The sequence below is a fragment of the Quercus suber genome, unplaced genomic scaffold (assembly GCF_002906115.3).
Source record: "Quercus suber isolate HL8 unplaced genomic scaffold, Cork oak 2.0 scaffold_321, whole genome shotgun sequence".
Classification (NCBI taxonomy): domain Eukaryota; kingdom Viridiplantae; phylum Streptophyta; class Magnoliopsida; order Fagales; family Fagaceae; genus Quercus; species Quercus suber.
In genome coordinates, this window is record NW_027069775.1 from 423259 (window position 1) to 495347 (window position 72089).

The 72089-nt window shown below is 36.3% G+C and overlaps 4 protein-coding genes across 4 annotated transcripts in view; 3 read left to right on the forward strand and 1 right to left on the reverse strand.

Annotated features, from left to right (window-relative positions):
- LOC111992173 (protein NRT1/ PTR FAMILY 5.10) overlaps window positions 1-1206 on the forward strand; it is a 4408-nt gene extending 3202 nt beyond the window's left edge. Inside the window, exon 4 of the mRNA XM_024024005.2 lies at window positions 234-1206. Within this exon, the coding sequence (XP_023879773.2) occupies window positions 234-1047 (814 nt within the window). The 3' untranslated portion in view covers window positions 1048-1206. The remainder of the gene's footprint in view (window positions 1-233) is intronic.
- Window positions 1207-24828: 23622 nt separating this feature from the next.
- On the forward strand, window positions 24829-28459 carry LOC111992162 (GDSL esterase/lipase At1g29670). The gene is given in 6 exon segments (XM_024023992.2): window positions 24829-25173; window positions 25176-25309; window positions 25990-26223; window positions 26465-26717; window positions 27949-27999; window positions 28114-28459. Coding segments are annotated over 6 exon segments (1128 nt in total). The 5' UTR covers window positions 24829-24899; the 3' UTR covers window positions 28296-28459.
- A 15678-nt stretch (window positions 28460-44137) lies between these two features.
- On the reverse strand, window positions 44138-57550 carry LOC111992193 (DEAD-box ATP-dependent RNA helicase 10). Its single transcript, XM_065782935.1, has 10 exons — window positions 57511-57550; window positions 56727-56773; window positions 51340-51414; window positions 50070-50189; window positions 48387-48426; window positions 48223-48299; window positions 46810-46956; window positions 46520-46657; window positions 44574-44676; window positions 44138-44486 (listed from the first exon to the last, which is right to left on the reverse strand). The coding sequence occupies exons 1-10, from the start codon at window positions 57548-57550 to the stop codon at window positions 44371-44373; spliced, it is 903 nt and encodes a 300-aa protein (XP_065639007.1). The 3' UTR covers window positions 44138-44370.
- Window positions 57551-67051: 9501 nt separating this feature from the next.
- The window catches only part of LOC111992188 (DEAD-box ATP-dependent RNA helicase 10), a 12945-nt gene continuing 7907 nt past the window's right edge, over window positions 67052-72089 (forward strand). The window contains exons 1-7 of the mRNA XM_024024024.2: window positions 67052-67403; window positions 67583-67652; window positions 68164-68226; window positions 69358-69432; window positions 70869-70988; window positions 71622-71663; window positions 71751-71825. Coding sequence (XP_023879792.1) covers window positions 67144-67403; window positions 67583-67652; window positions 68164-68226; window positions 69358-69432; window positions 70869-70988; window positions 71622-71663; window positions 71751-71825 — 705 coding nt within the window. The 5' untranslated portion in view covers window positions 67052-67143. The remainder of the gene's footprint in view (window positions 67404-67582; window positions 67653-68163; window positions 68227-69357; window positions 69433-70868; window positions 70989-71621; window positions 71664-71750; window positions 71826-72089) is intronic.

A 72089-nucleotide genomic window follows, 5' to 3' on the forward strand; every position in this document is an offset into this window, starting at 1 on the left:
CAACTTTTTAGCATGACACAAAGGGACTTATGCTTTTCCAAAGAAAGGGAAACAAATTTGAAAATTGTAAAAGGAACTTCTCTTATATTAAGAATGCCATAATGTGATTCGTAGGTACTGGACAAGTCTTCCTCTTGCAATAGAAGTTGACTCACTAAAACTACTTTGAATCAGTTAATTAAATTAGATAACAAGTCCTCTTATAGGGCCATCTGAATCCTCTGATATTGCAGGTTTCTTAACAAAGCCTTGTTGTCCCCAGATGGTTCAAAAGAAGAAGGCAAGGTTTGTTCTTTCAGGAACATTGAAGAAGCAAAGACTGTGAGGCTTGTTCCAATATGGGTTACGAGCTTGGGATATGCTGTTGTGTATGCTCAGATCTCAACTTTCTTTACCAAGCAAGGTGCTACTATGGACAGAACAATTTTTCCTGGTTTTGAGATACCAGCTGCTTCACTACAGTTCTTTGTCAACCTGTCCATTATTCTCGTCATTCCTATATATGATCGCATCTTTGTTCCTATAGCAAGAGCTTTTACTAGAAATCCCTCTGGTATCACGATGTTACAGAGAATTGGAATTGGGATGCTTTTCTCTGCCATTTGCGTTGTAGTTGCAGCTCTAGTTGAAATGAAAAGGCTCAAAATTGCTGAAGAATATGAGCTAGTTGATATGCCAAATGTGACTATTCCAATGAGTGCATGGTGGCTTCTTCCTCAATATGTTTTGTCAGGAATTGCTGATGTTTTCACTGTGGTTGGCTTACAAGAATTCTTCTATGATCAGGTCCCAATTGAATTAAGAAGTGTGGGTCTCGCCCTCTATCTCAGTATTTTTGGGGTCGGGAATTTTTTAAGTAGCTTTCTCGTCTCTGTCATTGAAGAAGTGACCAGCATGGATGGCAAAAATAGTTGGTTTGCTGATAATCTTAATCGGGCACATCTTGATTACTTCTATTGGCTACTTGCAGGACTCAGTGCAATAGCATTGGCTGCATATGTATATTTTGCAAAATCTTATGTTTATAATAGGAAAAGTACAACATAGGTACAGTCATCCCCCGTTTACTTCAATTTGTAATATGTAGTAAGCAAATAAGGGAGGGCTAATACATAAGAGTGAAGTGTACTCTCATATTGTTGCAGTATAATCGTGATACATGGTAAGTAGCATGTGGGATGTGAGGCTTGACTAGAGCATTTTTTTTATTTTTTATTTTATTTTATTTTTTTTATGAAGGCTCGACTAGATATATTTCATAATCATCATTTTATATAATACTAGCGTGAGGGCGCGATGCGCAAGTAAATTCCAACTCATATAATAGATTTTAACAATTCTTATTTGTAATTTATATTTTTCTTTTGAAGTTTTCATTATGTTATTGGTTGGGTCAGTGGAACTCTCTTGCATTAAAACAATAACAAAAAGAAAAAGTCATGCATTCTATTCAACAAAAATGGTAAACTAATTACAATCAAATTTCACAAATGAGACTTCATCAAAAATATGTTCAACAGTAATAACAACGAAGCAAAATAAATGTCATTCTCTGTGTGACAACAACAGTAATAACATGAATATTACACTGTGATTAGCGAAATAGAACTTCAATCAATTAATGTCATTCTTTGAGTGTAGCAAGCTTTAAATATTTAAGATTTGCTAAAAGTCTTGTAACTTAATTAACACATTCTTATACACAAAATACTTGGGGGTTTAGGAGGTAGGAGAGGGTTCAAGCTGCGGGTTTAATAATATATACTTTCTCCGTCCCAATTTGTTTGTCCTATTTGAAAAGTCAAAATTTTGAAGGAAACATCATTTATTGTCTTGTTTGCCTTATAAAAATGTATAAGTTTTCAAAATTACATTTAAATAAATTTATCAACTTTTGTTTTAAAAGAGTTATTCTTAATGAGGTAACTAAAATGGTGCCTCAAAATTTTTTTTTTTTTGAATACTAAGTATTTTTAACACACACACACGGGGGGAGGAGAGAATGTTTTTTTAAATAAACTTATAGCGGTGTATGTCCAAAAAGGTCTAACTCTTGGATACAAAATACAGGCTTTAAACAAAAGGTACCTTAATTAGATTGATTTTTTTAAATATTTGTTAGTTTTCTTTTCAAATAGTTTTGAAAATAAAATAAAAGTATAATAGGAATATTAGTAAGTTAATAACTTTTACATTTAGAAACATGACAATATTTTAGAACATCTCAAAATGAAATAGAGGACAAACAAACTGAGACAAAAGAAGTAGTAACTATCTTAAAAAAAAAAAAGTACCTAAAATTTTCAACCATAAAATAAATAAAACAAAAACAAAAATCCTAAGATTTTTCCTGTTCGCAACAGTATAAAGTTCACACGGTTCAAAAATTTCCTCCTTGTGAAATTAGCATCTCCAATCTAACCAATCAATGAACACATTTAATAACTTCTTCATTAAGATAGGAGCAACCGAAAATATCAAAATATTTATATCCACTTCTTTTAGAGAATCCAGAACATATTCTTAAGGTTGACAATTCAATCATAACATATGTAGGGTCTCGATTTTCGGGCCAAGCCCAAAAATGAATGGGATCTAGGTCTAATGGACCAGATACAATGAATTTGTAAAGAGTGGGCTAAAGAGCTAGGCTTTAGTGCAACGGACAACAATTAAAAAGGATTTACATGATGATCAAATAGAAATGAGCTAAGTTTATCAAAGAAAGCTCGTCCTCGGCACCATCCGAGGAGCTCCGTTCTTGTTAATATTGGATGGCCGTGGTCGCAGGAGCACTTGAGATTGCCATCGTACCCCCCCCCCCCCCTTTTTGGTGGGTTTCTCCTATTATATAGTCATCTTTCAATGATCCTAGCTTTCCACTTGTTAATCATTTAAGCCTATACTTGAGTGTTTGTCTCATCAGATATCCTTTCTGGTATTTTGTGAGTTGCGGTAATCGAAGTAACGCTATTTAGAGGTCGTTTCCTCATTAATGTGGCCAAAACGTTAGTTGTGGGTATTTAATGTGAAGGTGATAGTTTCTCTTTGAATTGCCCCTCCACCATAATGGCATGCCACTCTTCCTTTCTATGATCTTGCTGGCCGGGGACAGGATTGTCCTTAGTGATGTCTCTCGGCAATACGGGCTTTCTTGGTTCGTTCTCGGACGTTCCTTCGCCCTCGACATGGGTCTTGGGCTCATTATGAAATGGGCCGGGGTCGCTAAATTCTCTGGCCCTACAATAGCCCTTCAAAATCCTGCTGTCCAAATCCTCGGACGGAGAGGAGGATTTTGATGTCCTTGGGTCTTTGCCATAGCTCGTCAAGTCATGCCTTTCGTTAGCATCTAAGTCTCTTCAACTGCCCAAGGCGCGTTCTTGGCGCTTTGGTATACGAAGCGCGCTCTCATCATTGCCTTTGCGAAGTGACGCAGATCCAACGGTTAAGGATTTCTTCGAAAATTAGGCAGGAGTTATTTTGCCTGTGACTCTCTCTTTGAGTTTCGTACGAATTAATTTACGTTGGATTTTGCCTCCTATATAAGGTGCTCTAGGGGAATCGTTCCTCCATATTTACAAATCCTTAAGTTCAACAGGAACGTTAAGTTCTCAGTCTTCTAGGCATCTTCAGGGACCTTGCAAAGATCGTGATCAAGGCTTAAGGAATGAGACGGTCCTGGGTTGAGGCAAGGGCAAGGAAGCCAAGCCCCTTTCAGGAACCAAGAACGCCGCCCAGAGCCTGGACAACATAGTTGAGGTGAAAGAGGCAGAGGCCAAAGACATTCAAACCTTTCAACCGAGCAAGAAGGAAGACCTTCCTCCTTTAACCAAGAACCGAAGCGGGCATAGATCGTACCAGACTTTCAGTGCGACAAAGACTGGGTTTGACCTTGATGGTAGTACATCTTGCTATTAGGAGGAAGGTTCGCGAGAAATATAACATTTTCCTCAAGTATGCGTCCTTGCCTGCCCTTTGAGATGGTAATGGTTCGCGTCTAGTTTACTTACTAATGGAGGTTTGTAGGAGTGCTGAATCGACTGATGCCCGAGCGTTGCCATCTCCAATGCTTAATTATCATGAAATTGGGAGAGAATCAAGGGAACGTCTTGGGATGGGGCCATCAGGCGCTTCCACTTCTTCTCCTTTCTCATCGCCAGTACCACTCGCACCCGCTCGATTGCTGTTGGTAGCCTTAAAACAAGCCTGCCTTAGCCTCTCTTTTTATAGTTAGCTTTAAAACAAGCCTGCCTCAGCCTCTCTTTTTGTAGTTAGCTTTAGAACAAGCCTGCCTAAGCCATTTGGTGTATGATGTACCATTCCTTTATTTAATGAAAAAGGGATGTACTTTTTACTTTACGAATCTTTTTTTTTTCTTTCTCTGTAGCGATTATTTAATGTGTGTGTTATCATTCTTCCTTTCAATGAGACATGGAACTAATGTTGTTGGTGGTAATGAAAAATCGTCACCTTGACTTTAACAAAGCCGACTACAGCACTCAGCTACTAGTCCTAAATAAGTAAGCCATGTAGGAATAATCATTAACATACCCATGTGTTCTATACCACAAACTGTGTAACTGTGAAAGGATATTGAGTCCGAGGACCATGCAAAATCTTAATTCTGTCCAACACTTAGATAATCGATAAAAGTTGTTGGTTTTCCCATAGGTTTGTGGTCCGAGAAGCCACGCAGGACCTTTGCTCACGTCTTTGTTGAGTAGGGAAAGGGTAGGCGATCCGAGGAGTCGGACCCTTTTAAATTCTGCTCGTCGCCCAGACAGATGTTTGGGGTAGTTAATCTCCTCGAGGGCTCTGGTCCAAGGGTCCATGCAACACCCTGATTCCATTCAACCCTTAGGTAGTTGCTGAAAGCTATTAGTTTCCCCATAAGTTTGTGGTCCGAGGAGCCATGCAAGACCTTGGTTCTGTCCAATACTTAGATAATTGTCAAAAGTTGTTGGTTTCCCCACAGGTTTAAGTCTAAGGACCATGCAAGACCTTGGTTCTGTCCAATACTTAGATAATTATCATAAGTTGTTGGTTTCCCAATAGGTTTGTGGTCCGAAGAATCACGCAGAACCTTTGCTCATGTCTTTGTTAAGTGGGGAAAGGGTAGGCGATCCGAGGAGCCGGACCCCTTTTAAATTCTACTCGTCGCCCAGACAAATGTTTGGGGTAGTTAATCTCCTCGGGGGCTATGGTCCAAGGGTCTGTGCAATGCCCTGATTCCATTCAACCCTTAGGTAGTTGCTGAAAGCTATTAGTTTCCCCATAGGTTTGTAGTCCGAAGAGCTATGTAAGACCTTGGTTCTGTCCAATACTTAGATAATTGTCAAAAGTTTTTTGTTTCCCCACAGGTTTGAATCCAAGGACCATGCAAGACCCTGGTTCTGTCCAATACTTAGATAATTACAAAAAGTTGTTGGTTTCCCATAGGTTTGTGGTTCTAGGAGCCATGCAAGACCTTTGCTCATGTCTTTGTTAAGTGGGGAAAGGGTAGGTGATTCGAGGAGCTGGACCCTTTTTAGATTTTGCTCGTCACCCAGACAGATGTTTGGGGTAGTTAATCTCTTCAGGGGCTATGGTCCAAGGGTCTGTGCAACGCCCTGATTCCATTCAACTTTTAGGTAGTTGTTGAAAGCTATTAGTTTCCCCATAGGTTTATGGTCCGAGGAGCCATACAAGACCTTGGTTCTATCTAATACTTAGATAATTGTCAAAAGTTGTTGGTTTCTCCACAAGTTTGAGTCTGAGGATCATGCAAGACCTTGGTTCTGTTCAATACTTAGATAATTATGAAAAGTTGTTGGTTTCCCCATAGGTTTGTGGTCCGAGGACCCACGCAAGGCCTTGGTTCTATCTAACACTTCAATAGATTAGAAGATATCAGTATATACCTTCCAAAACTAGCCCTACCGTGGAGCTTTCTTAAATTGCTCTGTGTTACCGTCACTCCTTCCAATAGAGGTCCAATAAACTCGGCCATCGAATTCGTGAGGGCTACTTCGAAGTATGGACCTGAGCAGAAGCCGAGGTAGGACAACATCTATGTGTGTCTCATGTAATGTCTTATTCACATAGTAAACTGGCCACCATAATGTCCTTCTACGGGGGCTCTAGCCGATAAGGGCCTGGTCTTATCTTAACTACCCGTTGCACTAACTATCACCCAAGCTCTTCCCACAGACGGTGCCAATTGTGGGGTCTCCATTTTCGGGCTAAGCCCAAAATTGAAAGGGATTTAGGCCCAGTGGACCCGGTACAATGAATTTGTAGAAAGTGGAACAAAGACCTAGGCTTTAGTGCAACGGATAACGACTAAAAAGGATTTACATGATGATCAAATAGAAATGAGCTGAGTTTATCAAAGAAAGCTCGTCCTCGGCACCATCCGAGGAGCTCTGTTCTTGTTAATATTGGATGGCCGTGGTTGCAGGAGCTCTTAAGATTGCCATCGTCCCCCCTCTCCCCTCCCCCATTTTGGTGGGTTTCTCATATTATATAGTCCTCTTTCAATGATCTTAGCTTTCCACTTATTAATCATCTAAGCCTATACTTGAGTATTTGTCCCATCAGACATCCTTTTTGGTATTCTGTGAGTTGTGGTAATCGAGGTAGCGTTGTTTAGAAGTCGTTTCCTCATTAATGCGGCCAAAACGTTAGTTGTGGGTATTTAATGTAGAGGTGACAAATTCTCCTTGAACTACCCCTCCACCATGATGGCGTGCCACTCTTTCCTTCTATGATCTTGCTGGCCGGGGACATGATTGTCCTCGGCGATGTCTCTCTAGAATACAGGCTTTCTTGGTTCGTTCTCGGACGTTCCTTCACCCTCGGCATGGGCCTTTGGGCTCATTATGAAATGGGCCGGGGTCGGTAAATTCTTTAGCCCCACAATGGCCCTTCAAAATCCTGCTGTCTAGATCCTCGGACGGAGAGGAGGATTTTGATGTCCTCGGGTCTTTGCCATAGCTAGTCAAGTCTTGCCTTTCGTCAGCATCGAAGTCTCTTCACCTGTCCAAGGCGCGTTCCTGGCACTTTGGTATACAAAGTGCGCTCTCATTAATGCCTTTGCGAAGCGACGCAGATCCAATGGTTGAGGATTTCTTCAAAAATTGGGTGGGAGTTATTTCGCATGTGACTCTCTCTTTAAGTACTGTGTGGATTAATTTCCGCTAGATTTTGCCTCCTATAAGGTGCTTTGGGGGAATCATTCCTCCACATTTACAAATCCTTAAGTTCAACAGGAACTTTAAGTTCTCATCCCTCTAGGCATCTCCAGGGACCTTGCCAAGATCGTGATTAAGGCTTAGGGAATGAGACGGTCCTGGGTTGAGGTAAGGGCAAGGAAGCCAAGCCCCTTTCAAGAACCAAGAATGCCGCCCAGAACCTGGACGATGCAGTTTAGGTAAAGGAGGTAGAGGCCAAAGATGTTTATACCTTTCAACCAAGAAAGAAGGAAGACCTTCCTCCTTCAGCCAAGAACCGAAGCGAGTATAGACCGTATCAAACTTTCAGTGCGACAAAGACTGGGTCTCACCTTGATGGTAGGACATCTTGCCGTTATGAGGAAGGTTCGCGAGAAATATAACATTTTCCTCCAGTATGCATCCTTGCCTGCCCTTTGAGATGGTAATGGTTCGCGTCCAGTTTACTTACCAATGGTGGTTTGTAGGAGTGCTGAATCGACTGATGCCTGAGCGTTACCATCTCTAATGCTTTGTAAAGTTGTTATTTACAACTATGTATTTTGTTGGCTTTTATTCCGTGCCAAATTTGATTGTAACTATTTTCAATCGTGTATAGCCTATATTTGTTGTGGGATTTGTTGTAAGGGTTGTGTAATAGAGAGTGTGTGAAGACTCAAGCAATTTGGAGGATGAAGGATTCTCACGGGTATGTCGCGACTTAGCTTCCCACGAAGTGAAGCATGTGCCCTGCACGTGCTGGAATGCGAAGAGTCAGGCCAGGTGGAGATAGTTGTCTCTCGCGAGTATCTCGCAGGTAAGGCCTTCCCGCGAGACACCCGTGAGACATGTTGTTCTGCCAGCCTGTACTGAATGACTCACACATTTTTCACCTATCTTATATATACCCTCTTTACCTACAAATGTTGAGGAATGTTTCAGAGAGAAAACCCTAGCCAAACACATTGGGAATTAAAGATTGACATCCCCACCTTTTTCTATACAATTGCTTGTGGTATCTCCTCAACCCTTCCCTCTCCATTTCCACACCATTGAGAGGTTAATAGCCCAAACACTTACCACATCCTTTGAGAGTGTTGAGTGACATTTTGGTGCTGCTGGGAAGCATTGGAAGAAGCCTGGAATGGCAGATGCAACATGAAGCTTGTTACGGGATCCGGGGTGCTAGACAAGATACGGTTCCGAGAAGCCTTGTTGGAGTAGGAGCTTGGAGGGCTTAGGTACGTCGGGTAGATTAGGCTTGGAGGGTCTCTTGCTAACTCATGTATCCTAACTGATTGTCTAGTGGATCGATTTCCGCTTGGAGGGCGGCGAAGAGGTTTTTCGCCAAGGTCTTCGGTTTCCTCTTCGAAAACACATCTCGGTGTTTTTTGTGTTTGCATCCTCTTCCCTACTCTTGTTTATTTCATTTTTACTGTTGTGTAGCTTTAAATATGGATTAGAGTAGGTGTATTGTTTATCCGCTTATGTTTACACTATTCCGCACTTAGCATTAAGTTAGTGTAAAATCAACCAAGCCATAATTTTAATTGGGGGTCTAAATAGCTCTTGTGTTTTCAACACATTTTTGAGCTTTCAATTAGTGTCAGAGCGGGTACACTTGTTGTGGTTTAAATACCTTAGTGTGATCCCTGACCCTTTTTGAGATGGACCGGTCTCAATCGCTCAATGTTCCACCATTTTTTGATGGGAACAATTATGCATTCTGGAAAGTCAGAATGAGAGCATTTTTATGTTCTATGGATGATACCGTGTGGGATGCAGTTGAGATAGGCTAGACTAAGCTGGATGATCCTAAGTCCACTTGGGATAAGGCAGCTCTCGCAGCCGAAAATGCTAATAGTAGAGCTTTAAATGCCATTTTCTGTGGTGTGTCTCCTGATGAATTTCACAGGATCTCTCATATGACGGTAGCCAAGGAAGCTTGGAAGATTTTGGAGACAACATATGAGGGTACAAAGAAAGTTAAGGACACAAAGTTTCAGATGCTTACCACCAAATTTGAAGAGCTCAAGATGGGGGATAATGAACCATTTGATTCATTCTATGGGAAGCTAAATGAAATTGTAATTGCTAAATTCAATCTTGGGGAGAAGATTGAAGAGACTAAGGTGGTGAAAAAAATTTTGAGGTCCTTACCGGAGAGCTTTCGGGCAAAAGTCACAGCCATAGAGGAAAGCAAGGATTTGGATGAAATTAAGGTCCAAGAGCTCATTGGATCACTCCAAACGTATGAGCTTGGACTGCCTTCCCACAAGACGAGTAAATCGCTTGCCCTTAAAACCATCACCGAAAGAATGGATGTTCCTTCCGAAGAAGATGGAGTGGAGAAAGAAGTTGTATACCTTGCGAAAAACTTCCGAAAATTTCTAAAGATGAAAAACAGTGGAAAACCATTCAACAGAGGAAAATTTTATCTTCAAAAGGTGATAGGAAAGAGTTTACAAGGAAAGAAAGGAGGGAATTTTAACCTTCTTCAAACATTGTATGCTATGAGTGCAACGGCCATGGACATCTAAAGAAGGAGTGTCCAAATTTTCCGAGGGGAAAAGGCAAAGCTTATGCCACGACACTCAGTGATTCTGACTCCTCTGATTCTGACTCGGAAGAGAGCTGTGACGGAGAGGAAAACTACTCCGCCTTCATGACCATTGCTCATGTGGAGTCATCAGAGGATTTGGGTGCACTTGTGAAGGAACTTGGTGAGCATTCTGATTCAGAGTCTATTGGGATTGTGGAAGAATCAGATGCTGAAGAGGAAGAGAATACAGCAAATCTTCAAGAAAATTACTCCTTACTACTTGAGAAGTCGGGAGAGTATATCAGAGTAGCCAAGGCAGCTGTGAGGAAAATGAAGAAAGCTGAGGAAGATTACATAAGTCTCTTGGTCAGATATAAAGAGACTAAGTGTGAGATTGAGACTCTAAATGGCAAGTTGTCTGAAACCTATACGAAGATGAGGTTTCTTGAGCAAGAGATAGTGCAAGCTCATGCCAAGATAGAGAGAGTCTCCTCCCAGAAGTTAGATGATGTTATCTCATCTCAAAAACCTTCTTCAGACAAGTCCAGGTTGGGATACACCGGAGGAAGCAGCTCATCAGTCAAAGTCACCAAAGAAGTAAAGTTTGTGAAGGCAAACAAGACGATTGTAGAAAAGCCCATTCTTGAAAAAGTTGAGGACATAAAGAAGAAGAATGTGGCTGAGCAACGAATGGTGAATAAGCCCCGAAATCAATCTGTGGTTAAACATGAAACCAGAGGAAGATCTCTCCCAAGATCACAACGGGGTCCTAGAATGGATTATGTGTGTCATTACTGCGGACTGCAAGGACATACCAGACCCAACTGTCAAAAGCTAAGATCAGACAACAATGCAAGCGCACCTCGGTCACAAGGAAGGAGAAATGACATGAGGTCTTGGGGTGATGAACAACCGAGAAGTTAAAACCGTGATCCCGGTATGATGGACGTGATGAAAATGATCGATGCCTTCACCACTTGCTTGGAGAGTTTCACCAGAAGGTTTGACAGTCCAAATTCTCGTACCCAATCACTTAAGGATATCACCCCAAATTCATATGACGTGTGAGTGAAGAGGGGTACTCATACATAAGCATTATAACATGTCCATGCATAAATTCTTTCAATGTTTAGGGACATTTGCTGTTGCATCTTTTCATGATTTTGTTTTTTGGTGTTTTTGTCGATCTTTCTTTTCTTGTTCTATTTTTGGGTGTGTTCAAAATTTCAAAAACCCATAAAAATTGAAAAATCCAAAAAGTTTGATCACTTTGTTGAGTTTTGTCTCAAAGCATGTTTTGCCTTGTACCTTTGTACTTATGACTTTGTGCATTTAACGAGTTTAGCTTGTCTCTCATGCACTCATATCATTGTGGAAGAAATTCTGAAATCTATGTGACTGTTGTAAATAGATCTTCAACCTTGTCATGAATGATTAGTGAATGGTTTTGTTGATCTTGAGACATGCATAGACTCATGCCTATATATCTTCCCACTTTTATCTTTTTCTTAAGAGAGCTCTCTAAATTTAAATCTCCAAATGAAAAGAGATATAGAGCTCTCTAACCCGCGAAAAACGCTTGTTTTCAGTTTTTATATAGCTGATGTGACAGTTTTTTCAAATCACAAAAACTTCCCTCGCTCAACCTCTCTCGAACCGTTTCAACCCAAATCACTATTCCATTTTATCCCCTTCAATCCAAGCATTTTTTCTGCATTCTCTTCTTCAAGGTATGTTTGATAATCAATTCCTTTTTAATTTTTGCTTAGATTATGCAGATTGTTTGTTAGGGTTTTTGATAATTGGGGATTTTTGAAACTTTGGGTTAGTTTTCAAAATTGGGTGAATTTTTCTCAAATATTTTGATTGGGTTGTGTCCCATTTGTTGTTTGTGCTTATGTGTTGGCCCCTTGTGGCATTTTAAAGTGTATTTAGGCATGTTTTCTCCATGTTCATGCATTATTCATGTCATATTTGCATTTGTGCATATTAGGTGTTCGACAAAATGTCTGAGTGACATTTTTGTGCCAAAATTGAAATCAAGTGATTTAAATCTATGGGTTCTCACTTGTATGACCAAGTTTCACTCAATTTGGTCATTGATAGTGTGTTTCATACATTTTGCACATATTGCATATTCTTGACACACACCTAGGCACACTTAGGCACCCTTCATGCATCTCATGCCGAACACACTCATTAGCACTTGCACACATATGCACACACATGCACGGTCTCTTAGTTTTATGCATTGTGTTAATGCTTTATGGGTTTGTATGTTTAAGCATGCCGTTTAAAGTTGTTTATGCTCTGTTTTAAGTGAATTTTTCTTCTGTTTTGGGAACTAACTTGAATCTAATCAAGTTGTGTGTTATGGTTTGTGTATGTGCATTTTTTTCTTGTGCAATTGTGCAGATGTCTCCCACCAAGCATGTAGCTAAGAAGAAATCGTCCTCAAAGCGAGCCCGAACTGATTCTGATCATTTCAAGTCTATAGAAGCTAATATGAAGTACAATGATTGCTACAAGGACAAGACGATCATCATGGAACGGGTAGTCCAGTTAGAGACTCTTGAGGACACTTTCATCCCTGAAGTGTTTAAAGATAGAACTTGGACCAAGCTACTAAACCCGACTGGAGTGGTTTATTCAGAGATTATCAGGGAGTTCTTCTCCAATGCCACTGTCAACGGAGAATGTATTGAGTGTTGGGTAAGACACAAGGAGTTTGTGATTACAAGAGAGAGCATCCAAAGTTTTTTGGAAACTCGTCCTCCATCTCAGCCAATCACAGTTGCATATGAGGACAGACTGGGTTCTACTGCTGAGATGATTAAACTCCTTGGTGGTGAACCGAAGAAATCATCCATGAACACCATCAAGTTCTCTCCAGAAATGAGGACACTAAGTTATGTGATGATTTACAATCTGTATCCGGTCACCAATCTCACCACTCTATCCGCTCCGAGAACAAGATTCCTGTATGATCTCTTTACACATAAGGAGATTGACATTTATGGCCACATCATGCATGTCCTGAAGAAGAGCATCACAAAGCAGAATACACGGACTGTGATGCCGTTTCCCTCCTTGATCATGGGATTGATTGCCAAAGTAAAGCTCAAGCTACCCAATGGCCTCACAGTTGTTCAGAGGGACTGCCCCATTGGTGGTCATACACTGACTAGGAGCACTGCACACATCAAGGGTTCTAAGACTGGTGCGCATACCATACCGCCACCACGACAGGTTCAGCAGGATGAAGGTGAAGATATAGAGGAGGAGATAGATAGGTTCATCTCGACTCCAGAGCCCTCTGCACAGCCATCATCTTTGGCTCCACCACAAGGCTTAAGCAAACTTGATCAGTTGCTTGCTAAGATGGATCAGATATCTACAGTGCTTGACTCCCATGTGTAGTACACCGCGGACCAGTTTGCATACATTCGAGGACAGATCACCGTGCTCTCTTCCCAAATACAAGACTTATCTATGGAGCAAGGCACGGATTCAGAGTCAGATCAGTTCTAACCCTTTGGCCATTCCGATCAAAAAGGGGGAGAAAATTTTGAGGGGGAGCTAGAAATAGCTTACACAGCGTTAGGGGGAGCATAGTCTAGAAACTTAGTAACATTGGTTATTGGTTTTTTTTTTCGGACGGTTTTTATTCAGTATCATCTAGTCTTTATAACTGTTTTACATTTTTATTTAAGTATAATTTCAGATGTTTCTTGTGTGATATTCTTTATGCTTTGTAGCATAATTTGCATGTACCCATGTTGCTTTTATAAGCTTTAAGGGTTTGTTTCATTGCATTGCTTAATAATGTGTAGGCTTTTATGGTTTGTGCCATGCATATACAGTACATTGTTTATGCAGCCTTTCTGCATGTGTTATTGAAGTTTAATGTCATACATTTTACTTCAGTACATCACTCTTGTGCCCATGTAGGATTGTTCCTAGATGCATATACGTTCTATGCATTGGTTGAGTGATGAACACTCTTGTGCCCGTGTAGGATTGTTCCTAGATGCATATACGTTCTATGCATTGGTTGAGTGATGAACACTCTTATGCCCATGTAGGATTGTTCCTAGATGCAAATACTTCGTGTATTTTGCATCGGTTGAGTGTTGGATTTGCAAATGGTACTCTCAAAATGAGCTTATCATTTTGCATATCCGGTTGTTCATTCCTTGAGGGAATGAGCATTGTAATTGCTTGTGTATAGTGATTACTTGTTTGATCTTGCCATGATTTAGTGTTTCTATTTTATTTTGCTTGATCATGCTTTTATTGCTCCATATGCGTTTCAAGTTTTCTGCATACAATGATATTAGTTTGTTATTGTGTTTCAGGAGTTACTTGTTCATATGTTTCAAGAGCTTAATCAGAATCTAGAAATAGGTGTGAGTGAGTTTTGCAATTGTTCCCAAACTCACGTTTAAGTCTAGAGTCTGTTTTAGGGTTTTGTCACGGAATAGCCAAATTGGGAGATTGTAAAGTTGTTATTTACAACTATGTATTTTGTTGGCTTTTATTCCGTGCCAAATTTAATTGTAACTATTTTCAATCGTGTATACCCTGTATTTGTTGTGGGATTTGTTGTAAGGGTTGTGTGATAGAGAGTGTGTGAAGACTCAAGCAATTTGGAGGCTGAAGGATTCTCACGGGTATGTCACGACTTAGCTTCCCGCGAAGTGAAGCATGTGCCCTGCACGTGCTGGAATGCGAAGAGTCAGGCCAGGTGGAAATAGCTGTCTCTCGCGAGTATCTCGCGAGTAAGGCCTTCCCGCGAGACACTCGCAAGACATGCTGTTCTGCCAGCCTGTACTGAATGACTCACACATTTTGCACCTATCCTATATATACCCTCTTTACCCACAAATGTTGAGGAATGCTTCAAAGAGAAAACCCTAGCCAAACACATTGGAAATTAGAGATTGACATCCCCACCTTTCTCTATACAATTGCTTGTGGTATCTCCTCAACCCTTCCCTCTCCATTTCCACACCATTGAGAGGTTGATAGCCCAAACACTTACCACATCCTTTGAAAGTGTTAAGTAACGTTTTGGTGCTGCTGGGAAGCATTGGAAGAAGCCTAGAATGGCAGATGCAACATGGAGCTTGTTGCGGGATCCGGGGTGCTAGACAAGACACGGTTCCGAGAAGCCTTATTGGAGTAGGAGCTTGGAGGGCTTAGGTACATCGGGTAGATTAGGCTTGGAGGGTCTTTTGCTAACTTATGTATCCCAACTGATTGTCTAGTGGATCGATTTCTGCTTGGAGGGCGGCGGAGAGGTTTTTCACCGAGGTCTTCAGTTTCCTCTTCGAAAACACGTCTCGGTGTTTTCTGTGTTTGCATCCTTCTTCCCTACTCTTGTTTATTTCATTTTTACTGCTGTGTAGCTTTAAATATAGATTCGAGTAGGTGTATTGCTTATTCGCTTGTGTTTACACTATTCCGCACTTAGCATTAAATTAGTGTAAAATTAACCAAGCCATAATTTTAATTGGGGGTCTAAACAGCTCTTGTGTTTTCAACCAATTTTCGAGCTTTCATGCTTAATTATCATGAAACTGGGAGAGAATCAAGGGAACGTCTTGGGATGGGGCCATCAGGCGCTTCCGCTTCTTCTCTTTTCTCATCGCCGGTACCACTTGCACCGGCTCGATTGTTGTTAGTAGCCTTAAAACAAGCCTGCCTTAGCCTCTCTTTTTATAGTTAGCTTTAAAACAAGCCTGCCTCAGCCTCTCTTTTTGTAGTTAGCTTTAGAACAAGCCTGTCTAAGCCATTTGGTGTATGATGTACCCTTCCTTTATCTAATGAAAAAGGGATGTACTTTTTACTTTACGAATCTTTTTTTTTTCTCTGTAGTGATTATTTAATATGTGTGTTATCATTCTTCCCTTCAACGAGACTTGGAACTAATGTTGTTGGTGGTAATGAAAAATCATCGCCTTGACTTTAACAAAGCCGACTACAGCACTCGGCTGCTAGCCGTAAATAAGTAAGCCATGTAGGAATAATCATTAACATAACCACGTGTTCTATACTACAAACTGTGTAAACGTGAAAGGATATTGAGTCCGAGGACCATGCAAAACCTTAATTTTGTCCAACACTTAGATAATCGATAAAAGTTGTTGGCTTCCCCATAGGTTTATGGTCCGAGGAGCCATGCAGGACCTTTGCTCACGTCTTTGTTGAGTGGAGAAAGGGTAGGCGATCCGACGAGTCGGACCCCTTTTAGATTCTACTCGTTGCCCAGACAGATGTTTGGGGTAGTTAATCTCCTCGGGCGCTATGGTCCAAGGGTCCATGCAATGCCCTGATTCCATTCAACCCTTAGGTAGTTGCTGAAAGCTATTAGTTTCCCCATAAGTTTGTGGCCCGAGGAGCCATGCAAGACCTTGGTTCTGTCCAATACTTAGATAATTGTCAAAAGTTGTTGGTTTCCTCACAGGTTTGAGTCTAAGGACCATGCAAGACCTTGGTTCTGTCCAATACTTAGATAATTACTAGAAGTTGTTGGTTTCCCAATAGGTATGTGGTCCAAAGAGCCACGCAGGACCTTTGCTCACGTCTTTGTTAAGTGGGGAAAGGGTAGGCGATCCGAGGAGCTGGACCTCTTTTAGATTCTACTCGTCGCCTAGACAGATGTTTGGGGTAGTTAATGTCCTTGGGGGCTATGGTCCAAGGGTCCGTGTAATGCTCTGATCCTATTCAACCCTTAGGTAGTTGTTGAAAGCTATTAGTTTCCCCATAAGTTTGCGGTCCGAGGACCCATGCAAAACCTTGGTTTTGTCCAATACTTAGATAATTGTCAAAAGTTGTTAGTTTCCCCATAGGTTTGAGTCCGAGGACCATGCAAGACCTTGGTTCTGTTCAATACTTAGATAATTACCAAAATTTGTTGGTTTCCCCATAGGTTTGTGGTTCGAGGAGCCACGCAAGACCTCGGTTCTATCTAACACTTTAGCAGATTAGAAGATATCAGTATATACCTTCCAGAACTAGCCCTACCACGAGCTTTCTTGAATCGCTCTGTGTTGCCGCCACTCCTTCCAATGGAGGTCCAGCAAACTTGGCCACTAGATTCGCGAGGGCTACTTCGAAGTATAGGCCTGAGTAGAAGCCGGGCTAAGACAACATCTGTATGTGTCTCGTGTAGTGTCCTTCTACAGGGGCTAGGACAACATCTGTGTGTGTCTCGTGTAGTGTCCTTCTCAGGCATAGGAAACTAGCCACCATAATGTCCTTTTACGGGGGCTCTGGTCGATGAGGGCCTGATCCTATCTTAGCTACCCGTTGCACTAAACTATCACCCAAGCTCTTCCTACAGACGGCGCTAATTGTAGGGTCTTAGTTTTCGGGCCAAGCCCAAAAACGAATAGGATCTAGGCCTAGTGGACCCGGTACAATGAATTTGTAGAAAGTGGGCCAAAGAGCTAGGCTTTAGTGCAATGGACAACGACTAAAAAGGATTTACATGATGATCAAATAGAAATAAGCTGAGCTTATCAAGGAAAGCTCGTCCTCGACACCATCCGAGGAGCTCCATTCTTGTTAATATTGGATGGCTGTGGTTGCAGGAGCTCTTGAGATTGCCATCGTTCCCCCCCCCCCCCTTTGGTGGGTTTCTCATATTATATAGTCCTCTTTTAATGATCTTAGCTTTCCACTTGTTAATCATCTAAGCCTATACTTGAGTGCTGGTCCATCAGACATCCTTTCTAGTATTCTATGAGTTGCGGTAATCGAGATAGTGCTGTTTAGAGGTCGTTTCCTCATTAATGCGGCCAGAATGTTAGTTGTGGGTATTTAATGTGGAGGTGACAATTTCTCATTGAACTGCCCCTCCACCATGATGGCGTGACACTCTTCCCTTCTATGATCTTGCTCGCCAGGGACAAGATTGTCCTCAACGATGTCTCTCGGCAATATGGGTTTTCTTGGTTCGTTCTTAGACGTTCCTTCACCCTCGGCATGGGCCTTGGGCTCATTATGAAATGGGCCGGGTTCGCCAAATTCTCTGACCCCACAATATATATACATTCGATTGCTAAGAAAGTGTGGTATTTGACAAAATTATGCTACAAAAAATTTTGTATAGTTAATTACTCTGAACTATTAAGTTCTATTTGCTATTATATCCAAAGAGGCCATTCATATTGGATAATACACAAATGAGGGATTACTGAAATACCAAAAAAAAAAAAAAAAATTTATTTGGTATTCGTATCATATATATATATATATATATATAAAGCCGATGCAGGTCAATGCCACAAGAATAATTCATATATGAAAACTTTAGTTCAACCAGGAAAGAACAACAAACACTCATAACCAAGTCATGAAATACACATAAAAGATCCCCAAAAGCCTTATTTGATCTCCTAAGAAACTTATGGGTAAATGAAAATGAAGCTTTTCTTGAAAACTTCATATAAATTGTACGAGCTCTCTGGTCCTCTAATCCAAGTTCCATCACTTATGCCCACTGGTTTAAGAAGTTTTCTCTCTGTTACCTAGTCTGCGAAAATAGGAGTTTAGTTTTATTCCAACCAGGTTAAATACTGTAGATGAGTGTGTTTCTAATTGTTGTGAATGGTTGGAGAGGTTGTGTTCAGTTTATACATGTATTCGTCTTTTAGACTTTTAATTTGGTTTTGAGATTTTGATTTGCCATTTTTTGGAAAATCATATAATCTAGGCATTAGAGTCTTTGATTTCCAACATCTTCAGCCCCCCACCCAAAAAAATAAATAAATAAATTACAATCTATTTCTTTGGGAAGTCATGGGACTGCTACCTGGTTTAATTTTTGCTTGTAGCTGGACTTGGTATTTGCATAGGATATTTGCCCCTTTCACCCAAAATAAGTAGCAAAATGCTCATATTCTGAGACTATTTAGCAAAATACTCCTGTTTTGAAACTCGATTTTAAAAAAATTGAGTTTCAATGAAAATTTTGATTTAATGAAAATCGATTTACTTGCAAAATGTTACATGTAATTATTTTTTTTTATAAAGTTTTTCGCTTATAACTCGATTTTTCTAAAAATTGAGCTTTTCATTGAAACTCAATTTTTAGAAAATCAAATTTAAAACAGGAGCATATGGCTAAGTATTTTCAAAACAAAAACATTTTACTACTTGTTTTGGGCAAAAGGGGCAAATGCCTATTTTGGCCAATGATTTGGCTGTAGAACCTACCTCCCTGCCCATTGCCTATACATACGGGTATCGGTAGCACTTGTCTTGTCTCTACTCTCTACAGGCCTCGAGTTGTGGGAAATTATCTGGGGCTTGAAAGTGCTGCTTTGTCTCCCTCTTGCTTGGTTTTTTGGGCATCATTAATTACTCTTTACATTAAGAAGTTCCAAATTAAGCACCTTTCGACTTTCGAGCTTCTGATTTAGGGTGAGTTTGGTTGGGCTTTTTGAAAAAATGCTTTTTGATAAAAGTGGAGTTTTCAAAAAGTGCATAATGAAATACTGTTTTTTCAAAAGCTGAGTGTTTGGTAAAATTTGTTAAAAAGTGCTCTTTGAAAAAACTGAGTGTTTGGGTGGTAAACTACCAGAAAGGGCAATGTATATGTAAAGTATTGTGAAAATACTTTCTAATTTTTTTTTAATCAAACTTTCTAATTTTTTTTAAAAAAAAAAATAACTTTCAAAGTTTCTAAAAAAATTATTTTTTTCTCATCAATATTAACTAATAATAACCTATCACTTAAGATTTATTGTGAAAATATTGTGATTGCATTTCTCAATTTTAATTTTTCATTCTTTATTTTATTTTCCCCTTGTTTCTGTACTTTTTTTTTTCATCCATATTTCCTTTTTTTTTTCTTTTTTTTCCCTCTTTTTTTTCTCCTTCACACACGTACCTTTCTAATTATTATTTTTTTCCCTTTTTTTCCCCTTTTTCTCTACCCGGACACTCCAGAACATTCCACTCTTCTTTTTTTCTTTTTCTTTTTTCCTTCTTTCCCCTTTTTCCCTACCACCTCCAGAACGTTCCCACTTTTCTTTTTCTTTTTCTTTTTTTTTTTCCTTATTTCCCCTTTTTCCCTACCACTTCCTCCAAAAAATTCCAGTTGCCGCAGAGCTCTCTCCCTTTTTTTTTTTTTTGATAGTTCGAAAGTTACAAGGAAGAGAGAAGATCCCTTAAGTCTCTGCCACCATTGTGTTTGTATTTGATTTTGATTTTGGGTTTGGGTTATGGGTTTTTAGTTGATGGTTTAATTTTGAGTTGATTTTCTGTGGATTTTGGGTTTGATTTTGAGTTGATTTTGTTTTGGGATGATTTTGAGTTGGGTTTGGGATGGGTTTTCCAATGGGGTTTGAGTTGATTTTAAGTTGTTTTGTGTTGATTTTGAGTTATTTTTGGTTTGGTTTTGTTGATTTTGTGTTTGGATTATCAAATGTTGAAATGGGTTTTGTTGATTTTGTTAATTGTGGTGGTAGACTGATGAGGGTGGTGCTGTGTTTGTAGTAGCACGGTGAGGGTAGAGTAGAGAGAAGAGATGAGAGGAATGAGGATCCTTTATTGAAGGGTAATTTGGTAATTGCCCAACTCACCCCATCGGATATATCAAAACGCGCATGGACTTTTGGCACAATGGACCTCCAGAGCTCCATAATGGTTTGCGCGTTCTCAGCCTTGGCCAAAACGCAACTTTTTCCAAAAAGTTGCGTTTTATGCTGAACCAAATGGGCTTTCCACTCCAGCTTTCTTCAAAACAGGCTTTTTGGGTCCTAAACATTGAAACAAACAGGCACTTAGGTTCGTAAAGCATGATATATTGACAGTATGATAAGAAGAAAGATATACGTGATGTATGCCCTACCTTAAGATCCTGCTAATAATAGCATATTGATATCTGTGGTCCACTCCCTAGCTGTGCCAAAAATAGAAAATGTCCTACTTACTCATCCTGAAAGATGATGAAGTAGCTCTGTAACTTCAAAACCTCAATAAATGAGCTGGGCTTGTGGCTTTAACCGCTAACTACGCAGATCCCTACAATTCCATTGACAAATTGTCTAGTGCTCCAATCCAAAAAGAGTGAAGCTAAAAATTATATAATACTATAATTTTACTACATATAAATTTTATATGTCACTAGTAAGTAATAACAAAAAAAAAAAACAAAAAAAAAAACAAAAAAAAACAAAAAAAAAAAGAAAAAAAAAGGGGGGGGGGAGAATTAAATTAGATTCAGATCCTTCTCCAAAAAAAAAAAAGATTCAGATCGTTTAACAATTAAAGAAAACTCTTGAAAATTAAACACATACAAAAGATGCTCACTTACAGTCCTACCAAAACTGACCCATTATGAAGCTGCAATAGCCAGCCAAGGTTTTCGAGAACAATATGATTTGAATCCAATATGATTCCATTACATTATCTTATTATGATATACCAGATTGTGTAATTCTATTCATATATATATATATATATATTATCACCAAAAATATATGCACAGGAATAATTATTTTATTAAGCTCTTTTTGTATTTTGTAATACTTAAATTCTATTCCCAAATGGTTATTTCACCAGCACCACTTCGTTATCAAGAGACCCAAATCCGCTTCAATGCAATGGTTTAAACTTTGTCCCCTTTCATTTAAAGGCCTTGTTAATTACAGGCAACCATTAGATGAGCCTATAATACAATCAACAATGAAGTGCAATAATAAACAACATGTCGACCATGTGATTGCAGTTGTACTAGCTAGCACACACACACACACGAGGTAATTAAGGTTGACTAAAATCATAATTCTAGCCCGAGATTGTGGTAAATTTAGGTTATTTGTGTCTGTACTATCAAATTAGTACGGATGTCTATTTTGCATGAAGTTATTATGTGTAGCAATCCGTTAACACATGTCACAACGTGCGGGTGTTTTCTATAATGGTTTATTAGATCTAACTTATTTAGAACTGTACATGATATATGATAAATTTGATACTTAGAAGGGTTACAATTTGTATATTTTATATGATTTATAGGAATTAGGAAGTGACCAAGTCTTCGTTCAGCTTAAAAAAGAAAAAAAAAGGGTTAGGGACAAGTTCAGTACATGGAATGAGATTAATTAAACCAAAAATTTTGGAACTTAATGCAAAATAATTGGATTTTTTTTTTTTTAAGAATGAAAATAATTGGATCTTATTCCCTTATTTCTCTTCTCTTTTTTTTAATGGACATACAAGATGATCACCATTTTAAGCAAAAATGGCAAAATACCCCTTTCGCCCAAAAGTTCCAGCAAAAGTTTTTGTTCTGAAACTATCTAGTGATATACCCTTGTTTTGAAACTTGATTTTCTAAAAATTCTGAAACTATTTAGTGATATCCCCTGTTTTGAAACAATCAAGTTTAATGTAAAACTCAATTGTAAAACTCCATTGAAGGAACTCGAGTTCATGGAACTCAAGTTTCATGTAAAATTTTTCACATTACTCGATTTTAATCAAATCAGTTTTTATTGAAACTCAATTTTCTAAAAATCAAATTTAAAAAAAAAATGTATTTTACTAGATAGTTTTAGAACATAAACATTTTTCTATATCTTTTGGGCAAAAGAGGCAAATCCCATTTTGGCCGTGTATCATCAATTAAAAATAAAAGTCAAAATACTAAAAATAATGGAATAATTGAATATAAAAAGTATAATTAGAGGATATAACTTATAATTTAGTCTTATATATGACTAGAAATGAGTACTGTTAGAAATACTACTTTTTCTTTATTACTAACTTTATAAACTAACTTGTCATTAATTACAGAAGAAAAACATTAGAGTTATAAATTTTTTTACAAATTACTAAAATGATGAGTAGTTCTTTTTTTGGTGGATTAAAGTGAAAACGAGTAAGAATTTTTCATCACAACAGTTTTTTTATTATAACATTTTGTTTTTTAGTTCTAAAAAAAAAAAAAAAAAAACAATTTGGTTTGAAAATATAACGTGATACTAGAAAGGAAAAAGTAAAAACATCATTCCTTTATATAAATTGGCCATTCCATCCCCCAACCAAAATAAGCCATCCCAAACCGTGTCACCTCAACAGATACCCACAGAAAAGACAAAGCAAAGCCATATTTACAAGTTACAACCATGACTGTGAAAACCCATTTGAAACTAGTGATTTGTATCTANTACCAAGTATATAAGATTTCCGGAGTCTTACTAGCGCAAGGACTCTATTTGGGCCCTTATGAGAATGGGTCAAAACATCCCCCATTAGGGGCTCAGCAGGCCCATGGACAAATAGCCCACCATTCTTCACCCCGTCCATATTCGGCCCTTCACATCAGGTCCGTCCAATGGGGCCCGTGCAAATGATGGATCCGTTCATTTGGGCGTAAGCGGACCATATTCAGGTCCGTTCACTCGCATAAGTCATTCCAAGATATTTTTCCCCTTTCAATGATATACCAGATTGTGTAATTCTATTCATATATATATATATATATATTATCACCAAAAATATATGCACAGGAATAATTATTTTATTAAGCTCTTTTTGTATTTTGTAATACTTAAATTCTATTCCCAAATGGTTATTTCACCAGCACCACTTCGTTATCAAGAGACCCAAATCCGCTTCAATGCAATGGTTTAAACTTTGTCCCCTTTCATTTAAAGGCCTTGTAATTACAGGCAACCATTAGATGAGCCTATAATACAATCAACAATGAAGTGCAATAATAAACAACATGTCGACCATGTGATTGCAGTTGTACTAGCTAGCACACACACACACACGAGGTAATTAAGGTTGACTAAAATCATAATTCTAGCCGAGATTGTGGTAAATTTAGGTTATTTGTGTCTGTACTATCAAATTAGTACGGATGTCTATTTTGCATGAAGTTATTATGTGTAGCAATCCGTTAACACATGTCACAACGTGCGGGTGTTTTCTATAATGGTTTATTAGATCTAACTTATTTAGAACTGACATGATATATGATAAATTTGATACTTAGAAGGGTTACAATTTGTATATTTTATATGATTTATAGGAATTAGGAAGTGACCAAGCTTCGTTCAGCTTAAAAAAAAAAAAAAAGGGTTAGGGACAAGTTCAGTACATGGAATAGATTAATTAAACCAAAAATTTTGGAACTTAATGCAAAATAATTGGATTTTTTTTTTTTTTAAGAATGAAAATAATTGGATCTTATTCCCTTATTTCTCTCTCTCTCTTTTTTTAATGGACATACAAGATGATCACCATATTTAAGCAAAAATGGCAAAATACCCCTTTCGCCCAAAAGTTCCACAAAAGTTTTGTTCTGAAACTATCTAGTGATATACCTTGTTTTGAAACTTGATTTTCTAAAATTCTGAAACTATTTAGTGATATCCCCTGTTTTGAAAAATCAAGTTTAATGTAAAACTCATTGTAAAACTCCATTGAAGGAACTCGAGTTCATGGAACTCAAGTTTCATGTAAAATTTTTCACATTACTCGATTTTAATCAAATCAAGTTTTTCATTGAAACTTAATTTTCTAAAAATCAAATTTAAAAAAAAAATGTATTTTACTAGATAGTTTTAGAACATAAACATTTTTCTATATCTTTTGGGCAAAAGAGGCAAATCCCATTTTAGCCGTGTATCATCAATTAAAAATAAAAGTCAAAATACTAAAAATAATGAAATAATTGAATATAAAAAGTCATAATTAGAGGATATAACTTATAATTTAGTCTTATATATGACTCAGAAATGAGTACTGCTAGAAATACTACTTTTTCTTTATTACGTAACTTTATAAACTAACTTGTCATTAATTACAGAAGAAAAACATTAGAGTTATAAATTTTTTTACAAATTACTAAAATGATGAGTAGTTCTTTTTTTGGTGGATTAAAGTGAAAACGAGTAAGAATTTTTCATCACAACAGTTTTTTTATTATAACATTTTGTTTTTAGTTCTAAAAAAAAAAAAAAAAAAACAATTTGGTTTGAAAATATAACGTGATACTAGAAAGGAAAAAGTAAAAACATCATTCCTTTATATAAATTGGCCATTCCATCCCCCAACCAAAATAAGCCATCCCAAACCGTGTCACCTCAACAGATACCCACAGAAAAGACAAAGCAAAGCCATATTTACAAGTTACAACCATGACTGTGAAAACCCATTTGAAACTAGTGATTTTGTATCTCCTTATCCTTGCTTGTTTTACCCATCGATGCAAGTCTCTTTGTAGGTTCTCATCATCAGAGAATCTTAGAGATGGTGAGATCAAAGGGATGTTTGTGTTTGGAAGCTCTCTGGTGGACAATGGGAACAACAACTTCTTGGATACAAAGGCTAAGGCTGACTATTTGCCTTATGGAATAGATTTTCCTAACGGTTCATCTGGGAGATTCACAAATGGGAAAAATGTGGTGGACCTTCTTGTGAACAGCTTAAGCTTCCTTCCTTAATACCTCCATTTATGGACCCAGCAACCAAGGGAAGTAGAAATGTTGAGGGTGTCAACCATGCCTCTGGTTCTGCAGGTATATTAAATGATACCGGTTCGGTTGCGGTAAGCCAAAACCATTCTTCTTTTTACTTTTTATAACTATCATCATTCTTATCATCATTGAATGTTCTCTACTTCTCTCTCTCTCTCTTTCCCTTTTTGTTTTTCTCTCCTCATCAAGCTTGAAGTCCGTTTCTCTTCCTCCATTATCAAGGTTCACGTGATTTTGTCAGATCCCTCTTTTCTTTATATATATATATATATATATATTAGAAAAGTTATTACACAAGCAATCTTCTCTTTTAACTCACTATTTCAGTTTTTAAAAAAGGGTTATGTACGTGAAATAAAAGTTATTACACAAGCAATCTTGTCTTTTAACTCACTATTTCAGTTTTAAAAAAGAGCTATGTATGTGAAATAAACACTACTTTCTCTCTCTCTTTATATATATATATATACATACTTTTTTATTATTAAAATTATTTTTTTATCAACTAATAATAGTGGATAAGAGTTTGTCATCTATAATTTGTTATAAAAATATTATGTATTGTTTAGACAATACAAATATTACAAGTATTATATTACAATGTCTTCGTTCATTTACGGAAAAATAAATAAAAGAAAAGGGAAAGAAGCAAGGATTACATTGTTGATTTTTCCAAAAACAAAAAGCTGATAGACTAACGAAATGCAAATAATAAATAATTGAAGCTAACATACATGGAATTGCATTTCAGGGCAATCCGACCAGTATGAATCAACAAATCAAGAATTTTGAGGAGGTGACCCTGCCAGATTTAGAAGCTCAGCTGGGATGCAAAGGCAATGAATCTCTCCCCAACTACATATTTGTCATTGGAATTGGTGGGAATGATTACGTTTTCAACTATTTCTTGAGGAAAACCTTCCTCAAAGTTAGTCTTGAACGCTTCACTAGCTATCTCATATCCTCTCTATCTAAGCAACTCGAGGTATAGACTTTTAAATCAAGTATATAGTAAGCTAGAGACTTCTATCTCAGCATAAGGTTAATTAAAGCCGTGACCTGGTTACAAAATCTTCTTGTTTGTTAAATAAGAAAGTATTAACAAACTCTATTTTCTTGTAACAAATTTTGTAACTTGGAATGAATTAAGACTGTTTCATTTTGGACATGTTACTTTATCAGTAAATTTTGTAATTGATGAACCATGAATTTTTTCATTGATGCAGAATTTGTACAATTTGGGAGCTCGGAAATTTGTTCTTACAACAATATATCCAATTGGGTCCAGTCCAATGGTTAATTTAAACCAACCTAACTGCAGTGACTGCTCAAAAGCTTTGAACGTAGCGGCTGCTGTCTACAACTTTCACTTGAAGTCTCTGGTGGAAGATATAAAGCCTCAAATGCCTGGTTCCAATTTTGTTGTTGTCAACACATATGACATTGTAAAGGATATCATTGACAATCCAGCCTCCAAAGGTAAACACTATTCCTTCTTCATGTTACATAATATAATTGGAGTCACAAATTAGGCTATATTACAAGAGGTCGAGTCTTGGTATGATGGCAAGTGTCATTCCCAAAAAGCGATAGGTCATAAGTTCGAGTTTAGAATTTAGCTTCTCTAATAAAAATTGGGGGTTGAGTTACCTACCATGAAATCTCCTATATTTATGACTTTTTAAGTCAAGCTATATTACAATTTTTCTAAATATTATATAGGTTAAAATGCAAAATTGACTCTCTATGTTTTTTCATATTTTATTTTAGTCCTTTAACTTTGTTTTCGTTCATTTTAGTTCTCTAACTTTCAAGTTTATTTAATTAAAGCTTTTTCATCAACTTTTGTTATATATTGTGATTAATTTGTCAATTTTTAAAATTTTTCTTCAATCTTTTAAATTAAAAAAAAAATCAATTAATGATTGAAAAATACTTAATTTCCAGATTTTTTTTTTTCAAAAAAATTTAACAAAAGTTGATTGAAGCTAATTGAATAACTCTGAGACTTAGTAGACTGAAATGAACAAAAAAATAAAAATATCTACAGTCTAAAATAACTTGTATTATTTTTTCTACAAAAAAAAAAAAGAAAAAGAAATATATAGAAAGTAGTGTCTTTCTAGCTGTGGATCTCATAAATATCCATATTCTAAAATAAGTATAATTTGGACCCATTTCATAGTTAAATATGTCATAATATTAGAAATATATTTTAATATTTATAATAAAATTAGTCACTATATATATAAAATAGAAAAATTGTGTTCAATTGTCTTGGTACACTCCCATGATTTTTAAGGATTAAAATCACAAAAATAAGAGAAGAGAGAGAACACAATCAAACAAAGCAATAAAGAGAAGGTAGGCAAAATGAATATTAATTTTTTTTTTTTTTTTTTTTTTTTCCTATGTACATGTGTTGTAATTAACAAGAACGTCTCCATTGTGTACGGAACGTCTGTACATGTGTACTTATAAATTTATAATGTAACGTCTCCATTGTGTTACATTATAGGTATGACCATGTTTGTCGCATGCATAGATCACACTCTACATTTTATTCAAATGAATTTGGCTCTAATTTCACTTGGTTTGCAAGATCCTTGAAGCCATCACACTGCAAATTATCATAGAACTATTTCAAACCCATGTCATTTACCTCATCAGTTGGAAGCGTTAGTACTGAATTCCATTTCATTGATTACAGGCTTCAGCGACACAACCAATGCTTGTTGTGAAGTGAAGTCAACAGAGCAAGGTTCTACCTCTCTCTCTCTTCTTTTTGGCTGATTGATTTATGAAGGTTCTATTTTTCTGCAAGTTTCATTGAATGAAAGTTCTTTAATGCATGAAGTGCATCAAATGATTGTAGGTGGAACTGGAGTTTCATGTGAAAGAGGTGGGCAAGTGTGTGCAGACAGGAATTCTCATGTGTACTTTGATGGCTTACATCCATCTGAAGCTGTGAATATTCAAATAGCAACTAAGGCCTATGCTTCTAATCTTGAAAGTGAGGTTTATCCCATAAATGTTAAACAACTTGCAAAACTTTAGTGTGGTGTTTGGTATGGGAGGATCCACATTACTCCTAGCATCTAGATTCCTAGGTATGTGATTCCTTGCAATTTGGATGCCTAGAAATATAACTATTCTTATGTTTGCTTTCATTGGGAATCTCATAAGATTCCTAGAGATGTAAGATAATAATGTTTGGTTTATTCCCAAAAATCTTAAATGAATTATTTATTTTTCCTATTCTATCCTTAGATTTGAATGTGAACTACCAAATCCTTTAAAAAAAAAAATCTTCCTCTAAATAAATAATGAAAAACAAAATATAAACTATTAATAATTTGTTGAGCAACACACACACAACAGTAAAAGTAAATACCTGGCAATAATAAAGGATCCCCTTCAAACTTTTATTTTTTTTCCACACGTGAAACCTAAATAGAACTTTGTTAAAGAATATATCAACAGAGTTATCTACCCTATTTATGTTATTTTGGCGGAAAAAGATAAAGACAAGGGAAAAGATATTGGTGATTTGTTTTATATTTTATCTTAATTTCTTAAATGATAAGGAAAAAGGGTTAAAAATTGTCAATTTATAAAAATACGATTTCCTTTAAATTTGGAAATTTGAATACCCACATGTTTTAAAGGAAATCCACATTCCTATTGTGAGGGGTTTAAAGGGGGAATCCAGATTCCCCTGGCATTTGATTTCCTAGCGTAATTTGCAACCAAACAAGGGAATCTTAAAACATTACCATATACCAAACATCACATAAACTCCTTATCTTCATCTGTGTTGGCTAGTCTAGGTTCCAAGTTCCTGAATTAGAAACCTATAGTGATTCACTACAATATATAGGATGTACTTCAGTGACCTGTAATTTTAGGTTTTTCATCCTCTTCCTTTGTTCTAGGTTGCTAGTTATGGATCTTTATACTTGTATGGTTTCCAAACAAAGAGAGCTGCACCCAATGGCCAAAGATCAACTCTTAAGTAACAATTTCCACATTACATATGCCCTTAAACTCCAAACATTTTTTTTAAGAGACAAAAGAGATTTACCTAATTACCTTATTGTACATAGTAGTGATTGCCCTAAGACTACTGGGTGGCTATAATCTGTAGGTTAGAGAGAGAGAGAGAGGTTTAACTCTTAAGAAGAAGATGAATAGAAGAGACAGTTTTGAGAGTGGAATGGGATTTGGGTGGCAAAATTGTGTGTTTTAGATTGGATCATAAAACGGTTCAAGTATATAATTTTCCATAGGAGCACTAGCATTGGGCTAGGCAAAAGTTTTCAAAACAAAGGGCGATTTCTCTCTTTCTTTTATTCTCATTTCTCCTCTGTCTTTTCTCCCCAAACTCTGACCTCTCTATTTAGCATTTGCTAAGTTTTAGACTCTAGTTGATTTAAAGGTGAATTAACCAAGTTGTTTAATTAATCCAATTATGTCAATTTATAATTCACATGTAAATAATTTAGACATGTAAAGAAAGGCATCACCAATCACACAAAATTAATCTCAAAAGAGACAACATATGGTAATAATGTGAAAAACTGATGGAGAACACTCCAAAGGAAAAACCACTCTAAGGGAAACCTTCCCCAACAAAGCAATCCACTATAATTAAGAGAAGTTTTACAATCTCATGAATAACATTTTCTTAGAATATACTGACCTGTAGACAACTTAGTAAAAACCCTTCATTACTTCAAAACCTCATAATTTTTCAATTATCTAGATGCTTCACAGATGACTCAGCCGCGGTACAACATCAACCTTAGATCGACTTCAAGAACCTCTTGAAGATTTTCTTTACAACAGCAAGTTTGTGGTATGCACTATGACTTCACCTTCTTCACCAATTTATCTTTACATCTACTTTGATACTTCTCATACAATGAAATTGAAAGAATCTTGGTTATAAAACCCTAGGCATGCAAACATAGTTTTATCTGCTCTAAAAAACATCTTTTAGGTCAACTTATAATGTCCCTTTATAGTCCAATGAACAGGCCTCATATGACATATTAGACTGAAACATATGACTTAATAAGCCTCTAAAGAATCTAGTTCACATAGTCTCGACAGGTTGGGGTTGTTATTGAGGTGACATAAACAATGTCTTTTTTAGTTGATCTTGGGACAAAATGGGCTTCTGGCCTTTTCGGGTAAATTATATAGAGAAATGTCCATCTTTCCAAACTAAATAGGGAAATGCCCTTCTTTTAAAACTCGATTTTTGATAAATTAAGTTAGGCTTTATAGTAGCGTTTTTAAGAAGCCTATAGTGACGTTTTTTAACTCAACTTCAATGAAATTGAGTTATAGGCAATGAAATCGACCTATAGTAGCGTTTTTTTACCTATAACTCAATTTCTTTGAAGTCGAGTTAAAAAACATCACTATAGATCCTTAAAATGTCACTATAGACTTCTTAAAACGCCACTATAGGGCTTCAGAATTTTTTTTTTCTAACTCAATTTATCAAAAATAAAGTTTTAAAAGATGGGCATTTTTTTATTTAGTTTGGAAAGGGGGGCATTTCCTTTTATAATTTGCCCGAAAAGGGTAGAAGCCCATTTTGTCTGTTGATCTTGGGTCTTCCATTTGACATGGTTTGCCAACACTAATACATATGTGAAAGCTCGAAAATGTGTTGAAAACACAAGAGCAATTTAGACCCTCAATTAAAATTATGACTCGATTGATTTTACACTAACTTAATACTAAGTGCGGAATAGTGTAAATGCGAGTGGATGAACAAATAAGCTACACTAATCCATAAACTAAACAACACAACAATATAATAGAATATAAAAGAGTAGGGAAGAAGGATGCAAACACAGAAAACACCGAGACGTGTTTTCGAAAAGGAAACCGAAGAACTCGGTGAAAAACCTTTCCGCCGCCCTCCAAGCAGAAATCGATCCACTAGACAATCAGTTGGGATACATGGGTTAGCAAGAGACCTTCCAAGCCTAATCTACCCGATGTACCTAAGCCCTCCAAGCTCCTACTCTAACAAGGCTTCTATGAACCGTGTCTTGTCTAGCTCTCTGGATCCCACAACAAGCTCCATGTTGCATCTGCCATCCTTAACTTCTTCCAATACTTCCCAGTAGCACCAAAACGTCACTCAACACTCTCAAAGGGTGTGGTAAGTGTTTTGGCTATCAACCTCTCAATGGTATGGAAATGGAGAGGGAAGAGTTGAGGAAATACCACAAGCAAGTGTATAGAGAAAGGCGGGGATGACAATCTCTAATTCTTAATGTGTTTGGCTAAGGTTTTCTCTCGAAAGCATTCCTCAAAATTTGTGGGTAATAAGGGTATATATAGGATAGGCACAGAAAGTGTAAGTCATTTAGTACAGGCTGGCAGAACAGATAGCCTCGCGGGTGTCTCACGGGAAGGCCTTACCCACGAGATACTCGCGAGACACAACTGTCTCCACCTGGCCTGACTCTTTACATTCCAGCATGTGCAGGGCACATGTTTCACTTCGCGGGAAGCTAGGTCGCAACATACCCACGAGAATTCTTCAGTCTTCAAATGCTTGAGTCTTCACACTCTCTCTCTATTACACAACCCTTACAATAAATCCCACAATAGATACATGGTATAAACGATTGATAATAATTATAATCAAATTTGGCGTGGAATTAAAGCCAACAAAATAAATAGTTGTAAATAACAACTTTATAATCTCCCCATTTGGTTATTCCGTGACAAAACCCTAAAACAGACTCTAGATTTAAACGTGAGTTTGGGAACACAGGCAAAACTCACTCACACCTAATTCTAGATTCTGATAAGCTCTTGAAACATATGAACAAGTATCTCCTGAAACATAACAACACAATAATATCATTGTATGCAGAAAAAACTTGAAAAGCATATGGAGCAATATTAGCATGATCAAGCAAAATGGAATAAAAACAATAGACCATGGCAAGATCAAACAAGCAATCACTATACAAAAGTGATCACTATGCTCATTCACATAAGGAATGAACATCCGGTCATGCAAGATGATAAGCTCATTTGAAGAGTATCATTTGCAAATCCAACACTCAACCAATGCAAAATACACGAAGTATTTGCATCTAAGAACAATCCTATATGGGCACATGAGTGTTGTACTTAAGTAAAATGTATGACATTAAACTTCAAGTACACAAGCATAAAGGCTGCATAAACAAGGTACTGCATTTGCATGGCACAAACCATAAAAGCCTACAATCATGCATGGAAACAAACCCTAAAAGCTTACAAAAGCAATATTGGTGCAAATAAGATATGCTACAAAGCATAGAGAATATCACAAAATAAACTACTGAAATTATACAGAAATAAAAACAGAGTATCTAAGTTTAAAACATAAGCAGTAAGCATAAAACATCAAACATAAGAACTGGTGGCTTCTTCTGCCCCTATCACCATACTCCCCCTATCAATGACATCATCTCCCCCTTTTTGTCATGGAATAGCTAGTCATTCTCTTCTAGCTTCCGTTGAATTTCATCCAACTGAGTTTAGAGGGATGTGAACTGTGAATCAAGACGTCTGTGGTGAGCGTACATGATAGTCGCTAGCCCGGACATCTTTGTACTCATCTCTTGAAGAGCAGCGGAGATATTGTTGAACTGTTCATCATTGAGAGAAGTCTTAATTCGGGAGAAATGGATGCCACATTGATTGACTTCTTATTAGAGGAGAATTCCAAATTTGCTCCTAAAGACTGTTTGAGATACTCTTCATCTGGGTACAACTCATCATATATTGGCGGTATGGGGAGTATTGGCCGGTTGATGTGTAGAATATCCGCCAAGTACATTGGTGTGACAGAAAAACTTTTTCCTCGAACCCAACATTTTATCTCTTCTCCGACGACAATGGCATTGGCATAGAATTCCTTAACCATGTTTTCGTATGTATCCTCGAAAGTTGAAAGCAGATAGTTCCAATCTTTCGTGGCAAACTTAATGGGTATATTTGTGTCCCTGAGCGATGGATGATCAATGCCCCTTTCAACTAATAAAGGAGCTCCTCGAAAATAGTTCCAATAGTTCTGAAATGTAGCATAAGATCTAAACAGATCAGGGTCATAGACTTCAGTTGAAAAACGAGGCCTTTTTGACCTTGGTGAGGGTTCATCAACATCAATAATATGCTCTTTCCCTTTGTTGTTGCTTCCTTTCACTGCGGAGCATTTGAAAGGAGACATCTGCACAAATGTCACAAAGCAGACAGAAAACACATGCATAAACACAAACCAGAACACAAAACTTGATTAGATTCAGGTTAGTTCCAAAACAAAGTTAAAGTAACTTAAAACAGAGCATAATCAACTCTAAACAGCATGCTAAACAGAAATAGACACGCTGCATGAAAATAAGTAACTGTGCATGTGTGTGCGCATGTGTGCATGTGCTGATGCAAGTGTGTGTAGCAAGATATGCATAAGGAGTGCCTAGGTGTGTGCCTAGTGTGTGCATGGCATGGCATTAAGGCAAAAAATGGGTAAAGTGTGTAAAACACATAAACAATGACCACACTAAGTGAAACATGGTCAAACAAGTGAAAACCCATAGATTAAAATCACTTGATTCCAATTTGACACAAAAATGTCACTCGGACATTTTGTCAAATACTTAGCATGCACAAATGTACTCTAAGCATGAACAATGCATGAACATGTAAAAATCTACCCTTAATACATGTTAAAATGCCACACGAGGCCAACACAGATGCACAAACATCAAATGGGACACAGCCCAATCAAAAAATTTGACAAAATTTCACCCAATTTAGAAAACCAACCCAAATTTTTGAAAATCCCCAAATATCAAAACCCTAACTAAAATTCTGCATAAACTAAGCAAAAACTTAAAAAGAATTGATTAGAAAACATACCTTGAAGATGACAATGCAAAAAATATGCTTGAAATTTGATGGGTTTTGAAAGAAATTGATTTTGGGTTGAAAAAAAAATTTAAAGGATTTTGAGTGAGGGAAGTGTTTGTGATTTGAAAAACTGTCACATCAACAATATAAAATTGAAAACACGCGTTTTTCGCGGGTTAGAGAGTAGCGAAACAATCACGAGACAATCGTGAGAATAGCCACTAAAGCACAAAACTTTCGCGAGTAGCACTAGGTCATGAGTCAGTCGTGAGACAGTAGCGGTAAGTTTTGTCTGAATTTGGAAAAATCCAATTTTTTGCTAAACAACATTTCGCGAGAAGCTGTTCACGAGACAGGCCACTGAAGCACAAAACTTTCGCGAGAAGCACTAGGTCGCGAGTCAGTCGCGATAAATTCTGTTTGAATTTGGAAAAATCCAACTTTTAGCAAAACAGCATTTCGCGAGAAGCTGTTTGTCGCGAGACAAGTCATTGAAGCACAAAACTTTCGAGAGAAGCACTAGGTCGCGAGTCAGTCGCGGTAAGTTCTGTTTGAATTTGGAAAAATCCAATTTTTAGCAAAACAGCATTTCGCGAGAAGCTGTTTGTCGCGAGACAGTCGTGATACAGTCGCGAGAGTTTCTGTGTGACATGATGAAACAAATTTTTCCCTTAAGCCCTTTTCGCGGGAAGCTCGCAAAGAAAAACACAAAAAAAAAAAAAATGCATTTTGAACAAAAACAAAAGACACAAAAGAATAAAATCACTTTCAAAAACAAATAAAACACTCAAAAATCTTTTTTAGGTTTGATCAACAAGAACTTGAGCATACACATCACATTTGAACATATACCATCACACAAATGAGATAGGCATTGATTGAATCAAAGTCTTGTGTGTTGTGTATGAGTATCAAATGTGGAATAGTCTTTAGACCAGAGCGAAACTTCAATGATCAATTCAATCGAGTCATACACAACTGATACGAAATCAAGTGGACTATCTCCATTATAGAAATGAGTATATATGACCTCCCACACATTGAATACATAACTTAGAAGCTTTTCATTTGGCTTCTGCATAAGGCATAACAATTGGTCCATTTTATTTTGTTTGGACAAAAATATCTCATTTTGAGATTGGTGCTTGAAATTTATGATATTTCAACATTGATGATTAGCCTTTGATTTTTTGAGCACCATACAAAACATATTAAAAAGAGTCACTTTCTCTTTTTCCTAGTCGAATACTAGTGTATGCGACAGGCTTTTGCAGCTCAATATCTCTTTTCATTTGGAGATTTACATTTGGTGAACTCTTTTTGCAAAAACATAAAAATAAAGTGGGAAGAGATATAGACACAAGTCTATGCAAGTAGCAAGACCAAAAAGACTATTGACCAATCATTCATGACAAGTTTGAAGATCTATTTACAACAGTCACACATAGTGTTCAAAATTTCTCCCACATAGAAATGAGTGCATACATAACAAGTTAAGATCGTAAATACACTGTGCCATTAGTACGAAGGTACTAGGCTAAACTCACATGTGACATACACAAAATAAGTGATCAAACTTTTGAGATTTTTCAATTTTTATGGGTTTTTGAATTTTTGAACATACTCAAAAACAAATTGAAATAAAGAAAGATCAATAAAGCAAAAACAAAAACAAGCACAAGCCAAACAGGTAAAAGAAAGACTTCTAAACATGTGGAACCACAACAACACATATGCAACAACGAGCAATATAAGTTCACACAAGAGATAAAGTTCAGGGAATGATACCGACACCGATGGTCTTATGCAAAGATTCAAACTTTGGGCCATCTAGAGGTTTGGTAAATATGTCTGCCTTCTGATTCTCAGTGTTGATGAACTCTAAGTACACAGTCCTTTCCTCCACCAAATCTCGAATGAAATGATACCGAATCTCGATATGTTTTGATTTCGAGTGTTGAACTGGATTTTTTGACAAATTTATGGCACTTGTATTATCACAATATACACACATCATGTCTTGAATGATTCCATAATCATGAAGAAGCTTCTTCATCCATAGTAATTGAGCACAGCAACTTGCAGCAGCAATGTATTCAGTTTCAGCTGTTGATAGAGAGACTGAATTTTACTTTTTGCTCATCCATGACACCAAGTTGTTTCCAAGACAAAAACATCCACCTGAAGTACTTTTTCTATCATCAATGCAGCCGGCCCAATTAGCGTCAGAATATCCGGCTAGGCATTCATTTGAGTCTCTTGAGTACCAAATTCCATAATCAGATGTGCCATTTATGTAGTGGATAATTCGTTTAACTGCTATTAAATGTGACTCTTTGGGGGCTGATTGAAATCGAGCACAAACGCCTACACTGAAGGCAATGTCTGGTCTACTAGCAGTGAGATATAAGAGACTGTCTATCATGCTTCGATAGAGTGTTGGATTCACTTCTACACCTGCTGCATCCCGACTCAGCTTTGATGAGGAGCTCATTGGAGTGGAAGTCTGTTTCTTAGAGTCTAGACCAAATTTTTTAAAAAGGTTTTTAGCATATTTCTCTTGAGATATGAATATCCCTTCTTTTCGTTGTTTCACTTGAAGCCCCAAGAAATAGTTCAGCTTCCCCACCATACTCATCTCAAACTCCCTTTTCATTTCTTCAGAGAATTCATGAGCCAAATGATCAATTGTGGATCCAAAAACAATATCATCCACATATACTTGAGCAACTAGGAGAGACTCCTCATCTCTCTTTACGAACAATGTTCGATCAGCTTGGCCTCTTTTGAATCCACGATCCAACAGTTATGTTGTGAGACAATCATACCATGCTCTTGGTGCTTGCTTCAACCCATACAGTGCTTTCTTTAACCTTAGCACATGATCCGGAAAGTGAGGATCTTGAAATCCCTTAGTTGCTCAACGAATACTTCTTCATTTAGAAAACCATTCAGAAAAGCACTTTTCACATCCATTTGGTACAGTTTGAAATCCATAACACATGAAATGGACAATAGAATTCGAATCAACTTTAGTCTTGCTACTAGTGCAAACAAATCATCAAAATCTATACCTTCCACTTGAGTATATCCTTGAGCTACTAGCCTAGATTTGTTTCAGACAACCTCCCCGTCTTCATCAGTTTTGTTCTTGAAGATCCACTTGGTGCTGATCACATGGGTATCTTTGGGCCTTGGAACCAACTCCCATACATCATTTCTAACAAACTGATGTAGCTCTTGATGCATAGACTCTATCCAATTCTCGTCTCTAAGAGCTTCCTCTACCTTCTTGGGTTCGAATTGAGCAAGATAACAATTGTATGTCACATGATTCGCACTATATTTTGGTCCTTTTCTCAACCGAAGTCTCTCATTTACATCACCAATGATATTACTTGATGGATGATTTAGAATTACTCTTGATGACGGTCTCTTGGAGGTGAAAGGTTCGTCATCTCGAGAGATCGGAGGTTGAACTTCTGGAGAGGTGAGAGGGCTAGAGGGCCCTTGTGTTGATCTAGTCTCCCTTCTTGGTATAGGGGGTGTGGACTCTTTTTCCGGTGATTCTTTTTCAATATCATCATCTTGTGACATGTTGTCCTCAACCTCCCCCTTCTTCAGGTTCGATCATTCACCGTCATCAATTTCCTTTTCAAATATGGTGTCATTAATAACCACATTTATTGACTCCATTACCGTCTTAGTGTGCTTATTGAACACCCTATACGCTTGGCTATTTAATGAATAGCCTAGAAATATCCCTTCATCACTTTTCGCATCGAATTTTCTGGGATTCTCTCTATCATTGAGAATATAACATTTGCTCCCAAATATTCAGAAATATTTCACCTTCAGCTTCTTTTCTTTCCAAATTTCATACGATGTCTTCTTCGTTCCTGCTTGGAAGTAAATCCTATTCCCAATGTGACATGAAGTGTTCACCGCTTCAACCTAAAACTTCTGTGGAAGGTTTTTGTTGAGTAACATTACTCGAGCCATTTCTTGAATTACCCGGTTCTTCCTTTCAACTACTCCATTCTGTTGTGGAGTCTTTAGGGCTGAGAATTCCTTCTTGATACCGCGTTCATTGCAAAATGCTTCAAACTTTGCATTCTCAAATTCTTTCCCATGGTCACTCCTGATTTTGATGATAGGTACTCCCTTTTCATTCATCAGTCTCTTGCACAATTTTTCCATCTTGTCACATGCTTCCGATTTCTCTCTAAGAAAATCCACCCATGAATATCTTGAGAAATCATCAACTACCACCATAATATAGCGCTTTCCACCCATGCTTTCTGTTCTTGTTGGACCCATTAAATCCACATGCAATAATTCTAACGGGCGAAAAGTTGCAACCACATTCACTTTAGGATGGCTTGACTTTGTTTGTTTTCCCAATTGACATGGACCACAGACATTCTTCTCAATTTTCCCAAACTTAGGTAGACTGACCACAGCCTCAAGCTTCGAGACTTTTGCCACTTGTTTGTAATTTGCATGTCGAAGCCGTTGATACCACAACTCTAAGAGGTTTACCCGAGCACTCCGACATGCTATGCTGGGTTTGGGAATAACCCCATAACAATTATCGGTGGTCCTTAGTCCCTTCAGAACTTGAACATCTTCTTCATTCAAGATTAGACACCCTTCTTTGAAAATTGGACTAGGAAATCTTCATTACAAATATGAGTGATACTTAGCAAGTTCACTTTTAATCCTTTAATATACAGCACATCAGTCAACAAAGGCAGTCCTGGAATATCCACCGTTCCCTTTCCAAGAACTTGTGAATGACTACCATCTCCAAACGTCACAAATCCATCTTCCTTCTCTTTAAGAGTTTTGAACAAAGATTTTTCTCCAGTCATATGCCTTGAACACCCGCTGTCAAGATACCACAAACATGAGTTAAACACTTTCAATACGGTATGAACAAAAAGACAAGCATGAGAGAGACATTCTTGACCATCAAAGTAAGAATCATTTTTCCTTATTTCATTCAAGGATGAGTGAAATTTCCTTTTTAAACGATCAAGTTTATCGCATAACTGTCTATTTCTTCTCTCATATTCATAGACTAAGGACTTTGTCTCACAAAGGTTGTTATGTATATCATGGTTCCTATGAACTAAGGATTTCAGCATGTGTCTAAAAATTCTAGCATATTTCTTTGATTTAAATAACTCTAAAAGTGCATTACTAAAACAGTCTTCATATATGCTCATTGAGTCATTTTCACAAACACTTTTACAATCCTTCATGATGGTTTTACTAAAACATTTTTCAAAACACACCAAGGGGTCTAGGATCACACTTAGGTATTAAAATTACAGCAAGTGTACCCACTCTGATACCAATTGAAAGCTCAAAAATTTGTTAAAAACACAAGAGCAATTTAGACCCCCAATTAAAATTAAGGCTCGATTGATTTTACACTAACTTAATACTAAGTGCGGAATAGTGTAAATGCGAGCGGATGAACAAATAAGCTACTCTAATCCATAAACTAAACAACACAGCAGTATAATGGAATATAAAAGAGTAGGGAAGAAGGATGCAAACACAGAAAACACTGAGACGTATTTTCGAAGAGGAAACCGAAGAACTCGACGAAACCTCTCCGCCGCCCTCCAAGCGGAAATCGATCCACTAGACAATCAGTTGGGATACATGGGTTAGCAAGAGACCCTCCAAGCCTAATTTACTCGATATACCTAAGCCCTCTAAGCTCCTACTCCAACAAGGCTTCTCGGAACCATGTCTTGTCTAGCTCTCCAGATCCCGCAACAAGCTCCATGTTGCATCTGTCATCCTTGGCTTCTTCCATTGCTTCCCAGCAGCACCAAAACGTCACTCAACACTCTCAAAGGGTGTGGTAAGTGTTTTGGCTATCAACCTCTCAATGGTATGGAAATGGAGAGGGAAGAGTTGAGGAAATACCACAAGCAAGTGTATAGAGAAAGTTGGGGATGACAATCTCTAATTCTCAATGTGTTTGGCTAGGGTTTTCTCTCTAAAGCATTCCTCAACATTTGTGGATAATAAGAGTATATATAGGATAGGCACAGAAAGTGTGAGTCATTTAGAACAGGCTGGCAGAACAGATAGCCTCGCGGGTGTCTCGCGGGAAGGCCTTACCCACGAGATACTCGCGAGACACAGCTGTCTCCGCCTAGCCTGACTCTTCGCATTCCAGCATGTGCAGGGCACATGTTTCATTTCGCTGGAAGCTAGGTCGCGACATACTCGCAAGAATTCTTCAGTCTTCAAATGCTTAAGTCTTCACACTCTCTCTCTATCACACAACCCTTACAACAAATCCCACAATAGATACAGGGTATAAACGATTGATAATAATTACAATCAAATTTGGTACGAAATAAAAGCCAACAAAATACATAGTTGTAAATAACAACTTTACAATATGGACCTAAAATCACTTTCCCTCTTTCTTTTACTCTCTTTTCTCTTCTTTCTTTTTTTCTCGTTAAACTTGTGCCCTCTACCACTTCCACATTAGCTTCAGGGATTGTTTAACAATGGTTGAACAAGATTGCAAGACTAGTGATTTTTCATCATAAAATCATTTAGAAGACGAGATATTTTTTATAATACTTCTTGAACTTATTGCAATGGAATTGCATTTAAGGTATGAAATGTGGTATATTCTATCCCTAACATATCTTCTTCAATGATTTTTTTTCCCCTATAATTAAAATTTTATAGAACCAAAAAGTCCTCATAAAATTTGTTCTTCAGCACAAATAAAAAATAATTAAAAAAAAAAAAAAAACACACATAACTTTCTCCTTCCCTAAAATTTCCCTCAAAAATAAAATTGAAAAAGTAATAGAAACAACTATCTAAACTCTAAACAAATTTATTTATTTTTTTTATAATTAACAGCCATTTGATAGATATAAAAATCCCTCACACAACTAAAAAGAGAAATCTAATGATATTAAACACTTAAAACTCTAAGAGCATCTGCATTGGGCTTGCTATATGCCAAATGCAAGGCACATTTGGCATACAAGCCCAAAAAAAGGCCAGCAACGGGAAGGCCATATGCTAAAATGCTAAAAAAAATTGAGATATAGCTACAGTACCATCTCAAATGTAAGATGGTACTGTAGCTGAATTGCATAAAAAAAATAATTTTTAATACTCTCATTTCTCTCTCCTCTCTCCTTTTAACCCGGCAATTTCTCTCTCCTCTCTCATTTTTTCTCTTTATTTTCTCTCTCTTCCTTCTTTCTTTCTCATCTGCTCTCTTCAGACCCAAGATCCCATGGTGGAGATCGGCGGGTGGCGAGATCGATGGAGCTGTGGTGGCTATGGCATTGTGATCCGGTGTGGGTGTTAATGGTTTTTTTTTTTTTCTAGGTTTGTTGGTATATGTGATCAGCGTTGTGGTGGCTGTGGCGTGGCGGAGATCGGTGGATGGTTTTTCTGGGTTTCTGGGTTTGAGAAATTTCTAGGTTTGTGGGTTTGTGGCGTGGCGTAGCGTGGTTAATGGTTTTTGGCATGGTTAATGGTTTTTGGCGTGGCATGGTGTGGTTAATGGTTTGTGGGTTTGTGGTTTTTCTGGGTTTATGGCGTGGCGTTGTTTCTGGTATATAAATTTCTGGGTTTGTTGGTTAATGGTTTTTTCTTTTTCTTTTCTATTTCACCGATCTGGGTTGATATGGATGATGGAGGAGTTGGGTTGATATGGATGATGGATTTTGAGAAGGAGGCTGGAAGAAGGTGAAAAGTAAAGGAATGGAGGATTCTGGAAGGGACGCCTGTGGGGGAGAAAATTGAGAAAAAACAAAAAAACAAAAAATATATGTTATTATGTAGATATATTATTTTAATAAGTAGAAGAAGAAAATAGAATTTTGGGATGTTGAGTATATTGTAAATGGTATGGTATAATTGATAAAGTAGATTTTTGAGATAGTAAAATAAGATGAGATATAGGATCCGGATGTGGATGCTTAACAAATTCGCTATTCAGGGCTGCTATATTCATTTTTGAGTCCCAAGTATTTGTCCATAGCCTCCTCATCAGTCATCAGCGTGTCCTCCTTCCTTCTTCCCCTTCTCGCCTCCTAGTTCTTTGATTTTCTATAAAAATAAAAATAAACCAAGATTAACGAAGAATTAGTTAATTAAATTACTATTATTAAATAAGCTCACTAAAAAGACAATAGTCTTTCAAATATGGCAACTCCAAATAAAGTATGCGCAAGGAAAAGCTTTAGTAATGGCAGAAGTGGTGTCCATTTAAACCAACCAAATCCACACCAAAAAGATTGGATTGGTTTGGCTCTAAGGCTCCATTTGTTTCGGGTGTAAATGAAATTTAGAAAATATTTTACACCATCACGTGTATTTGGATGTGCATGTAAAATATGGTCAACTTGAAAATGAGTTCCTTTGATTGTAAAATACAGCCCCTTCACCCATAAAACCATTTAAGACCTATTTTACCTTCAAAACCCATTTTCCAAAGTCTCACACTAGAAAAGAGAGAGAGAGAGAGAGCTAGAGGGAAAGTCACAAACTCCGACCACCCACCCCCAAATCCGGTCAAATCACTCCGCCCCATTCCCCTCCATGCATCACTCACGAGTCACGCCAAGCATAGCCGAAGCACGGAGAGATTGGCTGCCAGTGAAGCCTAGTCCTTAACCCACAGCCCTGCCGTGCATGCAACCATGATTTGGGTCAAATTGTCTACTCACGATCTCATCGCCACCACCACGACCAATCTCGTCATTTTTTTCTCTCGATCTCGTCGTCACTGCCTCTAGATCGACCCACCCATGACCAATCACCTCTATCTCTTTCTCGATCTGCCTCTCTTTTTTCCTCAATCACTCACTCTTTCTTCCTCCCTCTCTCAGTTTGACTGAGGATATAGTGTTTGACGAATGGTTTTTTGTTTCAAGTTTTGTTTTTTTAAGTTTATATATTGAAATTTTCTATTATAAAATTTGTTTGGAAGTTGAGAAAATGTGAAAAACTTATAGAAAATGAGCATTTTCAGAATGAAACTAAACACCCAAAAATATTTTCCAAAGCAATTTTAAAAATGCAATCAAACACTTGAAAATATTTTCTTTTCCCAAAAATATTTTCACCTGAAAATATTTTACACTCGGAAAATATTTTACACTGAAACAAAAACAGCTTAAAATTCAAAACTCCTTTAAAACTTGAAACTCCACAAAAGATGGGTTCACTGAATTTTTTCACAAATTAAAAAAACTGAATTTACCCAAGAACCCAACATTTTTAATACTAAAATTATTGTATATTTAAAGATAAGCACTTTGGACTTAAAACTAAATGAATAAGCACATTGGTTATATTTTTATTACTCAATAAACCTAATAGCAAGAACGTAATCCTATGGAAAACAACCCCCCCCCCCCCCTCCCAAAAAAAACCCCCCCCCCCCCCCCCAAAAAAAAAAAAACCAAAAAAAAAAAACCCCAAATTGTCAATTTTCTCAACAACAAAACAAAAAAAAAAAAGAAACCCAAATAGTCAAAAAAACCATTAGAGTTATTAGAAATTTATTAGCAATGGTCATGACAATCATATAACACTCAGACCACATATTAACTGCTCTTATTTGGATTTTACAGAACTTAATCACAGTGGAAAGAGTTATCCTAATGCCAACTAGGATGATAGGATTGAGAATCGTTGGAATTCTTCGCAACAGTGTCAAAATAAGGGAACGTTGAAGAAGAGACTAGCTCCTTCAAGCTTTCTTCTCCACTGTATTTTCATATAGATTTTTTTTTTTTTTGGGGGAAGAAATGTTTACAATCAACAAAAAATACCTTACTTAAAATAAAATATAAATAAGATTTTTAAAAAAAAAAAAATCATCTACACATACTAAGATCTAATGGCTGGGGTAATTAAAGAATACTTGCATAATGCAACAGACAAGGCCATTATCATACTGTCTCTGCTAATATTTCTCTCTATTTCATTTTCTTTTTTAATGTTTGGTACAGTCTGCTAGTATGACCATATAAGGCATCATCATTCTGTCCTTGTTTGTGTAGAGTAAATAACAATGGACTACTCAGATAAATCAGAGACTGATAGCTAACCACAAGGCATGGAATGGGGCATGTGTATCCCACCCAATTATTGGCACAAGTTAATCTTCATCATTCATAATTCAACAAATTAAAAATAAATCATCACCACCAGAGATGTTCTTGTTGGCATCTATGATGCGCTCCATGAATAGCAGGACTTGCTCATGTTGACAATGAAACTCTGGAAATTTCTTACCTGAAAAAAAATAAATAAATAAAATTTTTAGTTTTGGAGACACTCCCTTGACAATGCCTCGGCACAAAAACGGCACATGTTTCCTACCAAAAATATTCTCTATGTTTAGAAACCATTCCCCCTCATACTGATTCACTAGAAAGATTGCAAAAGCTGATCGAGCAGTTCTTCCCATTTGATGGATATATTCCTGTGGGCCACTTTAATTAGCAAAGCAGAAGATATAACAAGCAGAAAAAAAAAAAAAAATGCTAACATAAATCTTTCATTAATATATCATATGTATAAAATTAAACACAATTACAATAGCGGGAGTCTGGATGCATGATTTCAAATTTTTTTTTTTTTAAATAATAAAATTTTATTGAATTCAAGGAAATACTTCATCACATAGAATGTGTGCGCAAAATACAATAAAAATTACACAATCAAATAACTACATGCCAAAAAATGGAATCAATAAATCTACAACAGTATTTGTATCACTTGTGCCTATAATTGAGGCCACTCCGAACAACAATATCAGAAGGCTAAATTTCAGCTCATGCATGATTTACAGAAAATGTAACAAACACAAAATTCAGAAGATTATCAAGGAAATAATTTAAAGAGAGGATAACAGTTCTAACAGATGAAACTTCCATATGAATGCAGGAGACCATCTTGGAGGCACCCTACACCCACCGTCACAGGCAAGAATTCCAATGAACTATATTTCCAGTTGGTGACAAAGGTTGGAGAGAAGGCTATTTATAAACTTGCCAAAATATGGAAATGAAAACTGGAGACTTGAATTGTGCCAATTGTGTCAAATATAAGGATCAAATAATTTTTAGTAAAGGAAGACGAGATTAAAAAAAGATGGGCAAACATTTTTTTATTAAGTAAAAATTTCATTAGAAAAGGAAAAGGAACGGGCACAAAGAATGTGAACAGTCCCAAATCAAGGAATACAAATCACAAAGAGAGGGAAAATAAGAAATGAAGAAAGGACATCGAATGAATGCCCCCTTGAGCACACATCTAGTTGGACAAGGATCTCAAAATGTGCTCTATAATTACAAAGGTAAGACACTCCACCCATCAAAGACTGTCCTATTTCATTCATACCACAAAATCCACATGACACAAAGAGGTGTGGCTTTCTACACCTAAGATAGTCGGTGTTGCTGAAAACGGCTTTGCCAGCACTCCAAAAGATCAAGCAATGACTTGTGCATCACCCATACTAGTCCGAACAAAGCAAAGACAAAGGAACACATCTCTGTTGCCATGGAACAATGAAGTAGCAGGTGATTAATAGATTCCCCACTTCTCTTACACATACAACACAAATCAACTGTGCTTTGCTCCTATATGTAAGTCTCACAGTGCTCTTCCCACACTAGTCAAATATCTTACCAATGCTTGAGATCTTATTATAAAGATTAATCAACCATATTAGACTTGTCACCCAAGAACTTCCTAACTAAAATCAGATTTCAATCATACCCCACATTTCATTTTCTTTTCATCTCAACCTGTTGTATGAAGCTATGATTTCTATCTTAATAGAGTTATTAAGTTCCCCTTAATTCTATGTGTGACTTCCTTTTGTAAGGTTTCATTCTTTGTGTGAACAGCGGCATTAGAAAATTTTTTATTATTGAAAATCTACGAAAGCTATTTTAGTTCAGAAGGGTAGAGAGAATTTCCATTGGAGCAGCTTTTTGTAAGTTTGCAACCTCATTCCTCCAAGGAAATTCCATACCAATGGGACCTCTTAAATCTTAACATCCCATAAACTAATGTACATCAAATTGGCCACCACAAGTTAGATTGCAATGGCCACTCTCAAGAAATCAAGACTTGAGCACTTGTGCTTGGCAATCTGAAGAGGATCTATAGAGCTTACCTCAACTAGATTGGGATTAAGACATAGTTGTGTTGAGTTGAATAAAATCTAAGAAATAATAAAAATAGACAGGACGTATGTTGCCCCATAAAATAGGTGTAGCCCTGCTCTGAGTCAGCACAAAGATAGCAAGCCTAACCTTCACGTCTGTGGGAATGTCATAATAGATAACCAATTCCACAGACGGAATGTCAAATCCTCTCATTGCCGCATTAGTGCAGATAAGAACATTGCACTCTCCTGCCTTAAACTGATTTAAGGCTCCAACTCTGTTTGACTGTCAAGAATAGTCACAAAATTTTATGGCAGCATATAAAAGGGAGAAGAAATTAAAGAATGAAAGAAATATATAAAGAAAGGGGTATCGGACATGCTTAAAAGCTACAGATAGAAATTATTTTTTACTTTAGTTAAATTAATATAGATTACCTGGCTCATTCTACCACTAATTGGAATGGCCCTGAGACCAAGATGTCGAAGCATTATAGTAAGAAAGTGAGTTGCCTTACAGTTACGAGTGAAAACCACTGATGTACATCCAGACATCTCTGTCAAAATATATGCAAGGTAGCATTCCTGTAAAACAATGAATATGAATATATGTACCAGGAACGTACCAAAGACCATCATACAATAGCAGAAACTCCGCTAAAGAAACTAAATGCATATAATTAGATGAACACAACTTCAAAATGCATGCCATCATCACACTTTCAAAATTTCTACTGTTACATCTCATTCTAAAACAATTGTCACTTGCACTGAGAGTTGCACCCTTTTAGGTGGAACCACTAGAAACATCCTTCACATCTAATCACTTAACCAGCTATAGAAGCCATTGACAAAATTCATTATATGCTAGAGTTTCACTATATGCTAGAAGCCATTGACAAAATTCATTAGTGGCTAAATACAACTTATGTATGTCAATCCTAGAATTTCTGTATATCCAGAACCATCAATCGCCCGTAATGTGGTTGTCACAGTATTCAAAGAAGCAAAATTATTTTTTGATAACATGGGAAACCTTTCTAAAGAAGAGCCCTTTAGACTCGCCTCCAGCAAGTAAAACCAACATGCAATTAACCCCACCCACTAAAACCAGTTTCCTGTGATCTAGGGACATTCACCCTTGATGGGCTAAGCAGTAATATTCAAAGAAGCAACTTGCCAAAAACATTCATTAAAAAAGACTATTTAAAGAACTTCTTATTGTAAAAATGAAAGCTATCTTCTTTTCAAAAATAATAATAAAAATGAAAGCTATCTATATCATCTCTTTAGTTGGCTAAGACCCTAAAACTTTTGCCTTACCTTGTAGGAGAGCATAAACTTCAGGTCTACCTCTCATATAAAAGCATTAGGTCAAAGACATGTAATTTATCCTATCATATGGTACATGGCTTCAGAGGCCACCTTCAGCACTAAAGACCAAAATAATTCTTGTACATTTTTCATGAAGGTTCCACTGTCTTTCTTCAACAGACTCAAGAACAGAAGTGTGCTTGGTAAGTGAATACAAAATAATTCCCTGATATTAAATTCAAAATTTTGAATTATTGGCACTAAGGGAAATGCTTATTATACACACACTATTACAAACAATATTACACTTTAAATGCATTGAAATCATGACTTGACGTCATGATTTTCAACTTGGAAACGGTGACTTCAGGTCACAATTTTAGTGCATTTCCAGGATGTGTGTAAAATTGTGTAATAGGGTATGTGTACTAGTATTTTCCCTTGGCACTAATCACCAACCATAATACCTAGCATACATATCCAGTCTTTAGTAAAACATCTTCAATAGAAGCTAACTCTGAGAGAAAAAGGAGAAACCTTGTATTTAGCAGACATAAAGCAATACTGCTGCTTTAGCATGTCAACAGTTGAGTTACTTGATGCTGCTTCAATTTGAAATCATCCAAAAACAGAAAATTATTATAAGTCACGACAAAAACTATGAACAAACTATAAAAGTATAATAAAGACTATAATTACCTTCACAGGATTTCTTAAACAATCCCTTTGGAGCTTCTTAACCTGAAACATCATGAATAAATAAACCATTATATGGAAGACCAAAAGAACTTATACCTTTTTCATATAGTAACCACGTGTGCAGTATGCATCTCTATTAGCACTTGAAGGCATCAAAAAGACAACACTTGTGACAGTGTAGATGTACTAATGAGTGCCACAAGTCAGCATAACCTTTGAACAACCATATGGTGTATATAGCATTAATAATTTTTATAACATGTGTGTTGTAAGGCACCACATTCCATATATAATTGTTAAAGTGTTGAGTTTATGTTGATGTAATGGCCCAAAAGGCCCAATTATGTTGTAAGTCTATATTGGGCCAACCTTAGTTTCTAGTCTCTATATATACCCAATTAGGATTCATTGTAATAGATGACTTGAATATACAGTAAAGATGTAGCCGCTAGGGTTTTATGATGTGGGTGTAGGCCGTTGGCCGATCCACGGAATCCCTTGTGTTCTTCTTTCACTCTTGCTTTTGCCTCTCTATATTATTTTATTCTCATGTTTAACATGGTATCAGAGCCGATAGTTGCTGATTGCTGTTTTCTAATGCAACCTTCATATCTAAGATTGTTGGTTGTTCTTGGTAGTTGCTGTTGGTGTGGTTGTGGTTGTTGATACTTGATGGTTGTTGTTGGTAATTGTTGTTGCTATTGGTTGTTGTTATTATTCTCGACGGGTTATCTTGTGTTACAGCTGCTAGTGTTGGTTGTTGGTCGGTCGGAGTAGACAGGGAAATCCCTTGTTTGCCTATTTGGTGATTTTTTGTTGTTTGGGTATAGGTTTTAGCTGTCCTTTGTCCATGATAAGGATAACCTAACCCCTATAAAACCTCTGTTTGGTTTTGTTTGATATTGAAGAACTTCAGCTTGTTCGTTTCGTTTTTTGGTTGGTTCAGCTTCAATTTTGGCCGGTTCACTTCGCTTTCAACCTCTTCAAGCAAGTTGACAGTTGTGTCTTACAAGCTGGATCTATATGACTATATGCTCCAACTTGAGGAGGAGTGTTAAAGTATTGATCAATGAGTTTATGTTGATGTAATGGCCCAAGAGGCCCATTTATGTTGTAAGCCCGTATTGGGCTAACCCTAGCATATAGTCTCTATATATACCCTGTTAGGGTTCATTGTAATAGATCACTTGAATATACAATAAAGATATAGCCGCTAGGGTTTTATGATGTGGGTGTAGGCCGTTGGCCAATCCACGTAATCTCTTGTATTCTTCTTCCCCTCTTGCTTCCGCTTCTCTATATTATTTTATTCTCATTTTTAACAATATTTATTTGTATAACATGTGCGTTGTAAGGCACCAAATATCTTCTCCACTAGTGCAAAGTGTGTTCTTCTGATAATATAAATCCCTATTGAACTATAATGCGATTCATGCCCTAATGTGCATGAAATGTTAAAAAGTGTTTCCTCAAAATTCCACATCATTTTCACGGAAGCATTAGTTCCAAATGAGTTTCTCTAAAAATTTCAGAATGGGATCTCATGTTTCAGAAAGCAGAATAACTAGGATTCACGATAAATATAAAGCACATATGTAGCAAATATCCACCGTAAGAAACAATTAAAAAGGTACATCCCTGATGACAGATACCTTTTAAGTGCAGCAGGATATTTAAATACATACCTTTTCAGTCATAGTGGCAGAAAATAAAGATGTTCTCCGTTCATGTGGTATAACCTTCATAATTTCATCAACTGATTCCTCGAATTCCTCATTCAACAACCTATCAGCCTCATCTAGAACCTGCTAAGTGTAACCCAATCATGCAACTTATAGCAAAGAATTCATAGACTAGGCAACACCAAGGTGGCCCTAAGAGTTGTTTTTTATCGGTTCTAGACAATAAAAAATATAGACATCTATGTGTTTAGGATATTAAATAAGCCACCACCACTACCAAAGCAATTGTCAGGCTGAGTAGCAAACTTCATCATGTTTTGAGGTAGAGGTTTTTTTAATCTCTTATTATTTTATAGATGAAATATTTATTATTTTAATCTATTATTATCTTGATATTTTGCAAGTATTGAGGGTATGACGAGTCAACATAATTCAATGATAAATTTGTCAAAATGATAACGTAATGTTAAGATTTTATGCAGTGTAACAATGTAAAGAATTACACCACATATAACTTGAACCCATCCAAACAAAAAAAATTACATACATAACAAGTAATGTGCATTTATTTAACTCAATTTTCATATGATCCTAAAAGGTTAGAATATATGGATTTTCATTATTATTATTAGGGAAAAGTTAACGAATATCTTGAGGGCATTGGCTTAACAAATAATTTTAGAAACATTTTATGAGAAAAGAAGAAAAAAATTGACTTTTTTGACAACTTTTATATTTCCTATGAAAAGTAGTATTAAAAGTTTCTTAAAATAGACCATTGAAAAATGTCCTAAGGACACCCATTAACAGGACCCTTATTATTATTATTTTTCTTGTAAACATGGGTATTCAAAACTCTTTGACCACTTGGCTATTCCTTTAGGAGTGTGGAACCCCCCATCCCACACAAACTAAGTAATTACAATAATTACAAGAAGGAGTCCCTTGTGGGTGGCTCTAAGATGTTTACTAGGAGTTTTAAACCCAAGATCCCATGAGGCATTGGGAACCACTAGACCAATCCTTGGAGTTGATATGCATTTTCATTAATTATACATGGAGCCTACCATAACTTATTTATAGGTAAAAGAACTTATTTTTTGGACCAGAAAAAGAATTTTTTTTATAAGTTCCTACAACGTATTAAGACTACATTAATTATTTTAATAAAATATCATTACTTATCTCCCAAAAAAAAAAAAAAACATACATACCCAACATGCATGTATCTACAAAAGCAAACTGCATAGCTGACATGACATAAGAACCGCACCAAATACTTCATTGTGTGGAGGGAAAAACCATTCATGTTGGAAATATGATCAACAAGGCCTTCAGGTGTTCCAACCTACAAAGAAATGAAATGATAAAAAAAAGGCAGGGGGGAAGGTGTAAAATGACAAGCCAATTAAACAACTAAACAAAAAAAAAAAAAAAAATCAGAAAAATTGACTAATCAAATTCATTGCATTATACCAAATTGAAAATTAAAGAATCAAGTTCTTTCAAAGAGTTGAAATAAATTCAATGGAGCTTCCATGGCAACTGACAAGTCTGCATACAATATTTTAGATAGGACAAAGCTTCTGGTAAACATGTAGGGCCTGTTTGGATTGAGGGGGGAGGGAGAGGAATTGGAGGGGAGTAGAGTAGAGTTTATTGAAAACTCAACTCTACTCTACTCCCCCTCCCTCTCCCTCAATCCAAACGGACTAGTTAATGACTAAGTTGCATCACACAAGAACTAAAGATTCCTTTTTTTTTTTTTTTCCTTTTATAGGTAAGTTATGCATGCACCCAATGGGTCATGAACACAAGAACTCACTCTCCGCCTAGCACTTGCAAGGGGAGGAGGTGCTTGTTGAGCTGGAGCTCATTGGCAGTACCAAAGATTTTTTTTCTGTTATTAAAATCAATAAATGTTTTAAAAGAGAAGTACCAACTACCTGTGTTCTCGAAAAAAAAAAAAAAAAAACTACCTGTTTGTTTAGCTAACAATTTTATTGTCAAGTAAAGATAGCCAAGTAATTCATCTTAAATGCAAAATTAAAGATCAAATACAAATGACTTTATTTTTAGCTAAGTAATTTAGAGAGAGAGAGAGAGAGAGAGAGAGAGAGAGAGAGAGAGAGAAACTATAAGCAGCACAACCCACATACAGGAGAACACAAAACCAATACCAAACTAATTACAGTAAAAAATAAATAAAATAAAATAAAAGGCAGCTCTAAAGCCAAAACCTAATTTGAGATAAAAGCACTAAAACTAATTATACCTCGTCAATGTAGATTCCACTCATTCAGGTAGGAAAAGTTATTAGAGGTTAACAAAGACAGCACAACATCTACCACTAGTTATGCTCAAATAAGGATAAAATCACAACATACCGTGACCCATACCAATTCAATCCAAAGTCACAACCTTGGCGGCAAAAACTAAGTCAAGCAATGCATAACCTGTTCAAGTTTATGCCAGGATTTATAAGATACATCTAAGAAGAGACCAAGTTGCAGCCAAAGCCAATGCATTGGAGCTAGTCAAGGCCACAACCAAGCCATTGTCCTTGTTTGAAACCATACCTACACGGCTGCACCAGTGCAGTCTCATCATATCATATCCAGATGTCCATGGGGATTCCTTTTTTTTTTTTTTTCCCTTTTATAGGTAAGTTATGCATGCACCCAATGGGTCATGAACACAAGAACTCACTCTCCGCCTAGCACTTGCAAGGGAAGGAGGTGCTTGTTGTGCTGGAGCTCAATGGCAGTACCAAAGATTCTTTTTCTGTTATTAAAATCAATAAATGTTTTGAAAGAGAAGTACCAACTACCTGTGTTCTCGAAAATAAATAAAAAAAACGACCTGTTTGTTTAGCTAACAAGTTTATTGTCAAGTAAAGATAGCCAAGTAATTCATCTTAAATGCAAAATTAAAGGTCAAATACAAATGACTTTATTTTTAGCTAAGTAATTTAGAGAGAGAGAGAGAGAGAAACTATAAGCAGCACAACCCACATACAGGAGAACGCAAAACCAATACCAAACTAATTACAGTAAAAAATAAATAAAATAAAATAAAAGGCAGCTCTAAAGCCAAAACCTAATTTGAGATAAAAGCACTAAAACTAATTATACCTCATCAATGTAGATTCCATTCATTCAGGTAGGAAAAGTTATTAGAGGTTAACAAAGACAGCACAACATCTACCACTAGTTATGCTCAAATAAGGATAAAATCACAACATACCATGACCCATACCAATTCAATCCAAAGTCACAACCTTGGCGGCAAAAACTAAGTCAAGCAATGCATAACCTGTTCAAGTTTATGCCAGGATTTATAAGATACATCTAAGAAGAGACCAAGTTGCAGCCAAAGCCAATGCATTGGAGCTAGTCAAGGCCACAACCAAGCTATTGTCCTTGTTTGAAACCATACCTGCACGGCTGCACCAGTGCAGTCTCATCATATCATATCCAGATGTCCATGGGGCCTACCATAAAATTGATCATAGGCCCAACCTTGAGGCAACCCAGTTCAGCTTAAGAAGGATATTGCTAAAACACTACCCCTTTCAATTATGGTGGCTTTAGGGAGAAACAATTTGAACCAAAGGCACAGTTTCATGAAATAATAATCTTCATATGTTACATTAATTTCTCCAATCTTCTTGGCTGTTACATCACTTAAGGAGACTCATTAATGGGAGCATGGATGAAGTCATTCAACATGTATCAAATTTATCATAATCTTTGAAATTTCTTCCAAATCATAAGCATTTTTGAAGTCATATGAATCAATACCATAATCATCAAAATTACTTCCAACATTATTCATGTTAATTGGGTTGGATTCTTTCAGCAATACTCAATGCAAAAGCCACAGTAGTAAAACTACAAAACTGAGAAAATGTTATGAAAGACAACAAACAGTTGTAGACTCCCATGTAAGTTGACAATCCAACATTATCAAAATGGAAAACCAAAAACAAAAAATCACATTCCTAGTTATCTACATTTTATACCCTTGTGCAAAATTTTAAGAAACCAAAGATATCAAACCATTCAGCCAATAAAACAAACACTTACAATAATATGTGGCTGTTTTGCAAGGTTGATAGTCTGTTCGACCATATCTGCACCTCCAGCAAACCACAAAGAGTTTGGTAAATATGCTTATTAAAGGGAATGATTGATGCTAACAAAAATGCAAATTTAACAAGGACTTGCTAGCTGATTTCACCGAAGAAGAAGTTAAAAAGGCCCTCAACCAAATGGCACCACTCAAAGCACCGGGTCCAGATGGAATGCCACCGTTGTTCTATCAACATTACTGGGAACTAGTGGGTAAGGATATCACCACATCTGTTTTATCTTTCTTAAATTCTGCCACACTACCTGAACACCTAAATCACACCTTCATCACATTGATTCCCAAGGTTAAAAATCCTGAATTGGTATCTCAATTTCGGCCTATTAGCTTATGTAATGTGTTGTACAAGATTTTTTCTAAGGTGTTAGCAAACAGATTAAAGAAAATCCTTCCCCACATTATCACTGAACACCAAAGTGCTTTCACAAAAGACCGTCTTATTTCTGATAATATCCTACTTGCCTTTGAATCCCTCCACAGCATGAAAAACCACAATTCCACCAAAGAGGGTTATATGGCCATAAAGCTCGACATGAGCAAGGCATACGATAGAGTTGAGTGGCCCTTCTTAGTAAGCATGATGAAAAAATTGGGGTTCAATGAAAGGTGGATAACCCTCATGATGCTATGTGTGTCGAGTGTCTCATATTCTATCCTCATTAATGGGGCTCCACAGGGATTTATTAGGCCAACCAGAGGGATTAGACAAGGGGACCCCCTATCCCCCTTTCTATTTCTTTTGTGTACGGAAGGGTTGCATGGGTTACTGACTCAATCAACAGCGAGAGGAGACATTCATGGCTTTTCTCTATCCAGGAGAAGTCCACCACTAACCCATGTTTTATTTGCAGACGATAGTTTGCTTTTTTGCAGGTCTAATCCAGAGGAGTGTCAAAAGATCATGGATATTTTACAAGTTTATGAGTCAAGTTCCGGTCAACAAATAAACAAGGAGAAAACTACAATTTTCTTTAGCCGCTCAACACCGGAAGATAGGAGATTGTTGATCAAAAATACTCTGGGGGTGGAGGAAATAAGGAGCTATGAGAAGTACCAGGGTTTACCATCTTTAGTGGGGAGGAATAAGAAGGCAAGCTTCAATTACATAAAAGAGAGGGTCTGGAGGAAATTACAAGGGTGGGAAGAACAATTACTATCTCAAGCCGGTAGGGAAATTCTCATTAAAGCGGTTGTCCAAGCCATCCCTACATATACAATGCATTGCTTCAAATTGCCTATTGGTTTGTGCAATGAATTAGAGAGTCTTATTAGAAGATTTTGGTGGGGACAAAGGGGTGATCGGAGGAAAATACATTGGGTTCGTTGGGAGGAGTTGTGTAAGCCCAACAGCTTAAGAAGGATATTGCTAAAAAACACACCCTTTCAATTATGTGGCTTTAGGGAGAAACAATTTGAACCAAAGGCACAGTTTCATGAAATAATAATCTTCATATGTTACATTAATTTCTCCAATCTTCTTGGCTGTTACATCACTTAAGGAGACTCATTAATGGGAGCATGGATGAAGTCATTCAACATGTATCAAATTTATCATAATCTTTGAAATTTCTTCCAAATCATAAGCATTTTTGAAGTNGAGTGAAGGGGGAATGGGGTTCAAGGATTTGGCATTGTACAATGATGCATTACTAGCCAACCAAGCTTGGAGGTTGTTCCAAAATAAAAACTCTCTACTCTATAGGGTGTTCAAGTCCAAATTTTTTCCCAACTGCTCATTCATGGAGGCATCGGATTCACAAGCTAGTTCCTATGCTTGGCGAAGCATCTTGAAGGGAAGGGAAGTGCTGAAAGAAGGTATGAGATGGAGGGTTGGTAATGGTTCCTCAATCCGAATCTGGTCTGATCCGTGGCTGCCTTCCAACTTCATGCCTTTTATTTCATCACCAATAAAGCCGGGATGGGAGGAGGCAACTGTGGATACTCTCTGGATTTTTCAGCCAAGGTTGGCGGCATGATTTACTCAGCTTGCTGTTCAGCCCCAGAGACAAGGAGCTGATTCTTTCAATCCCTCTATGTGGTAAGCCGGTGGAAGATATCTTCATATGTTACATTAATTTCTCCAATCTTCTTGGCTGTTACATCACTTAAGGAGACTCATTAATGGGAGCATGGATGAAGTCATTCAACATGTATCAAATTTATCATAATCTTTGAAATTTCTTCCAAATCATAAGCATTTTTGAAGTCATATGAATCAATACCATAATCATCAAAATTACTTCCAACATTATTCATGTTAATTGGGTTGGATTCTTTCAGCAATACTCAATGCAAAAGCCACAGTAGTAAAACTACAAAACTGAGAAAATGTTATGAAAGACAACAAACAGTTTGTAGACTCCCATGTAAGTTGACAATCCAACATTACCAAAATGGAAAACCAAAAACAAAAAATCACATTCCTAGTTATCTACATTTTATATCCTTGTGCAAAATTTTAAGAAACCAAAGATATCAAACCATTCAGCCAATAAAACAAACACTTACAATAATATGTGGCTGTTTTGCAAGGTTGATAGTCTGTTCGACCATATCTACACCTCCAGCAAACCACAAAGAGTTTGGTAAATATGCTTATTAAAGGGAATGATTGATGCTAACAAAAATGCAAATTTAACAAGAAATTTATATCCAACAACAATATCATACAAATTGAACCTAACAATCAGAATATCAAAACCTTTAGCAACCAAAAGGACACACACTACTTGAATATCCCCATAATTGTGATTCACTTATTTCTAGCCCAGAATTTTGGTAAACATCATTTAATCAAAGAACAAATGAACCCAAATATATTTTTGCACCTCCATGTAAACAAAATTGTTCACATTCCGAACTCTAGTTGTTATTCATCTAATGACAGGTTATGGCATATTTTTCATATTAAAAAGACCTTCAATTAGACTATATTAGAGCAATCAATACCATTCAAAAAAAAAAATACAATCAATAAACTTGTCTTTCAATATCCCACATATGATGAGGAAACCAAAATGAAAAAAAAAAAAAAAAAATTTGGTGCTGCTGAGCCTAGTAGCATACAAAGCATCATTTTTCAAATCTATTTATTTGATGGAAGTTTTTTTTTTTTTTTCTTTAATTGGTAAGTTGCACAGGCCCGGTAGGTCTTGTCACCTTTCATCCGATTATTACAGGAGGAAGTTCCATTTAAAAGAGTTCATTGGCATTCAATTGATGGAAGTTAAAGCATTCAACATTTCAGCAGATAGTGAGGGAGGGGGAAGGGGGGTTTGAACTACAGACTTACCTTGCATGAGGTAGATAGTTTCTTTCCCTTTCTTTTGCATGGTTAAAAATTTGTAAAACCTAGGGTATAATTTTGGTTGTACAAAAACTAGAAACTACATTCCATAGTCCTGAAGCTAAAAGTTTAAGTAACAGAAAATTGTATCCAAAAAATAAAAGGGCAATGTTCCCATGAACATGAGAAGGGTATTATGACAGCTACAAATGCCATCTTAAGCTACATGTATCTAGAAATTCCTCCAAACTAGAAAAAGAGTGACCACTCAAAGCAGCTATCCAATCTTTTTTTGATAAATACGAAATTTTATTAAGATAAACGTTACCAAGTATACAGGATGTATACTAGATGTGTATCAAATTAAGCTCTAAAAATTACAATGATCTATAAATTGCAATAACTTAGAGAGAAAAAAATTCAAGATGCAATCATCCATTAATAAATCTAAGGAACTGCAGTTTTATGTATTGACTAGTCCATACACACCTCGAAATTTCTAGGGTTTCTTTTCCACTAGAAGCACCATGGCAAGCAATAAGGGATGGCTTTCCAAATCTCACTATTCCGATGTCTCCCAAATCTGCCTTGCCAACTAGGAAGTAAATTTACAAACCCCTAAGGCATTACCCATTGACCCCAAATAATTAAAGCCAAAACCAAACCACACAACTCACTAGCAAGAGCCAAAAGGGCAATGAATAAGCAAATGATCAATTGCTTCCCCCTCCCGTTTACACATACAACACCAACTCACCAAAATAATGTTAATTTTCCTCTAGTTATCTATAGTTAAGATTTTCCCAAAAGATGCCAAAAAAAAAAAGAAAAAAGGCAATTCATGATGGAATTTTAGTCTTCCAAATGCTTTTTGATGGGAAAACATCCACCCCTTTGAATGGAAGCCTTCTAGCAAGACTTATCCTCCCAATGACCTTGGGCTGATAATGATTATATCAGATCCAGAAAAATCGAGATGGACTCAAATTCCCAAACATCCGCTCTAATTGTGTTCTCTCCAAATGGTCCTAAAGCTAAAAGTTACAAGGTTTGCATGCATCATAAATTCAGTTGTAGAATTTATAGATTCTTTTTCTTTTCATTTGTAAGAGCATTCACAGCAGTGTAGTTATAATGCTATATTGCTAAAATTTAACTCTACAAACACAAAAAATGTGCTGTAGCAGTGGAGGCATAACTTAAAATTTTAGATGATTTGCTACAGTGCACATCTATCTTTAGATGTGCACTGTAGCTCCAAAGCTAAAAAAAAATAATATATTTTATTTGACTATCCTCTCTCCTTTTCATTAAAATATTCTCTCTCTCTCTCTCTTCCTTCTCTATGTTTTTTCTCTTTCTTTTCGTCAGACTCTCAGTCTCAGCTCTCTCTTCCTTCTCTATCTTTTCTCTCTTTCTTTTCATCAGACTCAGTCTCATGGCGTGATCGGCGATGGCGTGGGTCAATGGTCGGCGATGGCGTGATCGGCGATGGATGGTCCGGTTCGACAGTGGTTTGGGTTTGATTTAGCGAATCTGGTTCGGTGATGGCTGATCGGCGATCGGCGATGGCATGGGTCGATGGGTGTTGTGCCTCTTGGTCTTGTTTCTTCTCTCTATCGATCAAGCTCAGATGGTGGTCTGGGGTGCTAGCTCCATCGCCGATCTGTTCCGCTGTGCTGGGTTTTTTTTTTTGTGGATTTTTTTTATTATTTTAATGAGTTTTTCTGTGGTTTTTTTTTTCTTCTACTATGGGCTGGTGGTGGTGGTGGTGGTGGTGGCTCAGCAATTTGAAACTTTGAATTGCAAGCACCTTGAAAGCAAAAACAAAAAGCCCAGATGCAAAATCAATTCAAAAACTCTTCTAGAACATAGAACACAACAAAGAATTAAAAAAAGAACCAAGGATGAATAAATATGAAACCTTGTTGGGGAGAGGACACAAGTGAAGAATGGTTGTGGAGAATCTAAAAGGGACTGCAAATGGGAAGAGCAAGGCACCAGTTTTACTAAAACCAGTTAGAGTAAGTTCAATCAAGTCTTTTCCTTCAAGTGCATGAGGAATTGCTTCTGCTTGTATCTTTGATGGGTTCTTCCATCCCAATAATCACAAGCTTCAAACAATTTTTCACATACTCCTAAATCCTTAAAACTCATCGCTTCTTCTTTGTCTTCTTCCATTCTCAATAACCAATCTCTCTCTCTCTCTCTCTCTCTCTCTCTCTCTCTCTCTCTCTCTCTCTCTCTCTCTCTCTCTCTCTCTCTCTCTCTCTCTCTCTTAGGGTTCTACTTCATCAAAGAGATGAACGCAAAAGTGGCTTGCATAAGGGGTTAGGGTTTTTTTTTTAATTTAATATAAATAATGATGATGCTACAGGCTAGGGTTTTGGGCAACAAGGCCCATTCAGTCTGTTTATATATTTATAAAAGTAAATTCGTTCAGTTGAACAGGACCGAAATAGGGGGGGAAATCAATCAAAAAAATCTTGGGTAACCAGATAATGAAATTCGATGGGATTCTAAAATCTAAAGTCTCTCCTAAAACCAAGGAATTGCATCAATCAATGAACAAAAAATCTAGCACAACTTTTGCCGCAACATAAAAAATGGAAAAAATGCCTAGTATCTCGACAAAAACACATCTTTTAAGTTTTAACACAACTCACACATGTGGTGAGTTGTGAGTTGTGGAGCTATAGTAAAATTGTGTGTCATGTTGTTACTCTAGCATTATTTGTAAATGGGTTTTTTTTTTTTTTTTAGAACTGCATTATTTGTAAAAGTAGTTGGTCAGTGAAAGAAACAAATAAAGGCAGTGAATCAAGTTGTGACAAAAGTTGTGAGTTTGTTTGTGGTGACAAAATTTGTGGTAGCAAAAGAACTCGACAATTAAATCAAGTTCTTTTTTTTTTTTTTAATTATATGAACCTATAATTGTACCACTTCGTGCATACAATTATAGGTTTGTATATATTAGTAATGATTATTACACAATGTGTACATACACATAAGAACAAGATTTCACAAGTATAAATTGAGATCATTACAAGATGTGTATATGAAAGTGTATTATAAAGCGTGTCATGTGTGCAACAATAATTAACCAAAATTTACAAGACTTTTTTAGGGAAAGGGAACATGGCCCCCTCACGCTCCCATGTTGCTCTATCGATTTGAAGGTAATTAAATTAAAAACCTATAAATTTAGTAAAATCAATTCTTAAAAAAATTCAATTAGATCAAGCATGATCAAAACACGAGTATACAACTAAATGTAATTTCTCTTTAATTTTAAACTAAATTCTCATGACCAATTGAATGTATAAGTGTAATTTCCAAGGAATTGAAATAGTTAGGAGTTTAAATTCACAAGACTCTTCGATTCTCAAGAATCAAAACTCTTGCCAACTGAATAGTAATCTACTTGGCCTAAAAAATGTTGTTATTCATAAACTTCTTTCATAACATGTCTAAAATAAAAAGTCTAAGAGTGTGTTTAGTTGTGGTGAAATGATAGAGGGGGAGAGAAAATGGGAGACGAGGGTGTTTGCTTGGAGGAAGAGAAAACGGGGGTAGGAGAGTTTGTTTGTTTTTAGACCCCTTAAATTAGTCAAGTTATTACTTAATCCAAATTCCAGATCTAGGTTAATAGAATCATATAATCATAACAATGTAAAATGTGTAATATAAAGAACATAAAGATATGATGACTCAAGAAAACCAAACCAATAAAAAACCTAGGGAGGATTTAACTTAGTTATCCTCAAGGTAAGCCTGAATCCACTATGAAAGAATCGAAATTTTACAATAGTAACTTAGACCACTAACATCCTATTGCTACCTCGAGTAGGAAAATTACTACCACGACCCCATGATAACTCCAAGTCCACGAACTACTTCTTTCTTTAATTCCCAGCAAGTTTAAGCACTCCTGCTTGTGTATCTTTAAATTCTTGAATCTGCAACTGAATTAATCATCAAGCTATCGACATAATCTCCTTCTTGATAATCCTAAGCATGTGTAAAGGTAACCACCTCTCAGATCTCACAAAAGATTCACACACACAACAAGTAGAGCAACCTCCTTAGAGAGATTTTAGGTACAAAACCCTAAATACAAAAGAGACACAAGAGGCACTCTAATCTCTCTAAAAAAAACTTCTAAAAACATTTTAAGGTTTCCTTTATATACTAAGAGTGTTTTACTTGAAATCCAATATGTTTAGTAGAGTTTAGACTGAACTGGAATTTACAGAAAAATAAATTTGTACGTGGTTTGATCGATCGAGTCTAATTTTTTATCGATCAAGCCTTGCAGATTTAGTCCAATAAATTCCGCAATTACTCGATTCCAATTTTACAAATAAACATACTTTGAGCAAGCCTAAACTTAGACTAAATGTTTTGATCATGATTTGCTAACATAATACAAATTGAAGTTCTAATACATTAATTCCCAAAGTCTTAGAACCTAACAGAGTTTTCTCCCTGAGCCCATCATTTAAAAGAAAAAAAGTTTTCTCCCCAATTTGGGAAAAAGACTAGAGAGAAAAGTGCAGAATGACGAATGAGTGAGTTTGATGTGAAATTATTCACCTATCTTCTCATTATTTATTAATTTAATGTTACTGCTGCTACTATTACCTGCTACGTTACTGTCTTTCTTCTTTTCATACTTTTTTTTTTCCAAGTATAATTGTGCATACGTTTTTTTTTGTTTCCTTTTCCCAAGTAACTTTTTGTCCTTTTTTCTTTATATTTTTTATATCAACTGCAACTTATTATGATTATTATTATTTGCTAGCTTTTTTTTTTTTTTTTTAGATAAAAGTTAGAATTTGCTAGATATTTTAATAGTTGTGTTAGTTTGTAGTAATTAGCCCCCGGTCTTCTTGCTCGGTCGTCCTGATTCATTCTCTGGCGCCTGTCTTCTGCCTCCAACTCTAAATCTCTCACCATCCTTCGCAAACGCTCAAGCTCCTCGTCTCTTTCATCAAACCGCCTTCGCCCCGACGCACCAGATTCCGCCCGTTGCGTCTGGTACGAGCCCTCTCCAAATCCGGAACTTTCTTCTGCTCCCTCCTGACACCTGTCTTCGCGCCATTTCTGCCTTCGTTCTCGCCAAGACGACCCCCGAGAGGACCCGACCGAGCCACTTTCGGCGTCACTCCCCAAACGGTTTCCGGACATCTATCTTGCGCGCGAGCCTCAGCTGAACCACAGCAGCGTAGGAGATTCCCACAGACGACGCCAATTGTGCGTGTCGCAAATGAGGCCAATGGGCTCAACCCCACTTGGGCTCACAACTTATTTGTTTGTTGGGCTGAATTTCCTACTAAGGGTAGTTCTACAACCAAGGACTCACTGAGATCACTCTTATCTTTCTCGGCAACACAATCTTTCCTCCCAACTCCTCTCAGACCCTGCTTTTCTTCTCTATTACCCCTGTTCTCTTTCCTCCCCTTTTGTGACCAACCACTCTTTCTTCTCCTTCCCTCTTATTTATAGTGCTCAGCTCAGGCGAGGGTTATTAATGCTCTCATGTTTGTGCAGCAGAGGGTCCAGTAGGATTTTCTCTAAATGGGAGGTTAGGTATGGGTGGCTTTGGGACTTGGTGCCCACGTTCGTTGGCAGCTCGGCAGAGTCATAGCGTGCTTAGTGCTACGGAAGGTCCAATTAGGGGGATGGTAAGTGGGAGTCTAGGCCTGGGTGGCTTTGGGACTTGGTGCCCACATCAGGTTAGAGCGAGGCGGTGGCGTTTGGAGGGCCTTCTTTGAGCCGAACAAAGTTGACGTGCCGTTCAATGACAGTGCTCGGTAAAAATTATGCCGATCATAACTTACTAGTGAAGCTCGGCACCCCCGAGCTGTGATAGCAAGGGTTGGGCCTTAGTGCGAATGAGGATTGGGCCCAAAGACCGCGTGTTTTGGGACGGAGACTTGGGGTTGAGTAGGCCCAACACTTCGGGTGCCGCACAATATCAATGTAAAATGCGGAATATAAAGAACACAAAGATATGATGACTCAAGAAAACCAAACCAGTAAAAAACCTAGGGAGGATTTAACTTAGTTATCCTCAAGGTAAGCCTAAATCCACTATGAAAGAATCGAAATTTTACAATAGTGACTTAGACCACTAACATCCTATTGCTACCTTGAGTAGGAAAATTACTACCACGACCCCATGATAACTCCAAGTCCACGGACTACTTCTTTCTTTAATTCCTAGCAAGTTTAAGCACTCCCGCTTGTGTATCTTTAAGCTCTTGAATCTGCAACTGAATTAATCATCAAGCTATCGACATAATCTCCTTCTTGATAATCCTAAGCATGTGTAAAGGTAACCACCTCTTAGATCTCACAAAAGATTCACACACACAGCAAGTAGAGCAACCTCCTTAGAGAGATTTTGGGTACAAAACCCTAAATACAAAAGAGACACAAGAGGCACTCTAATCTCTCTAAAAAAAACTTCTAAAAACATTTTAAGGTTTCCTTTATATACTAAGAGTGTTTTACTTGAAATCTAATATGTTTAGTAGAGTCTAGGCTGAATTGGAATTTACAGAAAAATAAATCTGCACGTGGTTTGATCGATCGAGTCTAATTTTCGATCGATCAAGCCTTACAGATTTAGTCCAATAAATTTCGCAATTACTCGATTCTAATTTTACAAATAAACATACTTTGAGCAAGCCTAAACCTAGACTCAATGTTTTGATCATGGTTTGCTAACATAATACAAATTAAAGTTCTAATACATTAATTTCCAAAGTCTTAGAACCTAACAGAGTTTTCTCCCTGAGCCCATCATTTAAAAGAAAAAAAGTTTTCTCCCCAATTTGGGAAAAAAACTAGAGAGAAAAGTGCAGAATGACGAATGAGTGAGTTTGATGTAAAATTATTCATCTATTTTCTCATTATTTATTAATTTAATGTTACTGCTGCTACTATTACCTGCTACGTTACTGTCTTTCTTCTTTTCATACTTTTTTTTTCCAAGTATAATAGTGCATACGTTTTTTTTGTTTCCTTTTCCCAAGTAACTTTTTGTCCTTTTTCCTTTATATTTTTTATATCAAATGCAACTTATTATTATTATTATTATTATTTGCTAGCTTTTTTTTTTTTTTTAGATAAAAGTTAGAATTTGCTAGATATTTTAATAGTTGTGTTAGTTTGTAGTAATTAAAATAAATAAATTTCTATAAACTATTTAAAAAAAAAATTTATGTACTAGGAGCATGAGAGTAAATTTACACAAACTATATTTTCTATCCTCTTTTCTACTCAACTAAACAAAAGAGTTTTCTATTTCTCCACTTTTTCATTCCCTCAACCAAAAACACGAAGGGAAAACAAAATCATTTCTATCCACCCACTTTTCTACTCCCTCTTTATTTTCTATCTTTTCAACCAAACGGACCCTAAGAGAGAGAGACTGAGAGAGAAAGAGAGGTTTCACTCTTGAGAAGAAAACAAACAAAGAGTAGAAAGGGATCTGTAGTGGCAGAAGTGTATTTTATATTAGATCATAAACGGGTCGAGTATGATGTCTATCCTTAAATCTACTAGTTTCTTATAAATATTAACAGGGAAAAAGTTCATTCACCCCTCTATATTTGGGATAGTTCACAATTCCTCCCCTTGTCTTCAAAACCAACCAATTTCCCTTTCCATGTTTAGGAAATTAGCAAATACCTCCAATTCATTACTTTTTCAGTTAAATCCAATAATATTACAATGGTTACAAATGCAATCTATAAAAGCAACAGTGCAATTCTTAACTTTTTCCCTTCCTTGATAATTTCTTCAAAATTCTTTGATAGATTTAACTAAAAAAAGTAACAAATTGACGGCATTTGCTCATTTCCCAAACATTAAGGGGAAATTTGTTGGTTTCAAAGATAGAGGAAATTGATTGGTTTCAATGATAAAAGAGGAAATTGTGAACTATTCCAAGCATAAAAGAGGAAAATGTTTTTTCCCTAATATTAATTAATTGTCGTACCCTAGACGTGTTTTATCCTTATTTATTTTAAAAATTGTCATACCCAAACGTGTCATACTCTTATTTATTTTTCAAAAATTGACGTACCCCTTACCTTTATCAGCGCCAGTGTTGGTGCCCATGCAACTTAGGCAAACGCAGAAGCACAAATGTAGAATCTTAGTCTAGAGCCCAATTTGGCTAGCACATCAGCAAGCTGGTTGCATGGTGTTGCATATATGTTAGAAACTCTTATACCCCTTATACTGATCTTGCCTATGCCTTGATGTTCTAAGAGAACATTTGGCAAGCACCTGCCATGCCTTGTATTATACACTGAAAACTCGCAAATATCATTCTGCCCAGGCAAAGAGCTTATCAATTATCATCCCATTACAAACATGAAACAACCAGCACAGTTGCAAAAAAAAATAATAATAAATAAATAAATAAATAAAGCCAAGCCAAGCCAAAATTAATCGTTTAATTTAAAGTAATACACAAAATTAGAATTCTTATTTCTGGAGATTTATAATTCACTATTGCTAACGATTGGTACGTTCAATTGGCTGTGGTTCAAGACTCCCACAGGTCGAATTGCAGAGCGCAAACACACAGTAATGAAAAGTTGACGAGCTTCCTATAAAAATATGGATTTTTATATTTATTTATTATTTTGAGAATGACATATTTGATATTTGTGACTTTAATTTAACATATATTATTCTCCATAAAAGAGTTATATATATATATATATATATATTTGGGGATATCATATACTCAAAAAAAAAATGATAAATCTCATAAAAAAATTAAATTGACAATCATCCATCTTTCCCATGTTATTTATTTATTTTAGTTTTTTTAGGTATTTGAAAACTTTTGTAATGGATATGTACTAAGTGGCTACATTTTTTGATTGAGAGAGTTTCAATTTATGGCATCCGCTCCGGATGATATTTATTATCATTAGACTAAGACACCAATCAGTTTTTAGTATAGGCGGTGATTGAATCTCAGATTTCTTATTTAACCATCAGAAACTTTATTAGTGACTATATTTTAAAACTAAAAAAACTTAACAACATGAGAGGCTCTCCCAAAAAAAAAAAAAAAAAAAAAAAAAACCCTAGCATTTGAACATGCACGTGAAGCTTTTCTATTTTTTTTCTTCTAAAGATTTATAATTTTCAACAATATTAGACTCTGAGTACGTGCATGAGACTCTTCTATTTTCTTTGTAAAGGTTAATAATTTCTATTAATTATAATTTAGGATTACTATTTTTTCTAATCACAATAAAACCCATACATGCAAAATACTCATTACACTCCTGAGTATTTTTGTAATTTTGAAAATATAAGAATCCCGAATTATAGTGAATAGAAATGATTAAAATTTACAAAGAAAATAGAACGGTCCTCATCACAATTATCACTTTGGTAATATTTTATTTATATTTTTTCACAAGAGGGCTGGGCTGATTGGTCTGGGCCGGGCCTTATTAAACAAAACCCTACCCCCAATCCCATAGCTATATAAAGAAAAAACCTTCTCCCCCTTTACGTCAGACTCCCTCACATTCGTCGTCTTCCAAGTTTGAGAAGAGAGAGAGAGAGAGAGAGACACAGTTCAGTTATTGTGAAACAATGGAAGGAGACAGAGAAGAAGGCAAGAGTTTTAAGGATTTAGGATTATGTGAACAATTGCTAGAGGCTTGTGATCGTATGAACTGGAAATACCCATCAAAGATACAAGCAGAAGCAATTCCTCATGCACTTGAAGGAAAAGACTTGATTGGTCTTGCTCTAACCGGTTCTGGTAAAACTGGTGCCTTTGCTCTTCCCATTTTGCAGTCCCTCTTAGACTCTCCACAACCTTTCTTCGCTTGTGTCCTCTCCCCAACTAGGTTTCATATTTATTTCATCCTTGCTATATTTTTTAATTCTTTAGTGTGTTCTATCTTCTGGAAAGAGTTTTTGAATTGATTTTGCATCTGGGCATTTTATTTATTTATTGTTTTCTATGTTCTAGAAAGAGTTTTGAATTGATTTTGCATCTGGGTCTTTTTTGTTTTTGCTTTTCCAGGGAGCTTGCAATTCAAATTGCTGAGCAGTTTGAAGCTTTAGGAGCTGGCATTGGGGTTAAGTGTGCAGTGGTGAGTTTTTTTTTTTTTTTTTTCCTTTTTTCTTTCTTGGTACCAACTTTGTATTATTACATGATGGCAAATTCTCTTTTATAATTAGAAGTGATAATAAGTTCTGTTAATGAAAAGGGTCTACCTCAAGTATAAAGGAAGTATAGATGATGTATTCCTAAATAATTACAAAGAAAAGAGATTTACAAATGAAAATAAAAAGAATCAATGAATTCTACATCTGAATTTATGATTCAGGCTGAAAGCTACATGTTTGTAGCTTCCTAGTACACTTCCTTTGTACATGGGTTTTCAATAAATATTTTCAATTATTGATTTTTTTTTTTTTTTTTTAAAAAAAAACTTTTAGCTTCAAGACTAAGGAAACTTTTAATTGCTAGAGCTTTTGATGCTTTGATTGTCATGTTCAATTTGTATGATATTGTTGTTGGATATAAATTTCTTGTTAAATTTTCATTTTTGTTAGCGTCAATTGATCCCTTTAATATGAATCTTTACCAAACTTTTGCAGCTTGTTGGAGGGGTAGACATGGTGCACCAGTCTATCAACCTTGCAAAACGGCCCCATATTATTGTAAGTGTTAGTTTTATTGGCTGAATAGTTTGATATCTTTCACTTTTTTAAACTTTTGTACGAGGTATAAAATGTGGATAACTGAGAATGTGATTTTTTGTTTTTGGTTTTCCATTTGCTAATGTTGGATTGTCAAATTACATGGGAGTCTATGATAATTTGTTGTGTTTGATAACATTTTTTCAAATTTGTAGTTTTACTCTTGAAGCTTTTGCTTTGAGTATTACTTACACAATCCATCCAAACATATAAATAATGTTGGAAGATATTTTGAAGATTATGATATTGATTTTTATGACTTCAAAAATGCTAATGATCTTGAATTAATTTTGAAGATTATGATAAACTTGATACATGTGGAATGAGTTCATCCATGTTCCCATTAATTACTCTCCTAAAGTGATGTAGCAGCCAAGAAGATTGGAGAAATCAACATAAGACATGAAAATTATTATTTTATTAAACTGTGCCTCTGGTTTTCAATTTGAGTCTCCCTAAGCCACCATAATTGAAAGGGGTGTCTGTCTTTGCAATTTCCTTTGTAAGCTGAGCTGGTTCCTTCTAGATTGGGCCTATAATCAAGTTATGGTAAGCTACATGGACGTCTGGGTATGATGTTATTAGGGGTGTCTGTCTTTCCTAGATTCTTGTAATTTTTGTTCTTGAATTGTTTGACCCCTTGTACACTCCCTGCATACTAGGGTGTTCATTTTTTGATATCAATAAAACTTATTACTTATAAAAAAAGAAGAAGGAATCTTTGGTACTACCTCTGTCCCATATTGTTGGTCTTGTTTAGAAAATTCAACTCTTTAAGAGAACATCCTTTAATGTGTTGTCTTTTAGTTAAAAAGGTAAAAATAAAGTACAAGGTATTGAAATTCTAGTGAAAGAATGGTATTGACTTTTTAAATAAAGTACAAGGTAAGTTAGGGAATTTATTTATAGACTTTTCAAAGAGGACTACATTTTGGGACATCCCAAAATGGAATAGAGGACCAACAATTTGGGATTGAGGGATTATAATGCATTGAATTTGGTAAATTAATTTTACTGGTATATTTTTCTTCTGATTTTCAGTTGTTCAATCCACTTCTCATTTTACTTTTTTTTTTCCCCATTCCTTTGTAGGTTGGAACTCCTGGACGCCTTGTCGATCATCTTTCTAACACGAAAGGTTTTTCCCTCCACACATTGAAGTATTTGGTATGGTTCTTATATCATTTCAGCTATGCACTTTGCTTTTGTAGATACATACATGTTGGTTACATATGTTTTTATTTTTTATTTTTTGGTGATAAGTAAATTTATTTTATTAAGATAATATATGTAGTCTTAATATTGCGTATCGTTGTGCACTTCCTGTGTACATTGATGGGTGCCCTTTAGCCTTATATATATAGTTTTAAACTCTTAATACATTGTAGGAACTTGTCGTAAAACAAAAAAGTTTTGATATGTTGTAGGAAGCTCTAGGAATGTGGATCCAATTTGTTGCGAGGTGAATGATTCAATTATTTGAAATTGTAAGTTAAATTAGAATCTTTGACATGAATATGGAAAAAGCAAAGTATTAGCAAAATTTCTCATACTATAGTACCAAGAGCTTGAAATGAATCAACCTCGTGTTACTTTTGTTAGAAAAAATTTAGTCTTAATAGGATTTCATTTAAATCTTTTATTCAATCTAAGGCAATACTAATGAAAATACATAGTGACCCCAGGGGGTTGGTCCAGTGGTTCCCACAGCCCCATGAGGTCCTGGATTCAAAACTCCTAACTAGCATCTTAGGGCCACCCACAAGGGATTCCTCCGTGTGATTGCTTGGTTGTGTGGGGGCTATAATTCGAGGAAATAGTTAGGTGCTCAAAGATTTTTGAGCACCCATGTTCACAAAAAATATTAAAAAAATAATAATAATGAAAATCAATATATATATATATATTTCATTATTTTTAAACACCCATGGGAATCAGTATATGTTAAGTGTTTTGTTGTTAGAAATTGATTATTGCACAGGTTTTTAATTTCTTTTGATCTTTGTCAGTGTGTGACTTATAGTTTGGCATTAGACATGCTGCAAGAAAATGGTAATTGACACTTAGCAGGCTGCATTATAATGGTCAGAGATTTTTTTTTTTTGAGAAACTAATGGTCAGAGATTTATGTTGTGTATATATATATATAATTTATCCAAAATTATATTTTTTTGCCTGTGAAAGACAATACTCTATGTACACAGTAAATATATGCGGTGCAGTTTGGGCTCTTAAGGTTTTGCTGCTATATTACAATTCCAGTGTACTTGATTGGTTTTTTTTAATAATAAAATTTGTTATATTACCTTTTTTTTTTTTTTAATTATATATAACTTTTTTTTTTTTTTTTAATAATGTTCTTTACCATGGAATCTCCTTTATTGCATCTCATTTAGTGTCCATCTCAACCTCAAAACATGGTGAAGTTTGCTACTCTGCCAGACTGGTAGTTGGGCTGGCAGTGACTTATCCTAAGCACATGGATGTCTATATCTTTGATCTAGCTAGAAATGATTAAAAACAACTGTTAGGTCCACCTTGATGTTGTCTAGTCTATAAATTCATTTGTTATAAGTTGCATGATTGGGTTACACTTTGAGCAGGTTCTAGATGAGGCTGACAGGTTGTTGAATGAGGAGTTCGAGAAATCAATTGATGAAATTTTGAAATTTATCCCTCGTGAACGGAGAACGTATCTATTTTCTGCCACTATGACCAGTAAGGTATGTATTTAAATATCCTGCTGTACTTGAAAGGTATATCTGTAATCAGGGACCTTTTATTTATTTATTTTTATTTTTTTTCTTCTTCTTCTTCTTCTTACTGTGAGTGGTAGCTATGTATGTTCTATAATTTATAGTGAATCCTGGTTATTCTCCTTCCTGAAATATGAGATCCCTTTCTGATTTTTTTATTTTTGATAAGACCCCTTTCCGAAAATTTTAGAGAAACTCATTTGGAACTAATGTTTCCATGAAAATGAAGTGGAATTCTAAGGAAACAGTTTTTGACATTTCATGCACATCAGGGTCTGATAGTTCAGGAGGGTTTTAGATCACCAGTAAAACACACTTTGCACCAGAAGAGAAGATATTTGGTGCCTTACAGAGCAAATTTTATAAATATTATTATATGTGGTGCCTAGGCACATGCTATAAAAATTATTAATGCTGTAAACACGTCAGCAGAACCTTTTAGCAACCATATCAAATCATAATATTATGAGCAAGTATTGTCTTTGTGATGCCTAGACAATTTATGTTGGAGATGCACACTGCACAGGTGGTTCCTATATGAAAAAGGTATATTTTCTTTTAGTTTTCCATATAATGTTTCATTTATTCATGATGTTTCAGGTTAAGAAGCTCCAAAGGGCTTGTTTAAGAAATCCTGTGAAGGTAATGATCGTATTTCTTATACTTGTATCATTTGTTCATAGTTCTTGTCATGACTTGTAATGATGGTTAGTTTTTGGATGATTTCAGATTGAAGCAGCATCAAAATACTCAACTGTTGACACGCTAAAGCAGCAGTATTGCTTTATACCTGCTAAATACAAGGTCTCTCCTTCTCTCTCAGAGTTGAGCTTTTTTTGAAGATGTTTTTACTAAAGATTGGATATGTATGCCAGGTATTATGGCTGGTGATTAGGGCCAACAAGACAAATGTTTGAATTTAATGTCATTCTTGTGTTCTTGAGTCTGTTGAAGAAAGACTGTGAGAAACGTTCATCAAAAATGTACAAGACTTAGTTCTGTCTTTTGTCCTCTGAAGCCATGTATGAGATCATAGGGAAAATGACATTTCTTTCACCTAATGCTTTT

Coding starts and splice junctions, on each gene's coding strand:
- LOC111992193 (XM_065782935.1), bottom strand. CDS start 57,550: ATGCAAAAGAAAGGGAAAGAAACTATCTACCTCATGCAAG. Junction 56,774..57,510: donor AACTATCTACCTCATGCAAG/GTAAGTCTGTAG, acceptor CTGGAGGTGTAG/ATATGGTCGAACAGACTATC. Junction 48,300..48,386: donor TTGTTTAAGAAATCCTGTGA/AGGTAATTATAG, acceptor TTGGATGATTTC/AAATTGAAGCAGCATCAAGT.